The following is a 72089-nucleotide window of genomic DNA, read 5'->3' on the forward strand; positions in this document are numbered from 1 at the left end:
GTTCCCAGCTTAGCTGGTATCACTTTCGTTTATAGTATCCCCAAAGGTTGGCTTTATGGCTCCCTGTGCCTCCAAGGACTATGAGCACTCTGTATATGCTCTTGAACTATGCTGTTTCTGAACAAGTTTATTTTCTTTAAGTTTGTTTTGCCCTGATAGTGGCGACTGCCATTTTAGAGATGCGCCATTGTGGATTAGTGGCTAAAGTGTAGGACTAGGACCTGGGAGACAGGGTTCATATACCCCTCTTAGCCATTGTTATAACAAAACAAAACAAACTGCTCCTTATGGGCTATTCTGTTGCTGGGTAGTTCGGCCCATTTGTGATAAAAGAACTTTGGGTTTCTTGAAGGGGTGCTTCCCTCTAAAAGGGCAAGCAGGGGTACCTGGACAAGCTGTGGGCTACCTCAACTCTGCTATTTCACTGGAAACATTTATGCCTGGCCTAGCAGGTGACCCTAGGGCTTTGCCCTAGAATTCGATGGCCTGTAAGTGTTTCCGGCCTCAATAGTGTCCCCATGTGGTCCATGAAGAATTGGTTTCACTGGGTCAGCGGATAGTGCCGGTAATGCCTAGGTTGCAGGATTGGTCCCTGTATGGGACAGCTGCATGCTCCCCTATTGCTCTACCTGGACACTTAAGTCCTTTTGGTGGTTACCTCACTGCGAGGGATGTAACGGGCGCCATGTTTGCAATATGCAACTGGGAGAAAGCACCTTTGCGTGCGTTGCAGAGCACGGCGCTGCACGGGCTGCAATTGCATTGCATTGCTAGGAGATTTGCAGTTGCATTGCACGGAGGGTGTGTGCAGAGCACGGAGGGTGTAGTTGCATTGCACGGAGTTTGTTGTTGCATTGAACAGAGGGTGTGCAGTGCACGGAGTGTGTAGTTGCATTGCATGGAGTGTAGTTGCATTGCAGGGAGTGTGTAGCTGCATTGCATGGAGGGTGTAGTTGTATTGCACAGAGTGTGTTGTTTTGTTTTGTTTTTGCATTGCACGGAGTGTGTGTGCATGGCACGGAATATGTAGTTGCATTGAACAGAGGGTGTGCAGTGCACGGAGTGTGTAGTTGCATTGCATGGAGTGTAGTTGCATTGCATGGAGGGTGTGTGCATTGCAGGGAGTGTGTAGCTGCATTGCATGGAGGGTGTAGTTGTATTGCACAGAGTGTGTTGTTTTGTTTTGTTTTTGCATTGCACGGAGTGTGTGTGCATGGCACAGAATATGTAGTTGCATTGAACAGAGGGTGTGCAGTGCACGGAGTGTGTAGTTGCATTGCATGGAGTGTAGTTGCATTGCATGAAGGGTGTGTGCATTGCAGGGAGTGTGTTTTGCATTGCACGGGGTGTGTAGTTGCATTGCACGGAGGGTTTGTGTGTGCATTGCATGTAGTGTGTAGTTGCATTGCACAGAGTGTGCTTTTTTTTTGCATTGCACGGAGTGTGTAGTTGCATTGCATGGAGAGTGTGTGCACTGCACGGAGTGTGTGTCTGAAAAGGAAGCTGGCTTGGCGGCAGCTTGGTTGGGACTTCTTTAGGGGTTCAGGCCAGCATCGGCCCTGTAAATTTACATATCATGATGGCAGCACAAGATGCCCCCTGCCCAAGCGGGGGCTGGAAGCTGGCAAGCAATAGCTCAATACCATTTGCCCATATTCCCATTTTATTTAGGGATCCAGTTGGATATCGTTGCTAAAACATACCACTTGGCTATGGAGAAGCTGTCTGCCTTGAAGGAAGTTAATTTGTAATACTTCCTCTGTAGCAAGTGATGCTTCACCAGATCCGATCTTGCTGGGTCACTTAACTAATCTTCCCACTAGGCCAGGCTGCCTAGATTTCACCCCTCCCATATCCAAGAATCTCCTGAGGAGTCTGCTGATTCTCCAGAGAGGAGGAGGCGTGTTCTGGTCTCTACTTATTCTGCTCCAGCACCAAAATCAGTCAGTCAGTCAGTGTCAGAGAGGGAGAGAGACTGAGTCTTAGAGATCATGTGTAGAGATAAGGTTGCTGCTAAGGGCAGCTGCAGACACTCAGTGCAGTGCAGCATTTATTTATACTTAGACCTGTTAAGCTCTGTATATAGTTTGTATAGTTGTAGATAGAATAAAGAAGATATTCTACAGAGCTGCTCTCCGAGTTGTTTATATACTCTGCTGTACTCTGCTGTGCGACGACTGTCTTCTTGTGGGAGTGAATCCGGTGCTCACAACTCTAAGCTGTGAGTCCACAGCACTTTGACCTGTCCCTGTGCAGAAGGTGGTCTCTGGAAGTGCTACCCAGCTCGCCTAGCCCAGTTGGGGCTGAAGTGGATGAGTCCAGTTGGTGGCACTGGCTCAAGGGCGATGCTGACAGAGGTCCCCTTACATTTGTGTACGCCTACCAAGTGTGGTGAAGGCAGATATCAGGCGATGGTAGCAATTCCTGAATGTATGCAATAGTAGTTCGCCATGGCAGGATACCTTGAACCCGCTCAGGGATTTTCAGGTTCATGCTGGTGCTGCTGGATCTTTGCCCTTTGGTTTTTATTTCAAGGGCTGCTGGTGTGCAAAGCTATGGCCTCAAGCCTGGTGTGGTGAGGCAATCATGTGACATAACTTTTCTTGAGTTTTCCCCATTGTAGTAGCAGTTCATGTGGCCCGAGGAGTTCAGTGACCATCGGATCTGCTTTTGGTCTGATAACCAGGTGGTGGTGAGCGTCTTGGCAAAACAGTCCTCATGCTGTAACACAGTCTCTGCCCCTCCGCTCATGCTTTCGAGCTGCGCCACTTAAGGTTTAATATTGTGCTTTCTACTCTCCAAATTACGCTGACACTATCCGATTTTCAGATGAAGCGCTTCAGATCCTGGGCTCCAGACTCAGCTATTGCCAGACTTTTCCAGTCTTGTGGCATTTTGACAACAATTAGTAATTTCAGAGAGCGGCAGCTTCCATTTCCCCTTCTGCTTTTACCTCTTATGGGAAGGCCTGGATGGTTTTCTTAGCCTTAAGCTGGCAGTTCTTGGCCATTCGGAAGAATTTGCCCCCATCCTCTGAGCAGATCCTGCAGTATTTGGTCCACCTGCTGCAGATTGGGCATGCGGTTATAACTATCCGAATTCAGTCCGCTGCAATGTCTGTTACATTGAAGCTTTATTTTTTCAGAGACCCTTGTATAAAGTTTGCAGCGCGCAGGGCCTTGGAAGGTTGGAATAGGCTCCAACCTCATAGGACAGTGGGCAGGGAGTCGGTCAATTTTACCTATGCAGTATCTGCAACAAGTTAAAACTTGTCTGCGGGTTAAAGATCAAGGTGAGACTCCTTTCAGTAGTCCATTGCATTTTCGCACTGAGGGTTGGGGAAATGGTTGTTGGAGCCAGCACGGGGCTGAGAGTCTGGAGGCTTATTGCTTCAGGACTTTTCCTTATCCTTTGGAGCTTGTCATTAGAGCTGGTAACTCTAAAACAGACTTAGTGGGCAGGAGTGCCACAATCAGGCTTCCCGCCACAGGTGAGGAGGGCCCTTGCCCGGTTATGGATAACAGAATATTTGGCTTTTTATTCCCTGGGGGCTGGCCCGCTCCTAGTGCATGAAAATGGGTTCCCGTTAGCCTGGCATCAATGTGCTTACGTCGTGCACCAGTTATTACAGCCTGCGGCTTGCTTACCGCTGAACACTCCTCATTCCTTACGATTAGGTGCTGCTGCAAAGGCTGCACACTGGGGGCCTGTCAGTAGACAGGATTGTGAATACGGGTCATTGGAAGTCTGACGCTGACAAGGGTTATATCAGGAAGTGTCACAATGATGTCTGTGCTGATGCTTGTCTGTTATTTCCTTTTTTCATAGGAGCAGCTGTGCACATTTGGGCCACAGCATTGTACACTAGGCTGGCAAGCATGTTGACGGGTTTGGACTGGGGCGTCATCTCAGTCTTCCTGCCCATGTGAACATATACTGGATGTCCAGATGGGGAATGCTTTGGGAGGAGATCCTTCCTTTGGTGCGGTCGAGTGTGACCTGTGCAGGTCCTCCCGCAGTGCTGGTGGTACAGCTGGGCGAGAATGTCTGTTGTCTTCCTCCAGCATAAGTTTGCATTCCTGCATGCAAGAGGGCTTGGATTGAGTTGATGGCAGCTCTCCCTGGACTCAAAATAATTTAAGGCATTGGTTCAAGGTGGTCTGGAGGGGGGGGTTGGAGCACCTGTCCCCTCCAATGCGCAAAGATGTTCCATTAAGGGAATCCAAGGATTTGCCATGCTTTTGTCGACCCCTTTTGAGGGGTAGGGCCACGCAAGAGTCCCTGGGAGCATTTGGGGTGAGCTTGAGTCTGATCCTGGTTCATTCCTCCCCCATGCTGTTTACTGGAACTGACGATATGGTGGGGCCCAGTCGTCAGTGCTGCCCTGCTGAGGTCAGGTGCAGCTAGTCAGGAGCCAATGCCTAGACAAACTACCACCGAGCAGGCCAGAAAGCATGTTAATAAGGCGGTGGATAATAGAATAAAATAAATAAAGTAAATAAAATAACAAATAAAATAAAATAGGTCCTTGCTTTAGGTGGTTCTGTAATATTGCACCCTCCTAATTTTCTTCAAGGCTATTGCCCTCTTTAGGGCAGATGGGGTGCATCTTTCCCCTATGGGGAACGACACCTGGCGGGATGCGATTGCCTTGGGATTCATTGCTCCCCCACAATGTTTGCTGGTACTGACGATATGGTGGGGCCGAGTCGTCAGTGCTGCCCTGCTGAGGTCAGGTGCAGCTAGTCGGGAACCAATGCCTAGACAAACGTACCACCAAGAAGGCCGGAAAGCATGTTAATAAGGCAGTGGAAATAAAATACAGGTTGTTGGAAATCGAATGCATTCAAAGATTATGTTCGTTACAATATTGGTGTCTTACAATTTTTGCTTGTTTCATCTTATTTATCAGGTTTAGCGGTGACCCGTGTTTGGATTGTGGGGCACAGTATCGCCCATTGGGCTGGCATCGCAGCACGGCAATCTGGATTGGGTCCAGATTTCGGCTTTCCTCCACATATTCGCTTGTCTTGGCTGTCCAGAGGTGGGATGCGCTGGTCGGAGTTCCTACCAAGTATCCGGAGGCAGTTGCCCCTGGAGGGGCCGCCAGCTGCTATTGTGGTGCAGATTGGTGAGAACGACCTGGTGCCCATGGACTGTTTGTCACTACGTGCTGCAATTTTGGGTGACCTGGAGACGCTGCGTGCAATGGTGCCGACAGCGAAATTTTTTTGGTCAAAGCTTTTGCAACGCTGCGTTTGGAAGGGCAGTCGTTGCCCGGCTGCCACTGAAGGCCCGAAAATGCATCAATTCTGCTGTGGTCAAAAAAGTTTTGGAGCTGGTGGCGATGCAATTTCCCACCCCGAGATTCTTTTTGAGAGGCCATCCTTTTTCCAAGCTGATGGCATGCACCTTTCCGCTTCAGGGAATGAGGATTGGATAGGTGCGGTGGTGACCAAGCTGAGGTCTTGGTTGGGGCTGTGAGTGGTTTGGCGGTGAGCTGAGGGCTCCATGGCGGTTAGGCACTGGTTAAATTGGTGCTTGGAGGGGTAAGTGCCTACCCCTCCAAATGATGCGAATGGGAATTCCGTTAAAGGAAATCCAGGGGCTTGCCATTCTTTCGTCCTTGTCCCCGGAGTCGGACTTGGGCCGTGCAAGCCCCACAGGAACATGAGGGTGAGAAGTAATGGTCTGGTGCCCAGCTTTATTTCTCACCCAATACTTGTTTCCCACGCTGGCTTCCGCTGGTATCCGGAAGGCCAGCACTGTCCCTGAGGGCAAGGACAGATAGTTGGAACCAGTGCCTAAGCAACCACTCACATTTTTGTATTTGAATAAAGTTGTGGCCAAAATTATGCCAAAAACCTTAAACAAAAAATTGATGTGTGAAGTGTGAATTATTGGGGGGCTACTGTGACTCAACACGCAACACACATGTGCACACCATATATGTAGGTTATAGCTGCACATTGCTTTCTACTCCAGGGCTGTAACATATGGACTATTCAAAAAGACGGTAAACATAAGAACATCATAGCAGCTCTGCTGGATCAGACCAATAGCCCACCATCCTGTTTTCACAGTGATCAAACAGATGCCCATGGGAAACCTGCAAGCAGGATTTGAGCATAAGAGCACTCTCCACCCTGGTAGTTCTGAAACACTGCTGCCTCAAATTGTGGAGATAGAGGATAGCTGTAGTGGCCAGGAGCCATTAATAGCTCTCTCCTCCATGATTTTGTCTAATCTTCTTTTAATGCCATCTAGGGTTGGTGGCCATTACTGTCTCCATTGGGAGGAAGTTTCTGTGCTGCATGAGGAAGTACCGTACTTTTTAATTTGTCCCAAATCTTCCAACATTCAGTTTCATTGGAAGTTCACAATTTCTAGTATTATGAGAGAAGGGAAAACTTTTCTCTGTCCACTTTCACCATGCCACGCATAATTTTATAAATTTCTGTCATATTGCCTCTTACTCGCTTTTTCTCTAAACGAAACTAAAAAGTCCCAAATGCGGCAACCTTTCTTCATAGAGGAGTTGCTCTCCATCCAACTTTGCAGTATCCTTTGTGGGAGAACATAGCCATCCTGGCTAACAGTCACTGAGACTGAATACATTCTTTATCTGTAAGGAACAGCAAACAGTCAATGGTTTGCCTCTTGAGAGTGCCTTCTCTGAACCAGTTAGAAATGGTTTTTAAAAGAAAAAAAAGGTACTCGGGGTTATTTTTCAGGAACACTGCTGCAATCTAGGAATGCATTTGACTTTCCAAGATTATACAATATTATTTTAGCTGTATTCTTTTGGCGTGACATATTTTGAAAACATTTGTGATCTATCTATATTGTTTTCAGCTGCTATTTTTCATTTTCTCTCTATATTTAAATTAAAAAACTGAAATGTTACAAAGGGACACATGTTCTCACCTTTCTTGTGAAATAGGACAGCTAAATGAAGAAAATAGTATGCATTGATAAAATGGTGGTGTCATTTACATTTGCATTTTCCTTTCTCCATATACTTACTTTTCTTGATTTGTTTCCTGTAAGAGATTAAGTAGGTGCTATCACGTTTCTTTTTAACCAATTAATTAGTAGTCAGGGTGAATTGATAGGTTTTTTATTACTTTTTTTTAATCCAAGGCATTTAATTACCTTTCAGCGCTAAAACTTTATAAGGGCAGCTGTACTATTGACATTGCTTCTCATGTCTGTAATATCAAATTCAGTGTGACTTTAATACTGTATTGTGAACTTTAACCTTCAGAGAAATATTGGTATGCCAGTTTGATGGCTTTCCATTACTTTATGCTCTTTCCATAATTTTGCAGACTCCAGATACTTGTTAGATTTCTCTATATGAATTTCAGAAAACTTTATTATCTATATGATAGACAAAAAGATCCCAGTAACCTTACCTTTCACTGAAAATGAATTCATGTCTAATGCAGAATTTCAGTCAAATTTTTCTGAGGAACGTTTCCAAAGCTTCTGTGTTGTTCAAGTGATGAACAGATATTGCATGCACCAGTTATATCCACATATATTTGGTTCATTCACCAAACACTGGGCACAGCCCCAAATTATTAATTGCCATTGAAACTTTGCTAAAATCAAAGTAAGCTTGGGTGTTTTTCCTCCGGTGAAATACTCTAGCAAAATTTTTCAGGAATTTAAGCACATAGGAAGCTGCCTTATATGGAGTCAACCACTAGTCCTTCTAGGTCAATATTGTCCACGCTACCTGGCAGTAATTATCTAGGGTTTCAGACAGGGGACAATCCCAACCCTTTGTGAAGGTGCTAGGGATTAAACCTGGAACCTTTTGGATGCAAAGCAGATTTTCTGCTAGAACTTCTCTAATTAAGCTGCACACCTTTCTGCTGTTGCTGCTAGATTTTTATTGAAGCAGAAGCATAATTATATTATAAGCTCCAACTTCAGATGAACTAAGGAATTCTGAATGACAGAACAACAACTACTTTGGCCAGTAGATCCAAAATTCTCAGGATGGTGTTTGTGCATTCCTGACTAAAAGAAGATCAAGGATGTCTTTAACTGTCATAGTGGAATAAATTGGACTTACAAGTGATTAACCTTGAACTGGACCATGCCTTATAATAGAAGAGCTGAAATATTCTTTATCATCTTGATTCTTGGCTAGATGGACAAATATTCTGAGTAGTAATCTTGCTTTGTTCTATCCTCCCATGTTTTCATTTCTCACTTAGCATTAGCCCCTCTTGGTAGATACATAAATTTCACTCTTATTAGCGGGTGCATTATGTTGTGGGCAGGGAAACGTACCTCCACCACACGGGTATTTTTGTTTCTCACTGGCAAAAGATGGTGGGAAGCATTCGCTTACTGGCATAACATATGTTTTGAATGATTTCTCAGGTGCAATCCTCTCCTTTGCCAAGTAGGGCTTAGAAAGGACATGGAGGTCAATGGCTCTGCTGTCAGAGGCTTCATGTCTCTGAATACCAATTTCTGGGAATCGCAAATGGGCAGAGTGCTTCTGCTCTCATGTCCATCATGCAGGCTTCTCACAAACATCTGGGCAGCCACCTTGGCAACAGGATGTTGGACTAGATAGACCATTAGCCTGAGCCAACAGGCTTGTCTTATATTCTTATGCTCTTAAAAGACCCTATCTGAAACCTTGGAAAGCCATTGCTAGCGTGGATACAATCCTGAGCTGATATGAGGCAGCTTCCTGGGTCCCAAAGATCACCAGCAAGCTGCTCTTGCTTCCCTCTTATTATACAAAGTGATTTGGTGTGTTATTCAGTTTAAAGGGCTCAATGATGCAAGCGCTTCACAAGCACCAGTGGAATGCTGGAAATACTTTCGCTGTCTTTGTTACATCAGCCTCTGCAAAGAACACTTGTAGCATAGGCTTTATACATTGAAGTATAATCTTAAACCTCAAAACAATAGGGGGAAATCCACTGCAGCATAATTCCAAATGAAGTGATAGTGAATTATTATTTGGCTATTGTGATTCACTTTCTTATCTGAAAGATGTCTCACGGGTCTGATTTCATTCTCTGAGCTTATATATATTCTTTGTTGTCCACCTGCTGCTTTTCTCTAGATATTTAGTTTCAGACAAACAAATACAAAATAGAGTGGAAATGGTAATAGCACTTCCCAGATTTATAAATCAAATGTGAGCATTTATTTCATGCAATGAACTCCCAAGTTCCTACCTAAAAATTCAGTGAAATGTGCCAAATGGAAGGTGTACTGTGGATTTCTTTTTCAGTGCTTTTGCTCTGTACCCTGAAAGTTCAAGGCAGAGTTGCTACATTTGAAGGACCTGAGATGTACACAATAACAGCACTAGCAGCAACACTGTCTGTAATAATAATAATAATAATAATAATAATAATAATAATAATTTTTTATTTATACCCCGCCCTCCCCAGCCAAGGCCGGGCTCAGAGCGGCTTACAAGCAATAATAAAAACAAGATGAGTGATTACAACTTAAAAACAAAAATAAAATACAACATTAAAATAATGGAACATTAAAATATTAAAATGAAGCCTCATTGCAGGAGAAGGAAAAGAAAAAAGAAAAAAAGGGGGGGAGGGAATCAAATTGGCTCCAATCCAAAGGCCAGGCGGAACAACTCTGTCTTACAGGCCCTGCGGAAAGAAATCAGATCCTGCAGGGCCCTGGTCTCATGAGACAGAGCGTTCCACCAAGTTGGGGCCAGTGCTGAAAAGGCCCTGGCTCTGGTTGAAGCCAATCTAACTTCCTTAGGGCCTGGGACCACTAGGGTGTTGTTATTTATGGACCTTGAGGCTCTCCGTGGAGCATACCAGGCGAGGCGGTCCTGTAGGTACGAGGGTCCTAGGCCGTGAAGGGCTTTAAAGGTCTGTAGGACATGAGACACACACCTGTCAGGTAAACACATGGAACACAAACCAGTCTCAGTACATATGGAGATCAGATGTGTTCCTTAAACAAATTATCATAGTGGTTTAGGGAAGCTTTTAATGTTTGATGCATTACTGTATTTTAATATTTTGTTGGAAGCCATCCAGAGTGGCTGGGGAAGCCTAGCCAGATGGGCAGGGTATAAATAATAAATTATTATTATTATTATTATTATTATTATTATTATTATTATTATTATTATTATCTCTCCTATGTTAGTATAGTAGCAAAGGAAGAATTTGTTTCCTCTCACATTTTTCCTTCTATGATCTAGAGATTTCAATATTCGGCACTGGCAGACGTTCTGATGGTATTTGCAATGCTTTGCGCAACCAGGCACAACAGCCCCAGCCCCCAGGGATCATAAGAAAGGAATAAGGACTCTGACAATGCTATGGATTTAAAATTAGGCCACAACTTTATTAAACTTCCAAATGTAGGAAGACCTTGGCTTAGGCCTTGGGTGTGTATCCCTCCCATCTCCTCAGTCGGGGGAAAACGGCGCTCATCAGGGTCAATAGGATATGGGGGTGCTCTGCAAGACGTAAGTGTAGCAGGCAGCCAAGCCCGTATCCCTGCACACAGGGTAGTTCACTGATGACCTTTCAGTGTATGGCCAGTGACACCCATATATATAACCCCTTTAAGAGGGGGAGCCTGGAATCGCCGCCACAGGGGGGTGAGTCACGACTTCACGCCTCCCCCCCCAAAAAAAAAATAGGGAAGAAAAGACTAAAGGGTTCCACCCAAGGCCATAACCGCCAAAGTTGTGACGAATTGCTACGGGGAAGACAAAACCTGCCAATGCAGAAAAATTTCTTCCCGGTCCTTCAACAGCGACCGGTCAAAGACCGCAGCAGCACCCACTAAACAGGAAGGAAAAGTTAACCTGCAAACAAGAAAACACTAAACAAAGGGAGGGTAGGGAGGGTGAATCTCCAGAGCCAACTGCCTGGCTGTTGTGGTAGAGTCTCCTTCTTTGGAGGTCTTTAAGCAGAGGCTTGACAACCATATGTCAGGAGTGCTCTGATGGTGTTTCCTGCTTGGCAGGGGGTTGGACTCGATGGCCCTTGTGGTCTCTTCCAACTCTATGATTCTATGATTCTATGATTGTCGGCTCCAACCCCTTATTTATAAATGAGGCTGGGCCCACCTCCCAGCAAGAAGCCTCATTACTAAGGCTGGGCATGAGCCTCTGAATAATAACACTGAGAGGCAAGCCAGCCCCCCCCCCCTTTACCATTAAGCTCCCTGGGAACTGTAGCACCACACGCGATCCCTCAAAGGGCACCCACATTATGAAGTGTAAGCGCTCATTAATCAGAGGAGGATGAGGGCCAAGTGCTTCTAATCCCCTCTGATCTAAGCATAGAGGGAAGGGAGGCTAGAGATGCAGGGCTCTCCCAGTTCACCCCATCACCATGAGTGAGGAAAAACTGAGGCCAACTGTAGATCATGATGGACTATTTTTATGGAAACTTATTTCCCTGCCACTGTGCACCTAGTGTCCAAATCCTGTGACCTTTGCTAGAGATAAATCAGAAGTATTGTTGGAGAATGAGCAATATTCTAACCAATGAGTTGCTTCTCTAGAATGAAGAGGGGGGTTTTTGTGCAAAAAATGTAGCGCTTGTTTGAGAGAAAGAAATGAGATATAAACTCTCAAGAATGACTACTCACAGACTTGTGCAAAGACAAGAGGGAGGGACAAACATAATAAATCAGGGACATTGATCCAAGGAACAATAAGACCCATTGCTATTGCTGTTGGTTAAGATTTACATTCCCTTCTCGAAGTGAGTACATGTCCAGTTTACACATAGAAAGGCACAGCAAGAATAGTTAAGCCAGCTGAGGTTAAGTGGATATTCAAGGGGAGGGAAAGACTTTGCAGAGGTACTTCATGAATGTGCAATGAACAAGGCCAGAAAAAAGCTTTAGAGTGAATGTGTTTGTTTATATAATGTTTTCAGCTGCATTGATCACTAGCAAAACCAGGATAACAGCTTTATTTGGATCAACCAAATAGTTAATAATAATAATAATAATAATAATAATAATAATAATAATAATTTATTATTTATACCCCGCCCATCTGGCTGGGTTTCCCCAGCCACTCTGGGCGGCTTCCAAAAGAATATTAAAATACTGTGATCCATCAAACATTAAAAGCTTCCCTAAAAAGGGCTGCCTTCAGATGTCTTCTAAAAGTCTGGTAGTTGTTGTTCTCTTTGACATCTGGTGGGAGGGCGTTCCACAGGGAGGGCGCCACTACCGAGAAGGCCCTCTGCCTGGTTCCCTGTAACTTGGCTTCTCGCAGTGAGGGAACTGCCAGAAGGCCCTCGGTGCTGGACCTCAGTGTCCGGGTAGAACGATGGAGGTGGAGACGCTCCTTCAGGTATACTGGACCGAGGCTGTTTAGGGCTTTAAAGGTCAGCACCAACACTTTGAATTGTGCTCGGAAACGTACTGGGAGCCAATGTAGGTCTTTCAAGACCGGTGTTATATGGTCTCGGCGGCCGCTCCCAGTCACCAGTCTGGCTGCTGCATTCTGGATTAGTTGTAGTTTCCGAGTCACCTTCAAAGGTAGCCCCACGTAGAGCGCATTGCAGTAGTCCAAGCGGGAGATAACCAGAGCATGCACCACTCTGGCGAGGCAGTCCGCGGGCAGATAGGGTCTCAGCCTACGTACCAGATGGAGCTGGTACACAGCTGCCCTGGACACGGATTTAACCTGTGCCTCCATGGACAGCTGTGAGTCCAAAATGACTCCCAGGCTGCGCACCTGGTCCTTCAGGGGCACAGTTACCCCATTCAGGACCAGGGAATCCTCCACACCTGCCCGCCTCCTGTCCCCCAGAAACAGTACTTCTGTCTTGTCAGAATTCAATCTCAATCTGTTTGCCGCCATCCATCCTCCAACCGCCTCCAGAGATTCACACAGGACCGTCAACGCCTTCACTGGTTCTGATTTGAAAGAGAGGTAGAGCTGGGTATCATCCGCATACTGATGAACACCCAGCCCAAACCTCCTGATGATCTCTCCCAGCGGCCGCATGTAAATGTTGAAAAGCATGGGGGAGAGGACAGAACCCTGAGGCACCCCACAAGTGAGAGCCCAGGGGTCTGAACACTCATCCCCCACCACCACTTTCTGAACACGGCCCAGGAGGAAGGAGCAGAACCACTGTATGACAGTACCCCCAGCTCCCAGCCCCTCATGACGGTCCAGAAGGATGTTATGGTCGATGGTATCAAACGCCGCTGAGAGATCCAGCAGAACTAGGAAACATATCTCACCTTTGTCCCTAGCCCGCCGGAGATCATCAAGCAGTGCGACCAAGGCAGATTCAGTCCCGTGATTAGGCCTGAATCCCGACTGGAAGGGATCCAAATGGTCCGCTTCTTCCAGGCGTGCCTGGAGTTCTTCAGCAACCACTTGCTCAATCACCTTGCCCAAGAATGGAAGATTTGAGACTGGGCGATAGTTGGCCATCGTGGCCGCATCTAAAGATGGTTTTTTAAGAAGCGGTTTAATAACCACCTCTTTCAGCCGGTCTGGGAAGGCTCCCTCATGGAGGGAAGCATTCACCACCCCACGAAGCCCATCGCCCAGCCCTTCCCGGCTAGCTTTTATAAGCCAGGATGGGCAAGGATCAAGGAGACAGGTGGTTGGTTTCACTCGTCCAAGCATCCTGTCCACATCCTCGGAGGTAACAGATTGGAATTGATCCCATGCAATTTGACTAGACAGGACTCTAGCACTCTCCCGCCCCGGCCCTGCTCCCACGGTGGCATCTACCTCTTCCCGAATCTGAGCGACTTTATCTGCAAAAAAAAACTTTGCAAAATCATTGCAGGAGATCATGTGGCCCGTACTGTTACCAAGTAATCAGCAAGCTTTATAGAGCTTTTATTTCAATGAGGATGTTTGTTTGTTTGTTTGTTTGTTTTAAAAATAGTAAATAATATTTGAGGGCATAGTAGAAAAGTCCCAGTGTGAATACAGCTTAATTTCAAAATGCAATTTCAGAATTAAAATAGAGAATTATTTCATGACTCATGAGATTGTAGTTAATAGTGCTAGGGAATGTACCCCAAGTTATAAGTGTGCTGAGCAACACCACCCCCACCCCCTGCACAAATGATGCACAGGTCTTTATTTCTCTGCCTGATTGTGCAGCTCTCAGATCTGATGCTAACATTCTAAACCCAGGTATTAAGGAATAATAGTGAAAAGCCCCACAGCTGAGTGGAGACAGGCTGGAGCACAACGATGCTTTAGAGACTACAGCCAGCAGTCATCAAATTAGGTCATCATGTTCATGAGTGAGGAAATAAGATGAGGAAGTGAGATGAGAACTATTTTCATGAACAACAGACATAGGGAAGGCCAGCTAAATCTCACTGCTTCTGTTTACCCTTTGTTGTTGTTTAGTCGTTTAGGCATGTCCGACTCTTTGTGACCCCATGGACCAGAGCACGCCAGGCACTCCTGTCTTCCACTGCCTCCCGGAGTTTTGTCAAATTCATGTTGGTAGTTTCGAGAACACTGTCCAACCATCTCGTCCTCTGTCATCCCCTTCTCCTTGTGCCCTCAATCTTTCCCAACATCAGGGTCTTTTCCAGGGAGTCTTCTCTTCTCATGAGGTGGCTAAAGTATTGGAGCCTCAGCTTCAGGACCTGTCCTTTCAGAGAGCACTCAGGGCTGATTTCCTTCAGAATGGATAGGTTTCATCTTCTTGCAGCCCATGGGACTCTCAAGAGTCTCCTCAGCACCATAATTCAAAAGCATCAATTATTCGGCGATCAGCCTTCTTTATGGTCCAGCTCTCACTTCCATACATCATTACTGGGAAAACCATAGATTTAACTATATGGACCTTTGTCAGCAAGGTGATGTCTCTGTTTCTTAAGATGCTGTCTAGGTTTATCATTGCTTTTCTCCCAAGAAGCAGGCATCTTTTAATTTTGTGACTGCTGTCACCATCTACAGTGATCATGGAGCCCAAGAAAGTAAAATCTCTTGCTGCCTCCATTTCTTCCCCTTCTATTTGCCAGGAGGTGATGGGACCAGTGGCCATGATCTTCGTTTTTTTGATGTTGAGCTTCAGACCATATTTTGCACTCTCCTCTTTCACCCTCATTAAAAGGTTCTTTAATTCCTCCTCACTTTCTGCCATCAAGGTTGTGTCATCTTCATATCTGAGGTTGTTGATATTTCTTCCGGCGATCTTAATTCCAGCTTGGGATTCATCCAGCCCAGCCTTTCGTATGATGAATTATGCATATAATTTAAATAAGCAGGGAGACAATTTACAGCCTTGTCGTACACCTTTCCCAATTTTGAACCAATCAGTTGTTCCATATCCAGTTCTAACTGTAGCTTCTTGTCCCACATAGAGATTTCTCAGGAGACAGATGAGGTGATCAGGCACTCCCATTTCTTTAAGAACTTGCCATAGTTTGCTGTGGTCGACACAGTCAAAGGCTTTTGCATAGTCAATGAAGCAGAAGTAGATGTTTTTTTCTGGAACTCTCTAGCTTTCTCCATAATCCAGCGCATATTCGCAATTTGGTCTCTGGTTCCTCTGCCCCTTCGAAATCCAGCTTGCACTTCTGGGAGTTCTTGGTCCACATACTGCCTAATCCTGCCTTGTAGAATTTTAAGCTTAACCTTACATTCTCCCTAATATAGGCTGGCCACTACCAGCAGCTGCCTATGTTGCTGCTTCTACATTTCCCAAGGAAAAGCATCTCACTCATCTCATCTCATCACACTCTTGATGAAAGGCAGGGCCCAGAAAGGCTCCCACCCAGACTCAAAAAAAACCCAAAAAACCAGCCTCCCTCTGAGCTGTCACATAGCCCTGCATTCGCAAACTTCCTCATGAGTAAAGCAGCTCCAGAACGGCACGTAAAGCCGCTTTCCAAAGGAATCAGTCAATATTAGAACTGTACGCTGGACAAATATTAAACACTCCTTACACATTTCAAAATCTTTCGAAATGGGGAGAAAGTCATCTTTTTCCTTGCCTGGGGAGCAAGGGGCAACATTTCCTTTGTTTTCAAGGAGGCAAACAAATACTGCAGTATATTGCTAGTATAATGATTTTCATTAACATGAGGAATTTTTCCATATGTAAGAAAGGCAAAAGCAAATGGCACTGCTGCAAGAAATTAAACTGGGGATTGAAGTGGAAGGAGGGGGAAAATATTTAAATCCCCTCCCTGCCCCCTTGCCAAATAGCTTTTTTTGGTTAAGCAATCAAATTTTTGCTCACTCCTTTCATCTTAAATGCAGCTGTTATTACTGGATGATTGCTTGACATATCAAAAATGCGTGGAGTCAAATGAAACGATGCAAAGAACTAGGGGATATGGGTTTTAAATAAATAAATACATCATAGCTTTTACATGCAATGTTTACCTTCACTGAGATATATTAGGCCTTCTTAAGCATTTTCTATGTGAGCTAATGCTAAAAATCTAATCATTCTACCAAGAAAACCATGCTTACATGTGAAGAAGCAGCCCATAGCTTGGCTAAGGTGACCATATATCCTACATCTCAGAAGATGCTCCTTTCCTTTGCAGGGATGTCAGGTGCTCCTCTGTTTGAAGGGGCTGTCAAGTCCATTTTGAAGACAAAGAACTATGAGGAGAGAGAGAAAGGGCCTTGAAGTTGCCTGTCAACAGCACCAGAGAGCCGACTGAGCTGGCATCTGGCATAATCTTTCTAGTATGGACCAATGCACACATTTTTGCAAGCATTTTATCCTCATTTGTACTGCAATTTTGTTAGTTATTTTCACTAATATGTTTATTTTTATACACACTTTTGCCTAATATATGCCTTTTTTTAAACATTAGTGAGGAGAGCCTTGAAAAATTTGGATTAGTGGAAAATTCAAAAGATGGCTGTGTTTTGATTTTCACATTGCTTCGGGAAGTGTGGATTTGAGAGGGTTCGCCACAACTTCCTTGCAAAAAACAAACCCTCTTTGCACATTTGGTCTATATGCTGTGCCTTGTACTATGATTTGGTGGTGATTTCAGGTCAAAAACTTAGATTCACCATTAAAGAACCAAAAAAGCTTTTATGCCTCTTTGCCTGGGCCTACCAGTTGGGTGCACGCTGGGTCCTCTAGCTGCTGTGACACTGGGGAAAACATAAAAGGAAGGGTAGAACGTCTTATTTTCATGCAGAGGGTCCTAAATTCAATTCCCAGTATCTCCAGATGGGGCTCAATGTATACAGTGCTGAACACAATGGACCAGTACTCTGACTCAGTATAACAAGGAGAGGAGTGGGTCTCTTAAAGCCAACATGGTGGATGTTCCAGGTATGGTCTTGGGAGGTGTAGCCGGCTTGGCAGTGGCCATGATTGCCATGAGCAGTGGGTTTCACTGGAGCTGGAATTGCAGCTGGCTCTCTGGCTGCAAAAATGATGTCAGCAGCCGCCAACACCAATGGTGGAGGAGTAGCAGCTGGGAGCGCTGTTGCCGCACTTCAGTCAGTTGGTGTTGCTGGGCTGTCTGTTGCTATCAAAGCTGCAATGACAGCTGGTGGAGCACTGCTGTCTGCCATCTTCCATTAAGAAGAAGACACACATACACAGAGGCCATATCTACTTGGAAGAGCAGTACTTGCTTTTGCTGAGATAAGATGACGCCCGGCAGACATTTCTTTCGTCTCTCAGCCAAAAAACGAAAGGAACTCTCACACAAAGAAAGATTCCCGTATGTGAACATAACCACGCCTCAGAATGTGAGACGTCACACAGAACTGTTTAACCCTGTAAGTTCTGATTCTCCTCACAGCTTTGCCATCAACCCCATGACTCACTTGACTTACTTTAAGCAAAATGTGCTTTTAATCAATGCTACGTTATTTCCAACTGGCCAAAACAAATAAAGCTTTGATAATTAAACAACAACAACAACCAAAAAAACAAAAAACAGCTTTCTGTGGTCTGACTACTCCTGGAATCCATCCCTGCTTTGCATAGGAAGGTAGCAGTCTTCTACTTATTTTATATTTCCTTCGCATTTTGAGACCTATTGGATAAAGCATTTCACCCAGTCTGTATTTATCTATCCACATATCTGTCCATCTATACATATATACAAACACACCAAGCAAGTTTCTAGACCACTTGATGTATTTTTTGGTCTTTCAGGTGGCCTAAGACTTTGTCATTTTAAAACTGATGCACTGCATGAATTTTCAGAGATATTCCCATCTTCTTCAAAGCAATCATAAGTCAGGGAAACAGTTTCACAGGATGCAAATGATGGCTCTATTTGGAATGCAGAAAAGGGACTTTAGAGAAAGTGCATTTTCTTCTTTTTATAGCTCCCTCCAGGTTTCAACTGCCTAGCACTCCTACATATGTTACCATATTTGTGAAGCCCATTGCTTCTGTCACTCTGAGGGGTGCTGGAAATAGAGCTGTCAAGTCAAAATATCAAAACTCCAAAACACTGTCAATTATATAGAAGCACATTATTTTGAAAAAAGAGATGTTGATCTTGTTCTGTGGAGCTGTGATGCCTTGAAACAAGGGACATCCCTTCAGCAGGACGTCTAAAACATCAGCTTAGGTCCTCCATATTCTTCTGTAAAGTGGGAGTTGGTGGTGGCATTGCCCTCACTCTTCAGGAAGTTTCCCATGATCCACTTTGATAACTACATAAAAGACCATACAAAGAAAGGAAGAAACAATGAGATCTGAGACCCTGGTGGATATATAATCTGAAGAAATATCTTCTATAGACTAACCTCTAGAGCATTTGTTGCCTAAGCTGAAAGGCAAGATGCTCCACTCCATTCAATATACAGGCAATTGAATCTTCTTTTGAAACTGTCAACAGAATGGAATCCTTCACTGCACTTGAGGGCAGCAATCTAACATAGGGGCATAAGAGAGGCCATAGAGCACACACAACTGAGGGGAATGACTGCGGGAAGGGGAGCTACATGGGAATGCAGAGGGCCTTGCATCCCCACACATTTTCAGCATCTGCTTCCCAAGGTGGCCAACACATTCTGCTCAATGGCCAGGCTGGATATCCCTGTTCATCTTCCTTTGTCCCTGGTTGGAGGTTTTGTTCTGCTAGCCTGGCATGAAGATACTAAGGCAGGGGTGTGTGATTGACTCTTCTCCTTCTTATTCATCCTCCTGAAGTAGCATGAAAAGGGAAGGCAGGACGTTATTATAGCTCATCACTCTAGTGAGTCTCAATTCACAGGTTTTATTTTTACACAGGATAGCAATTATGTGGTAAAAAATGACTTAGGGTGGATCTACACACAGGGAAAACCCACTATAAATAAGTCAGAAATTAAGTCGTTATAACAGAAGAAAATAAACGCTATGTAAAATCACAAAGAACGTTTTATGCTCTCCAGTACCATCTGGTATTGCATGTCTATAATGCATTCAAAGCACTGTTTTTGACTAAAGTAGCTGAGTCCTTAGTGTAAAAAGTGAAATATTTCCTCAGCTCACATATATGAACTTCAGCTATTTCTCTTCCTATCCCAAAGAGATTTGTGCTGCTGTTTTAGCACTTTTGTCATGCCCTAACCCGACACACTCCTACAAACCCCACCCCCTTATGTCGCTTATTGATGTTGCCATCAGGTTCATATACCCGTCCTCACATCAAATGTGAAGCCCTTCAAATGATCTGTGAGCAAATATTTAGACAGGGTAAGCGTTAATACAACAGATTATACACTTCAGTATATGGTGCTTACTTTGTACTCGGGTATATGTGCCTTGTCTCTGGAAGCAGTGGTGCAGTCTGACCCACAACAGACGGTGCTACAACACTCCCTGCAAATGGTAAGCTAGCAAACCAGTGGAAAAGGCTAAGCTTTGCAGAGACAGAGAAATTTTAAATTGGGAGGAAACTTTAAGCATATGATTCTAGCTACCTGAGATGAGGAACCACAGATTAGTGGTAAAGCACATATTCTGCATGCTGAAGAGTCCAGGCTCAATCTTTGGCATTTTCCAGTTGAAAGACCCAGATAGCAAGTGATAGGAGAAATCCTGGAGAGGCAAAGTACACAATAGTGTGCTAGGCACACAAGTAGCCTGACCTGGTATGTGATAGCTTCCTGTACTTATGAGTCACAATAGGACTATCTCACTTACCACATGTCCTAGCTATCATTTGAATTGGTTCCTAGTCCTCACTGCGAACATTTCTTAAATGTCAATCATTTTGTGGTCTCTGTGCTTTAATCCACAATGCCGATAGATTACCTTACAATTGTCATGGCCCTTCATTTTTATTTTTAAATCTATTACTTTTTAAATAAAGGGAACTTTGTTCTGAGTCGGCATAGAATTTCTGCCACAGAGAACATTGTGAAGTCCTTCTTTAATTTCCCCTCAGTTAGCATGCATAATAAAAGCTGCAGTTGTTTCAAATGACCCTATGAGACACAAAAGATTGAAAATGTTCATGAAATGACAATTCAAACGGTGAGCGCCCAATAATTGTCTATGGTGGCGTGAAAAGAACTTAAAGCAGGTCCGTTGTCCGTGAAACATTTCACTCCATGTTGCTACAAAGACATGAAGGAAGCGGTGCTGAGGGGAGTGAGGAGGTACACGTACTTTCATTTCCAGTGAACATTATAAAAGATCTGACAATCTAGATAAGCTCCTTTTTGTAGATTGCATTCTCTCCACAGGGCATAGGAACTGCTGATAGCCATCATTTGCTCTAGTAAGCCTGTATCCTACATTTCCAATGCTCTTGTACATCTAATACCCTCTCTTATTTTCTCCCTTTCAGCTGAAACAATGCTGCTATTTTGGTGCTGTCTAGAGAACAGTGCATATGTGCATTTGTGAAGAAATCTGCCTTGACAAAGTAGACAGTAAACAATTTGATTCCATTAATCCTGATTAAAACAACAACAACAACAACCCTGATGTGTGTTTGAGTGTGTCATCCTTTCTTTTCTTAGAGGAGACCTATTTAAAAACCATCATTGAGCAGATTGGAAGCTTGGTGGATACCAGAATGAATGTTCATCTATGCCTTTGCATGGCAAGGCCTCATGACCACCCTGTTCCCTAAGGTACAAGTAACTAGACAACACACGGCATATTGGTTCTGTGATCAAATAAAGGCCACAACTTTATTGGTTACAGATGTGAACATTTGGCCACAGACTCCCATCTGCTGGGAGTGTTTCTAAGGGTGAAGCTAGTAGGGGACATACTAGCTACATCAAATCAGGGCATCCCCCAAGCCAGGCTTCCTCCACCTCAGCCCTCCAGATAGTTTGAGACTACAATTCCCAGCATCCATGACCATTGGTCCTGCTAGCTAGGGATCATGGGAGTTGTAGGCCAAAAACTTCTGGAGGGCTGAGGAAGCCTGCCCCAAGCGGTCCCTGTTGGAAGCGTGGTATGGCCCTGGCCCCCGTCTGGGCATTGGACAGGAGCCACTCCTCCTGGATCCTTGTAACAGGATACCCTGTTGGAGGGGCAGACGGAGGCTACAACCTCCCATCCAACCAAGACTAGGGTTACCCAATTCCTATATGCCATAGTTGTGATGATTGCTATGAGGTAGGTGAAAACCCAAATGGCAGAAACAATTTGCCAGATGGGAAAAATTCCTGCCCGGCCCCTAAACCTGGCAACCGACATTGTCCATAGTAAGGTCATACCATCTGCACAAAACCCTAATCTGAGTGAGGGTGGGTGTGAGAACCAGCAAGGTGAGCAAGAGGCTGAAAGGCCCTGCAGGTTGGGTATTTATCCTTGCCCTGGGTGAATTGCCCCCTAAATTCCTGCTGCCATTGGCCAATTCAGTGGCAGGAGGACAATCTGGCCTGCAATAATCTGGTTCCCAGGGGAGACCCAGTGCCCGCCTGCAAAGCCACCCACCTGAGGAGGACAAACAGACTTAAAAAGAAAGACCATGACTATATTTGCTTACCACTATAAGTCATGGTTTACTGTGATAGGGACAAGCCTAGACTCCCCCCCCCCCAGACTTTCATACTCAACCTGCCCCAACAGATGCAACTGTGAGCAAGAGTTTCAGAAATGTATGCTTCCATTTTCAGCAAACCACACCTTACTGTGTCATCTGAACCCATTCAAACAGTTAGTCTCAACTGGCTTCTTTTCTTTTCTTTTCTTTTGCTTGAAATAGAAAAATAGAAAAAAACCAGAATCATAGAATGGAATAGAATATGAATAAAATAAAATACAACAGGTTCAAACTGTGATTTATGAAGCCTAGTTGATTGAACAAACTCATTAACAATCTCTAGAACATCTGAAAGTGGCTCATGCCAACTACATGCAGAAGTTGGGTTTTAGTTTTAGGTTTTTTTTAAAAAAAGACAACACTTTGCAACATGTCAAAAATGCTTTTTGTATCTGCTGTGGAAACACTCTGATTTGAAGTTGTTAAATGGTGGAGTGCCAGTGGAATTCTGAAGGTAGTCAGATGTTAGATCAAAAAATAATACACAGCACATCTGTTTGCTTCCAAAATAGATTTTTTTTGGGGGGGGAGGAGGAGAGAGAGAATCAGATTTCTTTCCTTTATCAAATTGACTTGGATTATATATTGATATGTCAGGCAGACTTTTTTTTTTAAGGAAGAGTGTCTGTTTGTCAGTCTGCACATTCTTAAGTGCTTGCTACATCTGTGTAACAGTAGGGCATCAGTAAAAATGTATATTGTTATGTGTTTGGGGGGCTGGGCTGGATGCAGAGATCCTTCTAATCCCTGGCTCCAGCAAGAATAAAAATTGAATCAAGGCTTCTAATTCCTGGACTAGGCAGGTTAGCCTCCTGGTGAGGTGAGAGCCTGGGTGATGGGCCATTATGGAGAAAAAAAGCAAAGGGGCTCTGGGTAAGATAGCAAATAGGTGGGGCCCCTCCCTCTACTCACAGTTAGTTAGAAAGTGAAAGCCAGTGGTTGGGGGAGAGATTTACAGTGATGTAGAAGCAAAGCAGCAAACTGGATAGAGAGTCAGAGTGATGTTTGATTTCTGTTTGAATCCAAGGCTGCAGCTATGAGGGAAGCAGAACTCTCTAGGGTTGTTAATGCTGTGAACCCCTCCACTGTAGGCTCAGGTTGTGTGTGTGTGTGTGTGTGTGTGTGTGTGTGTGTGTAAACATATCATAAAAACATCACAGTCTCCACTGTCCCTCATTCCCAAGGAAACACAAACTCTGGGTAAGTGCCTAGAACGCCTGGAATCTTGCACAGCTTGGAGACTGGAGTGGCATGCAACAATATGCACTAAGATTGACATTCAAGGTGGTATCTCAAAACAATTTCCTAGGTTCTTTCAGATATAGAGCCATATGAAACCATGTTGTGTGAAGGGACCTTAATGGTGTATGGTTTGTGGGAATGGCAAAACTAATAGGCCAACAGTGAGACTTGCTGCACCAGCTCAGAAATCATGAGTGCCAAAAGTGGCATTGGCAGCAGGAGATGGTGGCACTCCTGAATGAGAGGAAGAGGGATAGTGGACAAGGCTATGACACTGAGTCAGCTCTTTACTCCTGCCTGCTGTCTCTGCTATGCTGCACTGTTCCCTGGTTTAGTAGTCTAGAGACAAAAGAAAGGCGAGTGCATGTGTGTTGCATTTTTACTCTAGTGTGCAACGCAATACCTTTTCATCCTCTGGACTTGGCTTGTACTCTTGCTGAAAACGTTGGCCTCCACAGCCATTGTGTCTATCGAAGTGTGTTTTGAAAGCCAAGCCAAGATGGCCTTGACCAGAGAAGATGTGGCATCATGCTAGTGGTGTTTCTCGCAGTTGTACGCCAATGCCAGAGGCAGAGGCATTGCTTTTGATCAGGATGCCAATATGCCATGTCAAGCAAAACTGCCCATTCTGATGGTGATGTTTGTGATGATGGCCATTGTGGAAGAAACTGGCCTGTGACCAAACATTTCTTTTCTACTGTAGGAAACAATATCCATGTCTCCCATTTAAGAGATTAGATCAATTGTTTGCATACTTTTTGGCCTAAACAGATGCAAATAAACTCTGAACACATTGTCACCCAAATTAAAATTTTGTTTCTGCAGATTTAAATATCCCCATCTGGGAGGCTTCAGGCAAGTTTTATGATGGAGTCTCTAATGCCAGCAGATGCTGCAAATTGTCAGTCATTTTCCAAAAGGCACAATTCAAGCAGATTTCTTCTAGAAGTATTCTTCAGTGCTGTCCTCCCCTCCCTGCCTGGATTTAGTGTCACTTCTAAAAAAATCACTTCCCATAGAAATCTGTGGCCTGTGGAAGGTGACAAGAGGAAAAGCACATCTTGTGCACTCCACTCTTTTACTTTCTTAAAAAGCACAAATGTGTTTTCAGCATTTCAGCTGCCAGGTGTTTCTGTAAATTTCTAATTTTATAGCAATTGATATCACTTGGAAATAGATCACATGCCAAAGATGCTTATAGCATTACGGCATGAGTCTAGGGCTGCAGCCCTAAACCCACTCACCTGGGAGTAAACCACACTGAATTCAATAAAGACTTAATTCTGAGTAGACATGGTTAGGATTAGCTCTGTCATTTTGCCTGGGGATTTATGGGATGTAGGTTTTATGCTGCAATTTAAAATGTGCATTTTCATGTGCTCTATTCATTCATTTAAAACAATTTTGTAAAAACAATGTTAAAACAATGTTGTAACCTACGCTGAGATATTTGGATGTAGGGTGAGCCAAAAATATTCTGAATAAAAGAACATTGTGCCTCTTCTGTGTTACTATTGAAGAGAGAAGGGACATTTTGGTGAGAATGGACCCTAAGGATATAAAAGCTCCAAGAATACTTCTGTTAGTGAGAACCTCTACTAAGGGTGGAAAGTTATTATCCTGCCATTGGTCCATCTCGATTTCCAGGGCTCAGATCTGCTGCTGACAAGGTTCTGTGCAAAGACCAAAAGGGCATAAGAGAAATATTTGTGCTATTTAATAAAATATTTTGCTCCATCTCATTTGTTTGTTCCTTGTGCCATTTCCTTGCAAGGAAGAAGTCAATGTATGAGAAGCTCTATGCAGCAATGCTGACTCCATGTTGAAGGGGCCTCAGGTGAGTCATACCAGACGTCCTTGTTAGATCAATCCATCAACCTCTAATGGATGATATAGAAGGATTGGGTCTGGGATCACTTTCGCTGTGTGTTTGTGCCAGTATCCATACTCAGCAGAGTTACGTCACTCACAGCTCCTTCCTTGGAAGTGTCTTTGGGGTTGAACGTACACACAGTAAGCAATAAACACTCACGGATGCCATAAAGATTCAGCCAAGTATAGAGAATTACTTGACAGGCATAAAAGCATGTACCTATGGGACTGCCTCTCCTGGTATGTCCCACGGAAGGCCTTACGGTCTTCAAACAAAAACATCCTGGAGGTCCCGGGCCACAGAGAGGTTAGGCTGGCCTCAACCAGAGACAGGGCTTTTTCGGCTGTGGCTCCAATCTGGTGGAAGGCTCTGTCACAAGAGACTAGGGCCCTGCGGGACTTGACATCTTTCCAGAGGGCCTGCAAGACAGAGCTGTTCCACCAGGCCTTTGGCCAGGGCACAGCCTGAACCCCTCCTTTGGCAATCCTCACAGAACTCTAGCCCAATGGTTGCCATTAATCTGATTTGAACTGATTTTATAATGAAATGATTTTAGAATGTTGTATCATTTTACTGTTGTTAGCCGCTCTGAGCCCGGCTTCAGCTGGGGAGGGCGGGATATAAATAAATAAATAAATAAATAAATAAATAAATAAATAAATAATAATAATAATATTGGTAGAAAATATATACAGACATTCACCACTCATTCACCACTGCTGTGGTCAAGGCATGCTTAGAGTCCAACAAGAGTCCAATATAGTGGTACCTCAGGTTAAGAACTTAATTCGTTCCGGAGGTCCGTTCTTAACCTGAAACTGTTCTTAAGCTGAAGCACCACTTTAGCTATTGGTGCCTCTCGCTGCTGCTGCGCTGCCGGAGCACAATTTCTGTTCTCATCCTGAAGCAAAGTTCTTAACCCGAGGTACTATTTCTGGGTTAGTGGAATCTGTAACCTGAAGCGTCTGTAACCTGAAGCGTATGTAACCCGAGGTACCACTGTAATCTCTCTCTGCATCTCTCACCACAAGGCACAAGCAAGAGACTCACAAGAAGTTACAAGTTACACAGAACCATTGTTACCAGTACTTCCTGTCACACTGTACGTGTCCAAATAACAGTTCCCACAGAAAACGTTCTTGCATAGGCAAAACAATCTCAGCCTTCTGCTGCTTCTTGAAACTTTTTCTCTGTTCTTTTCTCCTTCTGGAACAAATGATTCTCTCTCACACAGAGAGAATATCCAACAGTCCTCCCCCATTGGTGAACTGGACTGACGTAGCTGGACTGCCACATACCAGGCTTTTTAGGAACAGGCAGGAGAATTGGGTTATGTAGCTGGACTTGTTGGTACCATCATTTTTACTATCCTGCAGTGCAATGCCATATGCAAAGCGCCAACACCAGGAAGTGCAGGCACTGTCACAAAGAAGTGGGAGATCAAAACCAGGTCTGGCCCCAGTGGCATTGGCACTTTTGTTGCCCCAAGGCCCTGCCATTTGTCCAATGATTCCATGTGCTATGCGGAACCATTGAAAGATGTTGCAGAAATTCTAATTATCCATCCCTTCCTTCCACCTATTTCATTTAATTACCCTTTTACTTAGCATTAAGAATATCAGTTAAAGGGACAAAACATGGGAAATGACATCTATGAAAAATGTAACAGTGGATCTTAATGAGATGAACCATTTTTTATAGACTGTTTGGGAACACAGTGGAAACAGTTCAGTCACAAATCTGTAAATCAGATCTATCTCTATTCCATTTCAAAGTCTATAAACAGTTCATTTGAAGTTCTGGCAGACTTTGTCTAAATAGCTCCTGAGACCAAGAAAGAAAAAGTCTGTTAAAAGTACGGCTCGATTGATTGCTAAATGTTAAATTCCGGCCTGCAGGATGGGCTCCTGAGCACTAGAGGGTTTTGACAGATTTAAAGTTAGCTCTTTCTTGAAAGCTTGTGGTTCTCCCACAGATTTGAGGCAGCCTTTTATTTCTTGTGCAAAAGCATTGCTAGATGGCCTCGGGGCATGACAAAATCAGTAAGCAGAATTGGGGAGTGAACTTCAGCCAGTTTATTTGTGGCAACAACAACAAAATACTACTCAGAAAGACCCCTCTGAGTATCTGGCACATTGTTTGCCATGTCAAGAGTCTGGAGCAAATTATGACAAAGTCAATCACATCTTGAGTATGTTTGTTTTTGTAACTAATTATGAAAGCACTCTCGTTTCATGTTATTCCCATCAAGCATTTTGCAGGGAGATTCTAGGGCAGCTGGGGGCTCAATCATTTTTAGATTAATAATATTTGTACTTATGTCTGCTAAGATAATGGCAGACCCACCACGTGACCCTATTTTCCAGGGACATCCCTGATTTACAGAAGCCTAAATTTGAGAATTTGTTTTGTTTGTTTTGTTTCTTTGCTTGGCACCAGTGTGGAAATCTAAGGTGAATGCTCCAAGCTTAGACTGTGTGGCTCAAGCAGCTACCTTTGTGTTTCTATACAGATAATTTAGAAACATTTACCATTTGGGAACCTAAAATATACTGCATGTCTTTTCTTGCTGCTGTGTGGAAAAACACATGAACCCAACCTTTGAAGAGTTGGGTTTGTATGTAAACCATTTTTGATGTACCAAACATGGTCTATTTCAATGCTAAGGGAAGTGGGGAACTTTGGAAGCAACTTAGAAGGATATTTTAAAGGTCTAAAAGACTATATTTCCATGCTTTACTTTGGTGCATCTTTTATGATTTTAAATCTCTGCTGAGGTTCTCTGCCAAACAGTAAAGGTAAAGGGACCCCTGACAATTAGGTCCAGTAGTGACCGACTCTGGGGTTGCGGCGCTCATCTCGCTTTATTGGCCGAGGGAGCTGGCGTACAGCTTCCGGGTCATGTGGCCCGCATGACTAAGCCACTTCTGGCAAACCAGAGCAGCACATGGAAACGCTGTTTACCTTTCCGCCGGAACGATGCCTATTTATCTACTTGCATTTTGACGTACTTTTGAACTGCTAGGTTGGCAGGAGCAGGGACCGAGCAACGGGAGCTCACCCCGTTGCAGGGATTCGAACCGCTGACCTTCTGATCGGCAAGTCCTAGGCTCCGTGGTTTAACCCACAGTGCCACCCACGTCCCACAAACAGTAAAGGTAAAGGTAAAGGTACCCCTGCCCGAACGGGCCAGTCTTGACAGACTGTGGGGTTTGTGCGCCCATCTCACATTTATTGGCCGGGGGCCAGCGCTGTCCGGGGACACTTCCGGGTCACGTGGCCAGCGTGACATCGCTGCTCTGGCGAGCCAGAGCTGCACACGGAACGCCGTTTACCTTCCCGCTGGTAAGCGGTACCTATTTATCTACTTGCACCCGGGGGTGCTTTCGAACTGCTAGGTGGGCAGGCGCTGGGACCGAACAGCGGGAGCGCACCCCGCCGCGGGGATTCGAACCGCCGACCTTTCGATCGGCAAGCCCTAGGCGTTGAGGCTTTAGCCCACAGTATTTGCCCCAAACCTGGATCTTAGGCATTCAGGGCATTCTCCTATTTATTTTACCCCTTACTATTTTCCTTTTACCAAACCAATAAGAAAACTGTAAATGATTAGCTGAATGTGAAGCACCAACTGGATTGTGGGGTCTCAATGTCTAAGAAGGCCCTGAAAGCTAGAGTATCCTCTTGTTCTGAAATAATGCCACGGGCTGTTCTGCTGCATCCTAATCTGAGAACTTCATAAGCAGCAGAGAGTTGCTAAAAGGCTATGATGGAGAGATTTATTTATGAGGATAGATAAAAGCATTAAATAAGCATGACTTGATTAAACACTAAATGATAATGAAGTGTAATAGCCCACATATATCTCAAAGGCATAACAGCACGAAAGAATAATGAAAGAACAAACATGCTTGGCATGCAAAGGGTCCCACATCCAGTCCCTGACACCTCCAGGATTCCTCCATGAAGCCTGGGGAGCTACTGCCAGTTTGTGTAGATAACTCTGAGATAGGTAGAACAATGGTCTGGCTCAGTATAAGGCCACTTCCTATGTTCTGTGAATTTTAGTCTTTGTAAGGTACCCAAGAAACATAGAATCATAGAATGGTACAGTTGGAAGAGACTCCTGAGAATTAACTAGTCCCAGCACGGGGGGGTGGGGCGCAGAGAGCAGGCAGGGGTGGCGGGGGGCAGCCACGATGGCACCCCACCAGGATTGTGCTGCTGGGGGCGGTGTTCTCCCCCCGCTCTCCTCTTCCTCCGCCAGTGACTAGTCCAACCCCCTTCAATGCAGCAACATGCGGGCGGAGACAGTACTAGATTGAGGGAAGAGTATTCACTCTAGTATTAACTTGGGAAAGTGAAATAAAAGGAAAATGGCAAGGTCAATTGCTGAAAGATTGTTCCATGGAGGGAGAGGTGTGGCTGCATAGCGGTACTTCAGCATTCAGACAAAAAGGAGGGGGCCAAAGTGGTGAAAGCTGGGAAAAAAGGAAACAAATGAAAACATGCGCTTGTGAGAACGCACAAGTGTGCACACTTCGCATGTGACCTTTAAACCTGCTTATGTAAAGGAAGGGGATATTTTAAGGGGTTGATCACATGCTGCCCTGGCTATATGTCTAAAGGAGTCCAGGATTTGGTGCCAGAGTCTTAACTCAGGCATGCGACAATTTATCCAAACCACCTCTATTTGCCTCTTAATTTAGGAAGTACAGAGTCAGTTCCCACACCTACTGAATATAGCATCTAGATAATAGTGTGGTGATTGTATTATGTTGACTGTGGATGTTATGTTTAGAGTAATACTTGAGATCAAACTTATTTTGGCTGTAAACTGCTGGTTCTAAAGGAGCAGCAAAGATTGAAGGAGGAGGGCACTGAGATAATTTGCTCAGAGTGAAAGCTTCATTTGCAGGCCACATCAGTTATCAATTGATTATTGTGTGCTTTCAAATCATTTTATTCCCTTTACAAACAGAAATGTGGCTGTTTTGGTACAACTAGATACATCTGTGTCTTTGCTTTGCTCCTCAGAAGAATTTCCAGAAGACAGGTAAGTAAACAAGGCATATGTTATCACACATTTTCTTTCACTGGCCACCCTGTTTCTGTTGTATATGCTAGTTTTCTTTATTCCACCGTATGCTCTAAATGAGTTAAATGAGCACACCGGTCGGTCCATGAATACAAAGCAACCACTTCTCAGTTTCTTTCTTTCTATACCCAATTTATACTGCAAAATGCAGCTTTTGCATAAATTAGACAGGTTTTGAAATTTATCGTGCCTCCTTCCTCCCTCTCCACATGTTTTAATCTGTCATGTCTGTGCTATTGAGCCACACAAATGCACATCAAAGCCTGAATAAGTTACAAAGGCAAAATCTATCAACCTGCCCTGTAAGTAATCTGTTATTCTAATAGCTGAATTCTTGGCTTACTACATACTTTGAGCTGTCATATATCACCCATATATTTAGCAATTATGCTAGAAGGTAGGTGTGTGTGTGTGTGTGTGTGTGTGTGTGTTACAGTTGCTACTTACACCTGAGATGTGGGCTGAAGCCAGTAACAAACAGTGAGGTAGAAAGCGATTAATAGTCCTTGCCACTGAACAGCCAACAATCAAAAGGAAGTATCCAAGTCAGGGGGGAAGCTCACAAAGCAGTATGCAGTACCCTGCTGGTGAATGACAGACACCTATCATTTGTTTAGGTGTTAAATTTGGTTAGTATATTTGTATTATTTTACAAAAAATGATTTTTCAGGACTTACTAATATTATACTTATTTGAGGTCAGATTCAACTACCCAGTTCTGTTAGCAGACGTTAGTGTGAGAACCAGGGTCATGAGGCAAGGTGAGGCAACTGTCTCGGGTGGCAGACTTTGCAGGAGCAGCAGATCCCAGTGTAGATCTTTATTCAGGGCCAGTCCAATCTTGAGGCAATGTGATGTGAATGTCTTAGGCAGCAGGATCCACCAGGGCAGTGGATCCCAAGGCCAATCTTGCTCCCCCCTCTTGTTCCTGATGTAGATCTTTCCACACCCCTTCTAGGCCATTTTGGGGTCTGTCTCAGTTGCCAAAATGTCTTGAGTTGGCTCTGGTGAGAACTTCTGCTAGTCCCCCCCCCCCAAGCATCCTGAAGGGTTTGAGGAACCCTCAGAACAGTGCAGGAGGTGAGAAAAGGGGAGGTAATAATTTTATAACAATAATTTATTATTTATACCTCGCCCATCTGGCTGGGGTTCCCCCGCCACTGGAGATCATTCCATTGGGCAATCAGAAATGCTTGTGCTGATGGAATGATATCCACATAGAATTAATGTGTTTTGAATCAGAATACCTATTGATCATTTGATATGTTGTGAGCAACTTTGGCCGTGATTTTATGGGAAAGTGGCCTACAAGTAAACAGATGATGGTGATGATCATCAGGTCTTATATTCCTCCCATATGATGGAGAAGTGTCATAACTAGGGACATCTCCAGATAGGGCTGGGAAAGCCCCTGCCTGGAGAGCCACCACCAGTCAACACTGACAGTACAGAGCTAGACGGACCAATGGTGTGACTTTGTATACAGTAGCTTGCTGTGTTCTTATGAACATATTTATATAGCTGCCTTAATCTGAGTCAGATCCTTGGCCCATCTAATTTAGGGCTTTTTGAAATCTTAGTAGAAGCGTTGTCCAAGGCAAGGTCTTTCCCACCTTGTGATCTGAGATCTTTCAGCCAGGCCTTGTCTCTGCTGCCTCTAATGTACATACAGTAGTAAAACGCACCAGGGTCCTTCTTTCTTGCTTCCACATGTTATCCACTACTTACTTTCTGTTTCCCTTATAGACACCATTAACCAAAGCCTTAGCATCCTAGACAATACAATGTGTCTCAGCTAGAAAAGCACATACTAAACAATTATTTGTTACTGCAGAAATATTTAACCGTGCAATCCAATGCATGGTGAACCCTACTGAACAAAAGGAAATCAGGTCTGAGGAAGTAGACATGGAATTGCACTGTCAGCATTGGGCTGTAAGCATGAAATCCACCATCCATTGTGCTAGCGCAATTCAGGTCTAGCACCAGTATTGAGCAGACCCCCAAGGCATACCTGGAACTTGGGGAGTCACATTGTCCAGCAGCCATGCACTAAACATGGACACTTCTATGCATATTCCAAGCAGTTACAATAATTTCCAGTTAGTCTACAGCCCAGTTTTAGAAGGAATAGGTAACTGTTCACTTGCAGGACCAGCTTCAGCAGCTTCTGTGGTCATTGCATGGCTTCTTTCCTGTCCATGGTGTATCATGATTGCTCTATGTGCTAGCAATTTGCTGAGCCACAGCTACCTGCAGTGGTGCTGGACTGGAATTGACTTCAGAGTGGGAATGTAGAACATAATATATTAAAGGGTGTTCTACATCCCCACTGACTGCCCTGCTCTGAAGTCAATTTCACTTCCAATGTATTAGTCTCTTACCAATGGATGCTAGAATCAAATTGTAGGCATATGTTGGGAACATGAGTGGAGAGCTTTCTATGCCTGTGTAATTAGAAGGAAGAAGATATAATAGATAACAAGATTTTACTCCTCTCTTAGGGCCATTCAATCACTAGTATAAGTCCCTTGAATAAAATATAGTTAAATTAAACCAAAGAGAGCATAAATATTGGCGAGTTAAATGTCAAAATATAATACGATACATATAGAGTTGGTTAAGATGATCTTTTTATTATTATTAGATCAGCTTGTAGGAGAGAAGCAAAAATAAGTGAACTCTTGAGATTTGAAGAGGATTTTTCTTCTGTTTTCATTAAAACATATCTTCTATTAGGTGATTGCCTAAGGAGAACCAGATTGTGTGCATTCCACAAACACAGAACACAAAGAGAGGCCTTAAGCACTGTCTCCTGGACATGGAGTGTGAGTCTATCTATGTTTACTCAGATGTGTTCCTTTGATTTCGATAAGACTTACTCCAAAGAAAGTGTACATGGGATTGACAGTTTGGGAAGGAGCAGCAAATGAAAAGCAAGGCCAATGAAGTAAGCTTCAAAGCCTAAAGAGCATTTTTTTAAATGTGATACCAATAAGCTATTTTATTTTTTTTTTAATAAAAGGCATCATTAGATTATCCAACAGAATACTTCGCCACATGCCTTTGTCCTTGCACAGTTATACAAAGCTCTTATACAGCTATGTAGCACTTATACTATAGCTCATAAGCACCTGGCTCAGAATCTAAATTTGTCCAGTACATAATGCTCATATATATATTACAGACTGAGCATCATTGTCTCCAGAAGTTATTTCCAGCTTAGAATGTAACATTAGGTCAAGCAGCATGTATGTTCAGCATTCAGGGTGACTGGGGTGCTCAATAGATGCATGCGCCAAAGTTCTTACCACCAATAAAACTCTTCTTGAAACTAGAGTAGGCAACGGAGACACCACCTGAACAATAAAGTCAGTTGCTTTGTACAGAAATTATTTTGTGTTGTCAACCCCCTGCTCTTGATTAGGTATTTGTTGATAGCTGACAATGACAAAATCAAGCTAGCCAAGCAGTAGCAGATGTGGGGCAGAGACACTTACCTGATCTTCTAGCAGGTGGGTTCCTGATGCTTACTGGGAAGGGAGAGCAGGGGACAAGACAACGGGCAGGTTGGTGCTATGCAAATACACTGGATGGAGTATTGTACTGACTCTGTGAGTGCATTTGCACAGAGCCAACCAATCTCCCACCTTACCCCTCATACTCTCCGTTCTGGTAATCAGGAGTGACCCACATTCTGGGAGGCCAGGCAATTGCTTATCATCATCATCATCATCATATTATTATTATTGCTTATATTTAAGTTGACCAGATCTAAAACACTTTCTTATCCCCTGGCCTTCCACAAAGGGTGACACTATGAGGTAAGTGCAGGCAAAACAAATCATCAGGATGCTGCCAGCGGCTCCCAGCTGGTTGCCCAGGAAAGTATAAGGACAAGGAAAAGTTTCTTTCAGTCTTTTTTTTATTTCAAACTTTACAGAGAGAGGCACTATCTTGGATAATGGCCTTGTCCTGAGTGAATCTCCAGCTTCTGACTCTCTCTCTTCCTCGTTTGTCACTTCTACGGGTGCCGCTACGTGCTCCTCTGTCTTTGAGTTCTTTGCTCTCCTACTTTTAAGGTTTGCTGGGTTCTGGGAGGGGGTGGTCTGGAATGCTTTCTAACGACACTGTGTCAGTCAGCTGTCGCTCCGGTCCTGCCTCCTCCTCTCCCATTATTTCCCAAATTTTCCTCTCATCTGCCTCTGAGCTGTGACCTCCCTCAAACCACTGTTGTAAATCTATACTGTCATCCTCTTCCTCCTCCCTGGAGTGGTCAGGATGGGGAGACAGTCTCCACCATTCCTCCTTTGCCCAGTCGCTGACATCAAATCACAATTCCCAAGGGATAATATACTAAAGTGCATTCATTCAGCTCCATCAACATCCTTGTACTAGTGTTATGAGCTCAGTGATAACTCGCTGCACTACAGAAAAGTTATGAGTTTGTGGATGCCAGAGCTTGTAGGTGCAAGACACCTATAATTCCTAGATTTAGTAAGTGTTAAAATTTAACCAATGCTTGGATTAGCAGTGACAAAGGGCAGACAGTCTGAATCAGAGGTTGCAGCAATTGGAGAAACAGGACCCTCTTGGAGTGTAATGCTTTGAACTCCTCCATCGTAGGCTCAGGTTGTATATGTCAGAGGCTTAAAGCTGTCCAGCTGGCATAGATAAGACTCCGTGCTCCCGGCCAGTTCCAAACTATTTGATTTATTTGACAAAGTTCAAACGTACATCTCCAGCATTTCAATTAGCATCCTTCCCCTTGTGCGCAGTTGCTGCCTCTAATCTTTCTTCTTCCTTTTCCGCACCCAGCATGCAAGTCTGCGAAAACTCCTCCCCTTACTTCCTCTGTGTACCAAATGACTTGTGCCAGGCTCATCCTCCTCCCCCTCTACGTCAGACCCACTGTCAGACGACAAGCTGCTGATAATCTCTTTAGGCTCTCTGTAACTGCTGGCTTCTGTCCTTTCATCTTTTTCCCATTTGCCTTTCCCTGACAGTATATATGTGTAAATAAACCATATATCATAAAGACACCACAGTCTCCTTTGGGCCTCATTTCCAAAGGAAACACAAACCTTGGGTAAGCACCAGAACCCCTAGAATCTCTCGCCACTCAGAAATTGGGATGGGGTGAAACAGTGTGCTCTACATCCACTGTCAAAGCAGTATGAATACCAGTTGTCAGGTCCTGCTTGTGGATTCCCATAGGCATATGGTTGGCCACTGTGAGAATGGGATGCTGAACTAGGTGGTCCTTTGTTGTGCTCCAATAGAGTATGTTTTATTTTCTTCTCAGACCCTGTTGTAAGTGGTGTGTTCCTGCTTAGTTTCCATAATAACTGTGCTCACCTTTTTTTTGTATTGAGTAAAATAAATATTCTATCAGTTATGTGAACCTATATTTTGTTTTACTTGGACTTGTCCATCAGCTCTCAATACCATATGTCATTTCAAGTTTAATTACAAAGTAAATAGTTCTTAATTGCATCCTGATCCTAATAGTGTTGCAAAAAATATTCCTCCCTCAAAAAGGCATTTTAAAATTATTATTTTAGTAGTACAGGTTTATAGTTCACTAGAAAGTATTTTATTCTTCAGTATGTTCTATTATGTTGCAATGTCAGAAAACCAGAAATGGGAATCAGATCTTACTTGGTGATGTGAAAGCGATCATTTGTCTTAGAATGACAGCAGGCATCTCTAAGATTTCTGTTACAGGGAAAGATATGAAAGTGTTGACATCAGTCAAGCTGGTGGTTTTGCACCATATCCTGACATGTGGCTCTTATCATACATCATCTAAATTACTTTTGATAAACATTCAAAAAGGTAATCCATATCAGAAAAACTGACAAATAACTCTGATTGTTGAACACATTTTCCTAATTGTCCATCAGCGGCCTTCATGGACATCTCAAAATATAGAAATCTATTTACTGAGTCTTTGCACTGTGCATCAGATAACTGTTCTGTCCTAGTGAACATTGTCAATACATGCCCATGATGCACATAAGTTTCTGTGAAATGTTCCCCTCTCGTGGCCTTCAAACAACTCCTGAATCTTTTTACTATGATAAATTTAAAACAGTGCTGCTAAGAGTTGTGCAGATTGGATAGAGGTTGATATTAGTTATCTTATATTTTGTTCCCAATATAGCTGCTCACTCATGTTAGGTGAATAGAGGCAACTGGCTGTCCATGGTTCTGTTTCCCTTCCATTTATGTCTGCCTTACTGATCTTTCCCCTAGCTCTACAGCCCTCCAATGTGTGAGAAGCAGCTTGTCTTCTGTAGGGATCCTCAAGGCCTGGGCAGATTAGAAGTTCTGGTGGGGATAGGTTTTCCACCAGGTGTGCAGTTCCACAACAACAGGAAAACCAAGATAGTGGGTGACCTGGAGTTATTACTCTATATGTTCAAGAGTCAAGATTGTATCTAGTCTAGGCTTTTGGAGTCCTTCACAATAAGAAGTGTTGGTATACTGGAGGAGCTCATTGGAGGGCTACTGTATTATACCACCCTTTCCTAAAACCTGGCATTGTGAAAATAGAGGGGCCCACAGTCAAAGACAGGTCATCTTTAAGATTTCAATACTCTTGGATGTGAATATTATTTCTCGGAGGCAGATTAATTGTACTTTCCAGTGCCTTGTGGTCCAATTCACTAAACCAGGAGACATTAGAATCTGTAGTTGAAATAAAGCTTAGTTTAGCCGGAACTCTGCACATGCCCAGAATGAGCATGATGCTGTTGCAAAGGAATCAGAGAAAGCTAAGAGTAGTTCAAGCAATGTTTCATCCCATCAGAGGAAGCCATAATGGCCCCTGCCAAACATTCTGTACATAATTATTGCTGTACATGGAATGTCCATACAATGACATAATGAGCCTCTGGATAATGTTATTGCAGAAGTCTAATTAATTCCCAGGAACCATATCTAATGCAAGTAAATTTCAGTCATAAGCATCCAGCAAGCATCTTGCACCAGTTATTGGGTTAAATCTAAATTTGAATTTCATGGGAAATAGTTCCTCTTTTTCCCCATGAGGGACACTTCAGTTTTCTGGTGTAGGTTCTGATTCAACAGAGACTCCTGTGACTTCCCAGCTACTATGTGGTGGAAAATTGTACTGTGTTGTGGTACCTGCTGACAGCCAACAACCCATCACTGTCTTGAATTAAGCCTCTCATTATCTAAATTTAGTAGTTTGTATATAATATTCGGGAGCATAACACTTTATTTCAGCTTTATCATTTCATTATACATTTCACATTAAATCTGTCCTTACAAATAGAGTGCTCATAATTTCTGATTCACTTAAAACAGTGTAAATGATTTCATATTTTCTTTGACTGCAGATCAATCACCATGAGATCATTTTCCATATTCTTCAAACCTAGTCATATAATTTAACTCTCATCACTTTGTGTTCAGCTACTACCATTTCAACTTTCTTTCTTTTCTTTTGATTCATTTGTCATAATTGTTATTATTTCCTTAATTCACAATTCAGCAGTCTTAGTTTGTGTCCCTTTTTGTAGTCTGGATTACATACTATTATTTTAATGTTTGTTTGTTTGATTGATTTTCTATACCACATTTCTGTCAAGGCATCCAAGGTGTCTTAAAATTTAAACACTAAAACAATTGCATTATATAAAATGAAGACTGACAAAGTCCTATCATTGCCAACTGGGAGCTGATGGTATATGTGCTCCCGAGTTTGGGTTCCCTAGCTTCTTTCTTGTTTTGCATTATTGGCTCAGTTCCTCATTTCTTGCTCTTAACTGTCACTTTCATCTATTCGTTCCACAAAAGCAAATGATTGCACAATCTCATCTTGGTGCTGATGCCAAGTTTCATAACATCTGAGGTTCAGCTTACAGTTGTTAAGGGTTTGCCTACACTACTGAACTTAACTCATTTTATTTTACACAATCATCTCTGAGTTACCACCAAAGTTTCATCTCAGGTTTATCCCACATCTTTCCATATCTAATTACCATAATTATCAAATCAGCTTAAATGCATTTAGATTCAGTTATATCTTTTAGGTTAATTTTATATTGTTTCATATTCATTTTCTGTCTAGCACATTTACCTAGATTTCACACCAATTAATCTTCAGTTATTACTATCCCATTTCAAACCTTACGGTCCTGTAGCTTCATTTCATTTAGTTTAAGATCTGATTAGCATTATTTATAGGTTCCATTATGTGTTTGCCTATTCCAAGGAGGTAAGCTGAGCTTTTGGCAATCTTTTCATTGTACTGTGAGTATAGCTACTATAATGTAATTTCGTTTTTCACAGATTCTTTTTAATATAGATCCCAAATTTCAATACTTGATTAAATGTTTCTGTTGTTGGTCACTGTGTCTCTCTTTAATATCATTAATAGGTTGCATTAAATTTGTCTAACTTGAGGCTAGATCCAGAGATCTCAGGAGCAAAGCCCCATTTCAAAAGGTCCATAGTCACTGATTTCTCATGTTGATTGATCTGCCCTGTGGCTCCAATCTGGAGGAAACCCAATCAGGCTGATCTTCCCTGGCTAACCTGGAAAACACCTGCTTCCCCTGCTCACCCATAGATCTAGTTTTGAATTTGTTCAGGGTAGGGGTAATGCTTTTTTAGGGTAAAATAACCTAATTAAACATATGGCCAGGATAGGGTAGGAGAAAGGACCAAGAGCAGGGGGGCCCAATTCTGCAGGGTGCTCCTCCACAAGTGTCTTTTCTATCGGGAAGCCACCTGCAAGTGAGCACCCCACAGGATTAATGCCTCTGCTCAACAACTTTTTTAAAAAATGATATTTATTGAGAATGTAAAATTACAGAGAAAAAGAAAAGAAAGAAAAAAAGAAGTTAAACAGTACAAGTCAATAAAGAGAAAAAAAGAGAACAAAACACACAATACATCAAAACCAAAAACAAAAGCAAACAAAAATTTAAAAACAAATCCAATATTCCCAAATCTTTGTCTTTCGTTGACCTCCTCACACCTCCCTTTTTTGTATTCTAGTTATTATCTCAGCAAATCCTTTCCATCTTTCCATCTATGTTCTGTCATTAAATTGTCTTAATTTATTTTAACCTTATCTTACCATAAAAAGCCCTAAAACTTAAAACTTATTTGTACATAACTCCTTATAGCATTTCTACTAAAGCCAAATAGTTTCATTCCAACATTTTTTCTAGCACTCATTAATTTTACAATATTTCTCTAAATGAATTTTTAAACTTTCTTCCACTCATCATCCACCGCTCTGCTCAACAACTATTGAGCAAGGTAGCGATCCTGTATTTCATAAGCCACTTTTCTGCAGGAAAGTCACTAGTGAAGAACCACCTGAACCCTGCAGGATTGATGCCTCCCCTACAAATCAACTGCTGTTCCTGTGCAACGTCAGGCAGGAAGGAGAGTCAGGAAGCTTCAGGCTACTACTATGGTCTCCTGGATAGACACAGTCAGTGGTGTGGCCTTTTTGTGGGTTTTCCACCTGATGTCTATATCACCTTCCTGCCTGATGACCCATCCCTTGACAATCTCAGATTATTCTGGGCCATCCAACTTGACCCATAGCATTCTTTGGCTTGACTGATAATTGAATTCCTCCGAAGAGGCCTGATTTGGTTCAGGATTCTGACAAATCCATCACACAGCCCTAATACGTACAGGTTTGTTTGTTTTTCAACAATACCCATATCCCCCCAGTCCTCAAGAAACATTCAGTGCATATACAATATAAGTGATATAGTCAGACATTAAGCAGGTACGCACAATAGTTTAGAGTTGATTATAGTAGTTAAATGCCTTGAGTAGCTGGTGGAGATGGGACAACATTGTCATTTGGGTTTCTTGTAATGTGAAAGTGGCGTAAGGCTGCAAAGGATCCAAGTATGCCATAGAAGGTCATATTTCTTTGAAGGATATACAGAACATCTGTATGTGGAAGCAAGATCAGAAAGAGCAAATATTTTAATATCTGCAGGTAGAAACAGCACGAAACATGCAGCTAACCACACTCTAAATAAATATGTTTTATAATATATTTGCAGGGTTTTTTGTCCCCCCCCCCCACCACTATGTGCTAACTTTACATGCAGGAACTTAGAAGGAAATAATTTCATTATTGGTGACACTTGATCTTCGTATGCTTTATAAAACTTTTCTATTATCCCTGTCTTGGAAATTTATGACCAACCAAATGCAGTTAGGAAAGTAATTTGAAGTAATGTTCTGATCTTAATGCAAGGAAGTAGTGAAACCTGTAGTGTTATCTCAGGTAGTACATCAACAAGACCCTTAATACATACTAAAATGATATGCTGCATTGGAGCCCTGCTAAAGTTAAATTGCTTTTATACATTAAAAAATATTTTTATTTAGATTTTTTAAATGTAGCAATATATCAGAGGAATAGGTGATACTTTATTCATTGTACCTTCGTTCAGAGAAACCGTGATCATTTAACAAGTTCATTTGAAATGCAGGAGAGAACCTTTCATTTCATAAAACGATCTATAAAATGCTGAAAGTAGGCTTACAAGTTCTACAGAACTCTTCTTTAGGCCTGCAGCCCATTCCAGAATTAAATACTTGGGTCTTACTTCCACGTAACTCTCTCTGTGTGCACATATCTATTTATTCTTGCAGACTTCAGCCTTCATGATCTCACCATTATTGTTCTGAATAAGCAAGTCCCGCTATGGTCAGTCCACAGGACTGCCTTACATATTCAGAGCAATAATGTGAATGGCAATGCTGAGCAAAGGTTGATTGTGATATAAAATAACTAGGGAAATAACAGAGATTTAGGTATCTTGATGCTTTCTAAAATAACATGGTTGCTTCAGTCAGGGCTTTGGAGATTTATTGGCACAACAGGATGAGGGTCATTTAGGAATTGAGAAAGCAAGTTTCTTTCCAAATGGACAAAATGACGGAAGGTATGGGACAAATGTTCCCTAGCCTAACACAAATATGGAGAATGGAAGACTGGAAAACTGAGAAACCAAAATTGATGGATTCACCCATCCTGGTGACAATAATGACGATGACTCCGCGTCCTCCCCTGATGCCCCCTCCACAAAGCCTGTTGTATCACACTGCTTGGACATAGACTTAATGGTGGCCAATAAGTTGAGAATGTTGACAAGAGGTCAACATTCCTATGGGAAAGTTGTTTATGTTTCTGGAAATTAGGCAGCCTGTTCCAGATGGGTTTGCATTCCCCTTGAAAGAGCAGGCAAACAGTCTGAGGCTGCTCCCGCATGCAGCACTGCTGCCAAGGAGGCAATGAGGATCACCTTTGTTCTGATTCATTTGCCAGCTCTGGCTTTTCCTGGAAAGGGATAACCTGGCCACAGTGACCCATGTTCTACTAATCTCCCAATTTCTTTGTGGATATTTGAATATGGCTATCATATCTCCTCTCAGTCTCCTCTTTTCCAGGCAAAACATACACAGTTTCCTCAACTGGCTTAGTTTCCAGACCCTTGATCCTCTTGGCTGTCCTCCTCTGCAGCTTGTCAACATCCTTCTTAAATTTTAGTGCCCAGAATTGAACACCGTATTACAGGTGTGGTCTGACCAAGTCAGAATAGATTGAGTTCTTACTTACCTTGATCTGGACACTAGACTTCTGTTGATTCAGCCTAGAATAGTGTTAGCTTTTTGCTGCTGGATCTCACAGTTGGCTCACATTAAACTTGTGGTCCACCAATACCCCTAGATAGGTATGCCGGGTTCCATCTCACTTTGTGGGTGCCCAGCACATACGTGTGACATCACATGGGCAAGGTGCGTGTGACATCATGAGGCATGAGGAAGCCCACTGGGACCCGTTGCAGCCTCCGGAAGGCCCCAAGGGCCCACCATGGCTGTGGGTAGGCCCCATAAGGCCTGCCCTGGCTGCAGTGGGCAGTGGCGGGCCACAGCAAGACTTCTGGAGGCTATGACGGGCCCCAGCAAGCCTCCAGAAGTCCAGTCAGGGCCTGCCGTAGTCTCCGGACAGCCTGCTGCAGCCTCCATAATGCCCACTGGGGCTCATTGCAGCATCTGGAAGCTCTCAGACAAAGAGTGAAGGACTATATAATGGATCTGGAGACTACATTTTGCTTCCTACTCAATGAAGCACTTCAAGTTTGGATTGTGAATAACATTTTGTCATAATCTATATATCAGTATACTTTTCTATATGTTTTCCCATATTGCCTAACCATTCCAAAGCACTCAGACACCGTAAGTTTGTAGTAGTAGTATTAGTAGTAATTTTTATTATCCATCATTTTTAGGAATAGCTGTGAAAAATGTCAAGCTAATCTTAACATTATCTTGCTGGGAAATCTCATCTATCACATTCTGTTTGACCAGTGACTCTTTAGTGACATTTTGAGTTATGATATTTATGAATATGCATGTTTTATTTGAGGATAGGCTTCCACTTTTCTGCTCAGAGATAATCTGCCTGCAGTCCCCTAATAATCAATGATGTTTGATTGGCAGTTCTGAAAGCAGGGTAGCAAAAAAACAGAGAGAGATGAATACCATTTACCCCCAATATTATTGCTGATCTTCCTGCCAGCTCTTTATTTCCTCAGGGGATATGTCTTTCTAAATGAAAACAGACCTCATTTTCCATTCTTTTGAAAGAGCTCAGTTCCAAAGAAGGTCTCCTAGATCAGTTTAACTTCCTAATACTTCAATAATTATACCTTTTCTGTAAAACTTACAAAATCATGGGTTACAGGATGGCTTAGAATTTCTCCTCAGCTCTGCAGAAAACTAATATGTTTCCTATGAGACAGAGAAAGAGAGAGAGAAAATCATCCAAAGTGACAATTCATTGGCTTGTTATTGCCATGTAAAGCAACATCAATGAATCTTGTTAGTCAGAATTAGTTAACTGGTGGGATGAAGGACAGATGCAAAATGTTTCTAGTTCATACTCAATCTACCCATTTTTAACTGAGGAATTGTAAAATGTTTGCTCATAAGTACAAGAGGAAAATATTTTAAATTTGTTACTTAAAAATAAAAATATATAATGGCTGTGAGCTGTCATGGAAAACCTGTGACTCTTCAGGTGCTACTGAGCTACTAATCCTATTATTCCTGTGCCATTGGCTATGTTAGCTGAGGCTGATGGAAGTCCAACACCTGGAAGGTGTAATTTCCCTTCTACCCAGTTAGATCCTAACTTTTTTCCACCATGAATGGTATACATTTCTGCTCATGAAAGGAGAGTCACTGCAATCATGGAAGGCTCTCATCAAGTCATGGTCATTCCGTGAACAGACTGAAAAGCTAAGAACCAAGCAGATACGTATGTACATACCATGGAACATGCAGATTTGTATGTGAAGCAATGCATGGCTGTATGCACTCCTTATTGTGACATGGTAGCAATTTGATAATGTGCATAATTAATTGTGCAGGTTGGGGGTCAGTTTATGAAGCAGAATATTTATTTTCAGACTGTTACTGGGGAATAAAGTGACTTAGACAAACAAAGAAGCTAGCTAGCTCTATTCTATACAGTCAAATACAGGGCTCCCCATCTTCCAGATGTTATCAGTGCAATTATTGGATTCTCCTCCCCCAGGACTGATTTCCCCAGGGACTGATATTTTTCAAGACCAAACTAGATGTGAGAGTGGTAGACCTATGATGTGCTCTTTTGTTGTTGTTGTTGTTAAGTTTATAAGCAGCTGGAAATTAGGAATCCATTTTGGACCTCGGAAGAGGTGTATAATGCTTTCTCTATGTACCATTTCCCTGATTAGAATCACGCACATGTCTCCAAAGCCACCATCTATTTTGCGTGTTCACGTGCATGGGTATATATAGGTCCCTCGATCCGTTTGGACTGCGCCCCATTGGCCAGATTGAACACAGCATCGAGGGACCTACCATTCGGGTATTTTGGCTGACCAATCTTACCCACCCACAACACAGGGGATCGGTCTCCAGGTCTCACTGCAACATGTGCCCTCTTTTAGGGAAGACACAATTTGCAGGACAGTGTGTGTGCGTTTGTGCATGCGTGCACCATCACAATGGTATTTAAAGAAAACAGTGAAGAAGTTTTGGTGTGTTTTTTTGTGTGTTTTTTTTAAAAAAACCACCCAAGAGTTGCCCCTACCATTATTAGAACAGCCTCTTACAGCTTTATGGTGCTAGAAAAGGGCAGCTGGTCCATTTCAGGCAGAAAAATGTCTTGGAAAAGCACCACACTCCCATTTGGATGTAGGGCCTTGATGGCTGCTCTTCAACTTTGTAAAAAATAGTAAAAGACCCTGCTGTCACATCTACTTGTACCCCCAGTCGTTTTACCCAACGACGTCTAACCTGACTGCAAGCCTTCACATGAAATGAAACTTGCAGGTTTTTAAATAACCTCTCTTTTATGTCATTCTGTTTATTTGTAAAAGCTTCTTTCCACAACCTGCTCTCCTTCAGTAGGAACAAATGAAAGCTATAGGAGCGTAATGCACACAGAGCTGCATAAAATGAATCCCATAGCCTTGTCCTTCTAAGTAATGATTCAATTAAAAGAGTATTTTTCTTCCAGTGCTGCGCAGTTCTGTGCTCCGTACAAATGGAGAGAGGACCTTAAAATAGCAATGGGTCCAATTATATTTGAAGTCTGACAGATAACGGTAACTTTTCAGCGATGAAACAATTAGGAGAGGCCTGGCGCTTTCCACAAATGTACCACAGTGCCTTTAAAAAAATAAATAAATTCTGAAATGGCCTTTAGCGTTGCTTAAAAGTAGTAATTAATAGGTCTTCCTTAGTTTCTGTCTGAAGTGTGCATTTGTTTTCCGTTTGACCAATGTGGAAACACAGAACATGAACAAACAACATGCTTTGACTGATGGAGCACGATGAGAGATGTATTATCTTGGTTTTCATAATCATTAGTTAAGAATGGGCATAAAGGAATGGATTAAAATATGCCCTCCCATTTTGGCATATTTATTTATTTAGTCAAACATTTATATTTCTAGCTTTTTAAAAAAAGAAAAAAAGGTAAAAACCAGTAACTGAGATCAGTCATATATCTAGATAGAGATATAGATATGCAAAAGTACTAAGTAATTACTAAGTTGTGTCAGCTGGTTCAATCCAGGGCACAGGGAATTCCATTACACTTATTCCAGCATCGGTGCTATGCAAGATAATGTTTTTCTAACACTGTCAGCATTATTATACCTCTGTTATTATTAGTTTATTACTGTTTACTAAATTTGTTTACCACCCTTTCTCCAAAGATCACAGGGAGGTTTTCAACATCTGTTGACTGTAAGCATACACAATATCTCCTCAATCTGCTGAATGAATGTGCAGAGAGAATTGTGGGGCTGCTCTTTGATTGGGTTGGCCAGCATCCCTCCTCAAGTGTAGGCATTATCTGTGTATACACCTGTGTGCGCAGAGAACTCTTTCCAATGAACGTTAAATGGATGTGTCATTGGGACAGTGTATGAACACCATGATGATGGCAGGGCTAGAATGGGGCCCTGCAACCCTTCCATATATGGAAAAGACACACAGAGGATGTTATGACTCATTTACGTGCCGAAGTTGAATGCATTGCAACATCATTCCATCTGACTGCAGCAGAGGGAGAGATCTGATAGAGGGAGAGAGATGAGTCCTTTCTGCCTGGTTGAGACAGAGGCCAGCTCCTTCATCTGTACCCTCATCTGTCATCAGCCATTCCCTCTAGCTGAAGGAGAGGAGGGACAGTGGATCGTTTGACTCCTCCTTTCCTTATTGACAATTCAAGCTAGTTATTATAAGAACAGTGGGTGGACTTCAGTGCAGCACTAAGTGGGGTATATCCATGTGAGGAATGAGATTTACTCATGCAATGGGGCATTTCCCCTCTCCCCTCCCTATTCACCCCTGAAACCTCTTTTGGGGTTCCCCTAACCCTCAAGAGAAGACCTGGCAGGTGTGGCAGGGGAGGGTGGTAAGAAGTCCTGTTGTGCAATCAGACCTTGTTGCTCACACAACAACTTAGTTGAATCCTTTCCCTTTGCAACATTGAAAACAAATGTCTGGGTTAGCTTCCTTCCTTCCTTCCTTCCTTCCTTCCTTCCTTCCTTCCTTCCTTCCTTCCTTTTTGTGTCATCTCCAGTCTTTTGAACTGTAAGCGTACAGGGCAGTGGCTATCTCATTTGTTATTATTTTTACTGTAAGCTGCTCTGGGGAACCTATCAGCTGAAGAGAAGGTAATAAAAAATGTGTTTATTGTCATAACAACATGTTAAAAGATTGGGTTGTCGTAGTGGGAAGAGGCATGAGAGAGTCAGAGAATTAATGGGGAAACTGGATCCTATAGAAATATGGGTGAATAATACTACCCCACACTTAAAGCACAAATCTATGCATTCCAGTAAGAAAAAGAGAGGTGGAGAACCAGAGAGCCCAGAAATTGTTAGACTCTAACTCCCATTGGTCCCAGCCAGCACGGCCAATGTTCATGAATGGTGAAAGCTGAAGTCTGACTACAGATTCCTCATTCCTGGAGTAGCCCCATTAATTTCAATGGTTCCACTCAAAGTTATCCACAACTAATTTGTCTCAGTTATTTCAACACACTTTGGTGAATTCACCATACTACTAAGGAGATTGCTCTGTCACTTCAAGTATTTCTGCTTGCCTGATGGCACCATCTCCCCACCTGCCATGCTGTTCTGGGGCTTCTCCCAATCCCTCACCTCAAACCACAAGTGGACATCATTACAGTGGCTTGTGCTTCTGGGACAAATCTGGTTCTATGTCTTTATCCAACCAGTAAATAATTGCTGTGGTGGGTCAAACTTTAGATGATCAAGTCCAGCATTTTGTTTTCAACAGGTGACAATCAAATGCCCCCCTCACACTGACAGGAATTCCATGAAGGTGATGATGTTTTTGTTCATCTCTAGTATCTGATATTCAAGAGTTCTACTGCACATATAAGTTCCATTTAAGTTCCGTTTAAATGATATAGTTACCAGGGTTTTTTTCCCCTTAAGTTTTTTGGCATGCTGCCACCCAGTGTCATCATTATTCAGTTAGTATTCTGGAATAATGTACTTTTAAAAGGGTGTTTTTCTTCCTCAATATTTTCATTTTTCTCACAAATGATGCACCTTTTCTATTTTTTTTTTTTAAAAAAACCTCTGCACTTAAAGATTGATATCATGTCCAACTGATTCCTTTCTTTTCTTGGTCAAAAGACCTTAAAGCAGAACGGTATCTGCATTTTGATTACCTTGAAAATGTCATGTGAATATGGTTTTATTAGCCAGATCAAGGACAGGCTAATGCAGAAATATATTTGGGGGCAGTGGACAAGAGGTCAAAAACCTAGTTATTTTAAACATGAATTAAACTGTAAATCAGATATATTTCATCTGAGAGCTTAACTTTCTAATTTGTTTAATAAAATATAATGAATCAACTTTCCAGATACAGCAGAACACATGCTGGGTTAAGTTACCTGCCCCCGTGGTAATGAGGTACTTATGCAATGCTGGATAAAAGCGTGCAGAGTTCTCCTTTTATTGCATTTTCGAGATAACTAATTAAGACACCTTAGTTCCCAATTAGCAAGAATATTCTGCCTGACTGAAGTCCTTGCTGACAATTTATTAGTTTGATTTAATCTGTGTGGGTTCTTCACCCAGATCAGCTCTGTATATGTGAGGGGGGGGGGAGGACGGCACTCCTCTCTCCTCTTTCTGCTTAAGGCACCTATTTTGTTACCCTTTAAATTTTCGCTTTCAGGAACATTGTGTTTAGAAGCTGACTGCTGGTGAGATTGGTACTTTTCTAAATACAGCTGTAAATCAAGACAGGATAATGTCTATCTACTTGATGAGAAATTTGTGGGGGTTTTTAAAAATCAGAATATATGTGATCTCTTTGCTAGCAGGGTTGTAGCAGTTATATCTGGAAAATAAGCACTATTTCATGAATCTGATGAATTAATTTTCTGTCTTACCAGAAGCCATTTGGCAGGCATAAAGAGAAATATGATAACCAAAGATGCATGTCCTGAAAACAATGTGTGTTTTGATGCAGCAAAGGATTCTGGGGCATGACTGAGATTAAATCCTGGGTTAACCCTCTACTTGTTCAACAGTCCCAACCTTGCTTTGAGTCAGAACCACAATACTGCATTTGTAAATGTAGTTATACGTTTGGGAGGCTGGAGAGTTCACCATCACCTTCTCCGATTGTTTGGTGCAGAATCAATGTACTCTGACTCTGGATTTGTCGCACCTCAATAAGGGATGCTTCATGAAGAGTTCATCATGGTAATGTAGCTGAGGGACATTTCCAGAACATGGATCACTCTGACAAGGCTATCCTTATTCAGCAGGGGTTGTAGTTAACAAACCAGCTACAGCTGGAAATAAACAGTCCTGGCCACTACAGCTACTGAATCCAGGAGCACAATTGCTCCTTCAGCCTCTCTAAGAATAAGCCCTCTCCCTACTTTTGCATCATCTGAATAACACAGACAAGTGGGACCATCACACAATCCTTTACTGATTCATCGATTTGGAATAGTTTTGTTAAATAGTGACCTTGAATACTTACAGTTTCTTTTCTCTTCCCTCCAGGGGCAGCCTGTCCTGTTTCACTGTCTGAGATGAACGTGCCCTCCGCTATCCCCCCACCCTAGGTAAAGGTAAAGGGACCCCTGACCATTAGGTCCAGTCGTTACTGACTCTGGGGTTGCGGCACTCATCTTGCTTTATTGGCCGAGGGAGCCAGCATTTGTCCGCAGACAGCTTCCAGGTCATGTGGCCAGCATGACTAAGCCGCTTCTGGCGAACCAGAGCAGTGCATGGAAACGCCGTTTACCTTCCCACCAGAGCGGTACCTATTGATCTACTTGCACTTTGACATGCTTTCGAACTGCTAGGTTGGCAGAAGCTGGGACCAAACAAAGGGAGCTCACCCTGTCGCGGGGATTCGAACTACCAGCCTTCTGATCGGCAAGTCCTAGGCTCTGTGGTTTAACCCACAGCGCCACCCGTGTCCCTTGGATCCCCCCACCCTACTATCCCTCTATTGAAGCCTCACTTACTGGGGATGCACAGCAGCAACAGATTCCAGCAATATATCGCGAGAACTCATGGAACACTTGTGAGATCACACAGAAGTTTCATGAGATCTTACTGGAAGCTGTTGCTGCCACCACTTCTCACTTCTCCAGTGCTGCCCCATAGGATTCTGCTGCCCAAGGCAGCTGCATCAGTCCACCTCATGGGTGGGCCAGCCCTGCTTCCACCCTCCCACCTTGGAGGAGGGGAAAAAGGAGTAAAGGGGGAAACAAGGGACCAACAGGGATGTGTGATAGTCATGTCTGGTTGTAACTGCACCCTGACATGTAGTCCTTTCACAAAGCTGTGGCTTAGATGTCCTTTGAGAGTGAATCTGGATATTGGTGGGTTATTCCTTTTCTGGTGTGCAGGCTTGTAGATTTGTGGTACTAGATTAGACTTTTTAAATTATTTCAAATATTTTTATTCTTAGAGTGGAAGAAACATAGGACGCTGCCTCAAAGGAGAAGCTAGCTTTACAGGTCCTGATTAAAATCTAAGCGAGGGAATAACCGCCAATTTCCTTGGTTGACAAATGCTCTGTTCTCATGAGCTGAGCTTTCATCAGTCAGTGATTGTGCAGAAGCTGGCTGCTAAAGGTCCAGTTCTGTAACAGAACCATTGGCGTGCTAGAACTTCAGCTGCTAAAACACTGCATGGCTCTCAATTCAGCTCTGTTCAGTGTAATGAAGACCATTTCATTCCATCACATTGAAAAGGAATGGAGACACAGAGGCAAACACCCATTTGCTTCAGGATGCATGAATCTATCCATTTTTTGTTCTCATTTTCCCACTCTTTACTTCTCCACATTTCCAAATCCCTTTTTAATTATTTTTAACATTCCCATGAGAATTCATCAGCATTTTGCTGTGGAGTTCTACCAACAAAAATCATGCAATTTTGCCAAATATGCACACTTTTGCAAAGTAATCTCCCCCATAGTAATGCATTTTAGCATGCTATTTTCACTAATTTGTGTCTTTTATGGACACTTTATCTCCTTATGTGCATTTGTACATGTTACCTGGCTAGAATGCTGCATTGCAAATTGTGTGAAGTAGCACGATGACTGGGATCTGATTCTCATATTGTTTCCTAAAGTGCAAATTGGGTAGATTTGCTTTTAAATGTTAAATAAAATGAATTTCTTCTCCATGCCTCCTTCCAGCTCCTTCCCCACTTCCTCATCGCCCTTTTAACTCTGTCCTTGTTCAGTAAAATTACTTTGAAGAGGGATGACATTAAGAGGTCTTTAAGTGCTTTGGCAATCAAAACTCCAGCGCACTGATCTCTGGATCTTGAACTGCCAAAGTCCCCATAACATCATTTGCTTGCCTGTGGATGAATAAAATATACTGTTGAGACAAAATCTTAGTATGGGTGAGTAATGCCCCCTTTGGTTCTTCGGTGAATGGTTGACTCCCTGTTTTTGTCCTTGCACCTCTTGCCCTTGCACATCTGTCATGATATCACATGATAGAGCAACATGACTCCACTGTATTGAGTAGGGTTCAATTAATAAGAATATAGGGACTTTGGCAAATAAAAATCCAAAACACTGACAGCCCTTTGCTACCCCATATCCTCAGCACTGACTCGTGGTGACAAGAAGAACTGCTGTTGGCAGTTTCATCTAGTACATTGCATGGCAGGGTGGTCCCTCCCCCTACCTGGCCTGATCACCTTGGCAACGCGTCCCCAGGCGGGATTCAGCAACTGGTTGAGGTAGGCGGAAACCTCCAGGTATCCCACCTGGGGAAGGTGAAGCCAAGCCTCTGTTAATGGTGCCGCATAGCGTCCAGGGGGCTGCGCGTGACCACGCAAAGGGTGCCCCCCATTTAATGTGGGCAGCGGTCATTAGCAACCATCACAAGAACTGTGTTTAATCTTTAAAGCTCTAAATGGCTTGAGACTAGGGCTGGATCTAGACACATCAAAGAAGTGTTTCAGATAAATGCGTTGTAAACTTTGTATGAGAAATCTTGTTGGCAAAAATGGAACTCCAAAGCACCATTTGGTGTCACAGTGTTATAATGCATATACAACGCATTTAAAGAGATTTTTCTTTGCCAATGTAGCTGAGTCCTAGGATACCTGAAAGACTGCTTTCTCCTATATGTACATCGCCAGATATGAAGGCTCTCTTTGGAGATCCTCTCTTTGTATTTGGAGATCCTGCTATGGGTGCTTCCACCAAATGAAGAGAGGGCCTTTCCAGTGGTAGCACCCCAGTTATGGAACAACAGGGAAGCTCACCCGAGGCCATCTTTGTGATTTCCAGTACGTTTCCGAGCACAATTCAAAGTGCTGGTGTTGACCTTTAAAGCCCTAAACGGCTTCGGCCCAGTATACCTGAAGGAGCGTCTCCACCCCCATCATTCTGCCCGGACACTGAGGTCCAGCGCCGAGGGCCTTCTGGCGGTTCCCTCATTACGAGAAGCGAAGCTACAGGGAACCAGGCAGAGGGCCTTTTCGGTGGTGGCGCCCGCCCTGTGGAATGCCCTCCCATTGGATGTCAAGGTGATGGACAACTACCTGACATTCAGAAGACATCTTAAGGCGGCCCTATTCAGGGAAGCTTTTAATGTATGATATTTTAGTGTTTTTTGGTTTCTGTGGAAGCCGCCCAGAGTGGCTGGGGAAACCCAGCCAGATGGGCGGGGTACAAATAATAAATAATAATAATAATAATAATAATAATAATAATAATAATAATAATTATTATTTTCCAGTGCCAAGACAAGACCTATCTCTTCATCCAGCCCTTTTAAATGACATAGTCGGGGCCTCTCAATTTTTAAACCTGTGTTTTAAATTTGAGGGTGTGGTAATTTTTGTTTTTTATTGCATTTATGTAGCTTCTGATTTTTTTTGGTTTTACATCTTGTTTTGTATTTAATATTTAATATTTAATATATGATTATAAAAGGCCTACAGAACATTATATTATGGGAGAGCATACAAATGCCACAAGTAAGTAAGTAAGTACCCTTTTGCCTTTTCTATGTTGGCTATTCTCTATGCAAGAAACAGTTAGTCATTTTGTTAGACATAAAGAGAGAAAGATAAAAAGCAGTTCCAGATTAAAAATATGGGTAACAGCTGATATTTGACAGTATCAAGAGATCTGCAATTGAATGTATGTACAAAAGAAAAGAACCTCTATAGGAAGTCATCTGAGGAAGAAAAAGAAGGCCAGTTGAAAAATACAGTAATTAATTATCTTCTCTGTGCCATTAATACCACATGAAGAACCCTCAAGGACACGAAGAATAATAGAAAAAGCAATTAATTTGAGCTTTATTCCCATTACGTTCCCATAATTACATTCTGAAGATGAAATGTATTTATACTAGGGTCATGCCATTATATTTTAGGTCTGATGTTCTCCAGGTTCTTTACCACTGGAACTATTTGTTCCCTCCTGTGGGGAAAGTGAGACTAGCCATTTCAAACATTAACAAAAGGCAAATATATATATATATCTAACACCTGGAAATGAACAAAGAGACCAAAGCCTTCAGGTGCTGAACATTTCAAAAGACTCACAGGCAAAGCTACCATTTGTGAAGTTCTGAATTTCGTTTGCATCCATTACATTCACAGCAGAAAAATCAGGAAGGTAAAGTACCTTTAAGGAGGGAAAATGAAGTGTAAAATTTTATCTTAATAATGCTAATTTGAAAGATCATAGAATTGCCATTCTCAAATCAGACTGTACTTCCGAATGAAAAAGGGGGGGTGGGGGGGAACACTGAACTTTTTAAAAGATTCAGCTGAGTGTAAGAGAAGGACTTGAAAAAAGAAAAAGAAAAAGAAAAAGAGAGAGGCCTAGTCGAAGTAGGTGGGAATTACTGAGAGGGCATCACAGCCTGAATTTGGTGTTATGCAGTGGGGCTATTCCTACGTTTCATTTAATCACACTCATAATTTAGAGAGCTCTGTCCTTAGATGGAGGGGGAAAGTTCAGAGCTACTGCAGTTACCTTCAGATGTACATTGAAAGCCAATATGAAGCACCTCTTTGATTCCACCCTGTTCAAAGACGTTGCTGCTGCCAATGAAGCAAGGCACAGCTGTAGGCCATGGGAGCCAAAACATGGAATAATCCAATAATCATAGGACAATCATTTGGGGATAAAACAGGCCACAACTTTATTGATGTCAGTAGGTTTTGGCATAAGCATTGGGTGTGTTTCCTGAATCACCCAACCTGTCTTCTGGGTGACTATTCAGCAAGGTAAATCCTACATTAAGGATTGCCCTATGATGTAGATCAAATCTAGGCAACCCTTCCAAGATCACCATTTGGGGGAGTGCTATGGCCCATCAATCCCCATCTGGGCATCCGCATACCTCCCCCTTCAGTAGGGTACACTGGTTCCTTGGAGCAGGCGGTGGCGCTCCCAACACCCCCCCATACCTTGACTAAGGATCCAACCCAGTTCCTTATCCACCAGTTGTGTTGGCCCCTCCCTGCTGACTTGCTGCCAAACCACTCTCATCTGCAACTAATCCCAAAGGCCCTTTGCAAAGATCCAACACTGAAACTTTGTTACCCACTGGTGACAGATGCACCCCACTGTGTCTGTACAGGGCCCCATTATTGAATGGAAAGCCAGGATGCTGAATCATCTGACCTGACCCGACCCACTTGTGATGTTTTGGACAGCATGTCCTGTTCATTTTTTTCAGAGTGCACTTGGCACCTCACAACTGCTGTTGTTCCAACATTTATGACAAAATAGACATTAAGGGGTGCTTTGTGTGCAGTGCCTCAAGGTCTGCTGCAGCAGCAAAGTGAGGTCAATGTCTTTTCGGCTCCCCAGATCATTTTTGCCTAGTTGAATGACCAGGGTCACTCTTCAGCACCTTCAGGGCCACTAAGTATCCACCAGTGTCATCACTGATTTTTGGCCTCTTTAGGTGGCGCTGTGGGTTAAACCACAGAGCCTAGGACTTGCCAATCAGAAGGTCGGCGGTTCGAATCCCTGCGATGGGGTGACCTCCCGTTGCTCGGTCCCAGCTCCTGCCAACCTAGCAGTTCCAAAGCACGTCAAAGTGCAAATAGATAAATAGGTATTGCTCCGGTGGGAAGGTAAACAGTGTTTTCGTGTGCTGCTCTGGTTCAACAGAAGCAGCTTAGTCATGCTGGCCACATGACCCAGAAGCTGTACACCGGCTCCCTTGGCCAATAAAGTGAGATGAGAGCCGCAACCCCAGAGTCGGTCACGACTGGACCTAATGGTCAGGGGTCCCTTTACCTTTACCTTAGAGGCCATTTAAATTTCTGCTTCTTCCTCAGTCTTTGATGTCTTGATCTTCAGCCACTTCAGAGGCTCTTCAGGGACTTCCTTACCTCTCGGAATCCAGCACCAACTTGAGAGTTGAGTCAGGGGTGTGGCTGGCTTTATAGCCAGGTTTGCACCCCAAACCACCACCCGTGGCTCACCTGTGATTGGCTGCAACCACAAGCAAGCCCCAGCAGCCAGCATGACCTGCAGAGATGGAAGTGATACTATCCCCTAGCCACGTACGAGCTGGAAGATTGCCTGGCACCATCACAGCTATGGTGGAGTGCAATCATCTCTCCCTGACAGTTGATGGTAAGCAGTCTTTGTGGCAGATTTAGCCATCATCAGACAGACAGACAATGCTGATGGTGCTCCAGCTTTAGTCCAGAGCCTCTTTTTTAGGGACAGATTTTTCTCTTGCTCTAATGTGCCCAGTTTGATACTGAGGCCATGCTAGTAAGGAAATAATTGTGTTCAACAAAGAACATGTTCTCAAACACTTGTCACAACTTGATCAAAATAAATCCCATCACCTTTTTTTAACTGCTCCTTTTAGTATGAGAAAAGTTTTCTGTTGGTGTTTTAAGTATCACAGGAAAGGGAAGACAGAGGACAAATATAAAAATGCTGTAATATAGTAATAAAATACAGAATAAAAGCATAAATAAGGATAATAAAAAGAGGATTACTCCCTTCTGTATGGATCAAAAGATCATCTGCATAGCACCATTGAGATTTTGCATTAATCCTGCTTCAATTTGTAGGCAAATCATTCCATTTTTCACAGATTAAACTAATGTTTCAAATTGAAAGGCAACGGTTTGCTGCAGTGCCACACAACCTGAAAATACTTAGTCTCGAAAAACTAGACAGATGGCTTAGTAAATTAATCTATAAGCAGCAGCTTGGAAAAAGTTTAGTTTTTGACATTGACAAAACACTGTGGAAGGTGGAGGTGATGTGATGTAACAGTATTAATTGGAGCAAACATAGGAAGTTCAAAGTAAAAAAACGAAGAAGGAGGCAAAATGTTCAGGGACATGCCATTTTGTGGAAAGAGACTTCATATCTGCAGACAGGGAAGCCGCCTCTGAAGACTTTAGAATCCAGTGGGATTGTACAATATATGTAAAGTGCTTTAGCTATCCCAAACCAGACTGTTCAGGGCTTCATATGCTAAGAGGTGGTCCTTGAGGTACTGCAGTCCTGAGAAATCAATAACAGAACTCTGAAGTGTGAATTGGGCCCAGAAGCTAAGTGGGAACCAGTGCAGCTCATTTCGTACTCAGCCAGATCTTATTAAAACTTCAGCTGTTGCATTCTGAACCACTTCCAGCTTCTAAGAGTCTAGATACTTCTAGTCTACAATGCTAATAATACTGACATTATTATATTTAGCTAAATACTTCAGATAATCAGTTCATTAGATTATCAATGGCAGTTAGCAGAGATACAGCAGAAGACCATGCAGAAATGTATAACCCTTATGGTATAACCCTTCGAATACTAATTAACATTTAAAAATAAAATATATATGCCAGAGTCTGTTTTCATAGGGCTGAGAATAACCTTGTTTAAACCATTAATTGAAAAGGACTAGACTTTGTCCTTCTATGTAGCAGGAGATAAGGCAATCAAGAATCTGCTATTGAAAATATCTAAGGACAACTGAAAAAGTCAGGGAGCTTATATATATATATATATATATAAAAGGAAACACTTCATAGAAAATAGTTTTGGATAGTTTAGATTAGGGTAGAAAACATCATCCTTAATCCTTGTTGTTGTTGTTGTTGTTGTTGTTGTTGTTATTATTATTATTATTAACCACTCTTTATCCATAGATCTCAGGGAGGTTCACAACATAACAATGCAAAATGTAAAAACATAAAATACATAATAAAACAAGAACAAAAAACACACCAATAAACCCTCTCCCCCATCTCCGCCAACAAACACACTTTAAAGGGTGTTGGATATCAATCAGCCCAAGACCTGGCTGAAGAGGAAAGTTTTTACTTGGTGCCTAAAGATGTATAATGAAGGTGCCAGCCAAACCTCCCTGGGGAGCATTCCACAAAAGGGGAAGCCATTGCAGAAAAGGCCCGTTCTCATGTTGCCACCCTCCATACCTTGTGGAGGAGGCATATGAAGAAGGGCCTCAGATAATGATCTTAGGGTCCAAGAGGGTTCGGATGGAGAGAGGCAGCCCTTGAGGTATTGTAGTCCTGAGATGTTTAAGGCGTGGAAACTAATTGCCCATCAGGGCAGCTGAGCCAGAATCGGTGTAGTGTGTTCAAACCATCTTGCCCCAGTGAGCAACCTGGCCACTGAATTCTGCAGTTTCTGAACCATCTTCAGAGGCAGCCCTACGTATAACACATTGTAGTAATCTAACCTAGATGGTGCCCTCTAGAATAGTTGGATTTGGACTCCCAACTCCCATCAGCCTCAGCCAAAATAGTCAGTTGTTGGAAATGATGGAAGCTGGTGTCCAACAAAAAATGGAAAGAAACACATTGACCACGCCAGTTTAGATACTGAATAGGAGGAGGAGGAGGAGTTTGGACTTGATATCCCGCCTTTCACTCCCCTTAAGGAGTCTCAAAGCAGCTAACAATCTTCTTTCCCTTCCTCCCCACAACAAACACTCTGCGAGGTGAGGCTGAGAGACTTCAGAGAAGTGTGACTAGCCCAAGGTCACCCAGCAGCTGCATGTGGAGGAGCGGGGAAGCGAACCCGGTTCACCAGATTACGAGTCCACCACTCTTAACCACTACACCACACTGGCTCTCAGGGCAATTCTTTAATTGAAGACTGATGTACGGAATGTTGATGCCTGTGGAAGTAAAAATTTTCAAAGCCATATGTTGTTGTTTAGTCGTTTAGTCGTGTCCGACTCTTCGTGACCCCATGGACCAGAGCACGCCAGGCACTTCTGTCCTCCACTGCCTCCCGCAGTTTGATCAGACTCATGCTGGTAGCTTCAAGAACACCATCCAACCATATATACAAAGCCATATATACAGCCCATTAGTAACCTGTGGCAACATTCGAAGAACTTAACCCCACTGAACACAGTGTGATCCACTAAATAAACATGTGCAAGATTACACAACATGGATCACAATGTATCACTTGGGAACCAACTTAAGTTTGTGCATTAACCACTGTAACTAGCTTAATGAATGATGGTTAGTTGTTGAGATAGTTAAGAGAATTGCAAACATATGAACATAGGGTGGAAGTGCAAGATTCCTTGAATAAATCATTCACAATGAATTGCTTGCTTAGTTCTAATGACTGCTGTGCATACTGCAGTCCTGCCAGCTCTCTAACAAGATTTCAAAGACACTAATGTCGTTAGAATATTATCAAAGACTTCTAAGAGATGCTGAATTGTTATCTGCTTACAATGTCATTCTAAATGGTGGATAACATTTGCTGGTGGTTTCTTAATCACTATTGAATATTGTAAAGATGAATGCAGTTTTCTGTAGATTACTACTGCAACTAGCTGGGATCAAGTTTCTATCACTGTTGCTGCTATTGTTGTTGTTTTTATTATTCAGCTTGTTTGTGCATTTTTGATGTTTTATTTATTGTTTATGACTACTTTTCTTACATTGTAGTTATGTATTTTTTTTTGATGTGGTAAGCCGTATTGACCTGTGGAAAGGTGGCATACAGTTAAAATTATGTAAGTATGTTGAAATCAAATCAAATAATAGGAATATACTACCTCCCATCTGGGACAGCATATTCACTCTCTCCCTGCCTCACAAAGTTGGAAGGGGCAGGTCTCAGCCAATAAGTCTCTTGCTTTGAATAGCAGTGAGCAACTTTATCTCATTGATGTTATAGCTGCTCAGGCTCTTAAGTTTTTGTCCCTGTCCCTTGAGAAGATTAGAAAGCAACATGTCTGCTATCAAACTTGCCGAATCTTGCTAGTAATCAGTAAGTTAGTAATGGATTTCTCATACAGATTGAGATTTTGTTGACTTGTCAATGGCTGATTCACTAACCATGGAAATGAACCTTTTTTTAAAAAAAAAAAAAGCACCAATGAATTTTTATTGTGTTTAGATATCTTATGGTTGATGATTACGCTGTCTTGACAGTACTGGCTTGGAGAGAAGCATACATGAAAAATACGGATATCCATATCCACATCCACTTCTAACATCTCATGCACTGTATATAAATTGTTTGCTTTCCTTCTTAAAGAAGGGGGGCTATGATTTGACTTTCAACACTATCATTTTCACGTTATCCATTTGCAAATGGAAGTTTCCCACCCAAAGTTATTGATGATCTTTCAAAGGTAAATCCCTCTTTTTTGTTAACTGTTTTCCTATTGTGTATTTTTTATGTGTTTTGTTTTTTTTATTTTTGTACTTTGTAGTTTTTCTTATGTTTAAATGTTGAAATTTTTTATTATTTGTGAAACTTTAATAAATATTATTACAAAAAAACAAAGGTAAAACCCACATGAAAAAGTCATCTCTCTGTAGATCTGGGTTATAAACATCTCACATTTCAACACATATTTTTGTTCCTAGGCTGTGAACACTCACGAGCTTAAAACTCTGTTTGGATCAAAACTTGTTTGGTTCAATTCATATATATGACTTGTGGATAATGTGTATACACCACTTCCCAAACCAGTAGTGGAAGTGAAGGGGATGCATATTGTAGCTAACTTCATGTCCACGCGACTTCCCAAACTAGCCATGTGAGCGTGCTAGCTGCAGAGTCAATGGGAGTATGTACCCAGCCTTTGTGTTTGGAATTCTGTTACTCAGGATCTGAAGAATTCTGTGCAGCTCAAAAACATGCATATTGCTGCACAAACCTAGAAAAGTTGAATCAAGCATATACCATGTATTCTGCACATTTAATCTGAGTGACTGAGTGATAGCTTTTCTTTAGAAGATGGGAAGTTAACAGCTTCTCGTTTTCCAGACTGGGGTGTCTTTATGCAGAGCTTTACCTCAGATTAAATTAAGGTTCATAGATGTTCAAGTTTTACTCTTCTAACAAACATACGGTATATATTAGTAAAGACAGAACCAAAAGAAGTCAATAATCTATGTTTTTAGATTTTTCAATTTTATCTTTATAAGCTGCCTTGAGTCCCATAATGGGGAAAAGGTGGGATATAAACAAACAAATAAACTATTACAACAACAACAACAACAACAACAACAACAACAACAACAACAACAATGTATTATAGAAAATATTTTCTATTGCTTTCAATACCCCACAGTCAGGCACGGAGTTTCAGCTCAAAACATTTTATTTCTGCCATTTCTGTTCTTCATCCCCACTTCCTCATGTACACAGGCTCTCTTATCAACAGAGAATTGGGATGTTCTCTCCTTGAGGCCACAATCAAATCCCCTGTGTTATCGCTGCTGCTTCTAAATGTAAACCAAACACTGTTTAGCCCTGAAGTGCTCATGACAAAGGTCTTCTGGCTGAGTTCACATAGGTCTAGTTGGACCAACTTTGGTTGTGCTTTTGCTTGCTTCCCTTCAGCTGGATACAGAGTGGTCAGTTGAAATACTTAAATGTGGGATAAACTAGAAAATAAGACATAGAATCTGGAGTGTAATATCAACTTGATGTGCCATTTCATAGTACACTTTACTTACCTTGTCAAAATCAAGCAATTTATGGATGATATTCTCTTCCCCTCTTTTGCTGTCCCAATTAGGCTTTTACGTTGGAATGGTCGTGCTTTGTTCACTCATTTTTTAAAATGTAGAATCAGAATGAGGTCATTAAAAACTACCTCCTTCCATTTTTTTATCCCTATTCAGCTAAAAAAAAGTTGTTGTTTTTTGACACCAGGAAATAGCTGTGCAGTTTCTGAAGGTGCATATGGCCTAGTCCAACCTGCTCTGTGGGTTTTAGCCTATATGCATTACAGTGGTACCTCGAGTTAAGTACTTAATTCGTTCCAGAGGTCCGTTCTTAACCTGAAACTGTTCTTAACCTGAAGCACCACTTTAGCTAATGGGGCCTCCTGCTGCTGCCATGCCGCCGGAGCACGATTTCTGTTCTCATCCTGAAGCAAAGTTCTTAACCTGAAGCACTATTTCTGGGTTAGCGGAGTCTGTAACCTGAAGTGTATGTAACCTGAAGCGTATGTAACCCAAGGTACCACTGTACTCTGCTCTACTCTGTTCTGCTCGAGCTGAAACTGTCCATCCAGTTTCTTAGAAGCCTTCCACTTGAACCCGGTGGCACTTTTGCTGATCTGTGGTAGACACGGCAGTTGTACTTCTAAAACTGTGTATTTAAGCAGCTCCCAAGTATTTCAGAGGGGTTTAACCCTCCTGACTTTGCTGTTAAACTTTTTTTCTGAACAATTATTTCTTTTGGGGAATTTTCCTGTTTTGAAGTCAAATGTGACCATGATTGATTGTCTTGGCCATTTGCCATTTCTATGTATATTTAATTTAATAGCACTATGGTTACTGCTCCCAACTGTTTCCACAACCCTTAAATCTCACACCAGGTCCTGGGCACCATGTAAGATGAATCCCATCGTTGCCACCCCTCTGTTCAGTTATATGACCAACTCTAGGGCACAGTTGTTCCTTTTTCCTCTTTCTTCTTTTAAGGGAAGAAAAGAATTTTAACAACTGATTTAACAGTAAGAAGACTTCACCTTTTCAAAAATTCAATGATAATAAACAGACGTTGAGAAATTCTTAGGAAAAATAAGGATAACCTATGTTCACAGATTCATGGACGTGAAAAATAAAGTTTTTTATTGGTATGAGCTTTCATGTGCATGTACACTTCTTCAGATACTGGAAGTAATTTTTTTATTTTGTTTAGACTATGGCAGACCAACACGGCTACCTACCTATATCTGAAAAATAAAAGGATTTATGGTTAAATACGTTCCCTGGTTTACCGAGGAGCTTCGGAAAATGAAGCGGGACCTCAGACGGCTAGAGCGAGTATGGCGGGGTGCCCGTGACGGAGCTTCAAGAACATCTTATAGGGTTCTATGAAAACCTACGAGATGGCAGTGAAGGCCGCTAAGAAGTCCTACTTCTCGGCCTCCATTGCCTCCGCTAGCTCTCGCCCGGTGCAATTATTTAGTATAATTAGGTCTTTAACGTCCCTTGAAGGACAGCCAAATTTAAATAACAATTCGACACACAGCTGCGAGGCATTTGCGAGCTTTTTTGCAGAGAAGGTCCTGATGCTCCGCCATGACCTCCCTGCCAATTTGGATACAATGAAGGAACTGGAGGCCCCTCGACTGCCCTCGGGTCCAGTATTGGACCACTTTGACCGGATATCCCCAGCCGATGTGGACAGACTCCTCCAAGCTGGAAAGCCCACCACTTGTCCTCTTGACCCGTGCCCGTCCTGGCTGATTAGAGCGTGTCCAGACGAGGTGCGGGCCCCCCTGGGTGATATCATCAATTTGTCCCTTGGCACTGGGATATTCCCAGGGGAACTGAAGGAGGCAGTGGTGCGTCCGCTCTTAAAGAAAACATCATTAGATCCTTTAGATCTATCCAATTACCACCCGGTTTCGAATCTTCCATTCCTGGGTAAGGTGATTGAGAGAGCGGTTGCTGAACAGCTTGGTAGGTTTCTGGATGAAACATCTGCTCTCGATCCATTCCAGTCCGGCTTCCGCGCTGGTCATGGGACAGAGACGGCTCTGGTCGCCCTAACAGATGATCTCCGCAGGCAGCTGGATCGAGGCGGGTCGGGGCTGCTGATTCTTCTAGACCTGTCAGTTGCCTTCGACATGGTCGATCACGAACTCCTGGACCGCCGCCTTGCCGACGTGGGGATCCAGGGCACAGTCCTTCAATGGCTGCTCTCGTTTCTCTCCGGTCGGGGACAGAGGGTGGCGCTTGGGGGGGAATTGTCATCACGCCACTCCTTGGTGTGTGGAGTGCCTCAGGGTGCGATTCTCTCCCCGATGCTTTTTAACATCTTTATGCGCCCCCTCGCCCAGCTTGTCCGGAGTTTTGGGCTGGGTTGCCATCAGTATGCCAATGACACCCAACTCTATCTGTTGATGGATGGCCATCCTGACTCGGCCCCAGATACACTGACCAGATGTCTGGAAGCTGTGGCTGGATGGTTACGTGGGAGCCGGTTGAAGTTAAATCCTTCAAAGACAGAGGTCCTCTGGCTGGGACGGAGCGATATGGGATTGAGGGGCAACTCCCATCTCTTGCGGGGGTGCAATTAGTGCCAGCATCGTCCGTTAAGAGTTTGGGTGTAATCTTCGATACCTCCCTCTCTATGGAGGCACAGATTACAGCTATAACAAAGGCGGCATTTTTTCATCTCCGCCAAGCTAAGCAGTTGGCTCCTTATCTCTCTCGCCCTGACCTAGCCACTGTGATCCACGCGACGGTCACCTCCAGACTGGATTATTGTAACTCGCTCTATGTGGGGCTGCCTTTGAGACTGACCCAGAAACTCCAGCGGGTGCAGAATGCCGCGGCGAGACTCCTTATGGGGTCTTCGCTGCGAGATCATATCCATCCGGTACTATACCAGCTGCACTGGCTCCCAGTGGAGTACAGGATCAGGTTTAAGGTGCTGGTTTTAACCTTTAAAGCCCTATATGGCCTAGGACCCTTGTACCTACGGGACCTCCTCTCCTGGCATGTCCCACAGAGAAATTTACGGTCTGCAAATAAAAACACCCTAAAGATCCCAGGCCACAGAGAGGTTAGGTTGGCCTCAACTAGAGCCAGGGCTTTCTCGGTCACGGCTCCAATCTGGTGGAACGCTCTGTCACAAGAGACTAGGGCCCTGCAGGACCTGACATCCTTCCGCAGGGTCTGCAAGACAGAGCTGTTCCACCAGGCCTTTTATCAGGGCACAGCCTGACCCCCTCCTCTGGCAATCTGCACAAAATTTTGCTTGATGGTTGCCATTAATTTGATTTTAATTTGATTTAATTAATTTTATAATGAATGTTTTAGAATGTTGGACTATTTTGATTGTTGTTAGCCACCCTGAGCCCAGCTTCGGCTGGGGAGGGCGGGATATAAATAAAATTTATTATTATTATTATTATTATTATTATTATTATTATTATTATTATTAAAGCAATAGGGCAAAATATAACAATGGAAGTATAAGAGAGCTTGTGGGGGAAGCACAGAAATTCTCTCTTAGTACAATTTTAAGAGGAAATTGCTATAAGGTAATTGTAAGGTGGCACGTGACTCAAGTGTCAATAAACAGAAACTATCTTGCATATGCTAGAAATGTCAAAAAGAGAAAGGGGCTTGTTATCATATATAGTTGGAATGCCAGCTAGCAAAAAAAATATTGGAAAAAGATGAAATTCTATTAGGTTATGAAATTCTATTAATGGTATTTCTCGGAAACTATATGCATGGCACCGTGAGACTGGAACATGAGGCAACTTCCTACATGGTAACAGCAGTAGGAACAACTGTTATAAACACAGGAATAGAGACTGCAAAAACTATCAGGACTAAATCATGGATAGAAGAAATGTGGGATTGTGCTTCATTGAAAAAATGGCATTTTTTTTAGAGTAAAAGAAAAAAAGAAGACAATTGCAAAACAAGTCTTTAGCAAATATAAGATGTTTAATGAATATTGCAGAGAAAATTTAATACTCCCTCAGTTCAAACGGTGGTTTTGTAATGTTATAAGATATAGTGTTTCACATTGTGGTAAGTGTGTGTGTGTGTGTGTGTGTGTGTGTGTGTGTGCGTACACACATGCTCTTGCATTTTCTTTATGGTATTGCTGTAACAATTATGAACATAAGAAAAGGCTGCGGAATCAGGCCGATGGTTCAATTTCAAGAAAAGGCAGCCAGTCAGAGATCTGCGGGGAAAGAAAGGGGTGTCCTTGATGGTGTTGATTGTGGGCAGAGAGCAAGAAGCCAGAGCCATTTGCTGTCACTTAGTAGGAAATAAAGTTGGTCTGCTGGTTCCTCCTTTCTTATTGCCTCTCATGCAATCTGTACCTGGCTTCCTCCACCAAGCTTGCATTCCAGCATAAGCCACATCAAAAAGGTGAAGCCTACAAAAATAGCAGAATGTAGAGGGAGAAGGATGGCATGAAGGAATGACATGTGTGAATGACATTGCTGTTGCCATGAGTGCTGGAAGGAAAACCGCTCCCTGCTGCAAGGTCCATTTCCACCTGGCCTAGGGGGCAGGGCCCACACTACCCCTAAACAGCTAAAAGAGGGTCCTGGGAAGCCACTGGGACATTGCTGGAAGAACTAATAGGTTGGGGTAACTGGCTAAAATGTTTTAAAATGTTGTAAACATTTTTTGTTGGGTTGGTGTTGTTTAAATGTTTAGTTGGGGTTGGTGGTTACTTTGAGTATAACTGTAAACTGTGGTTGTGGTTATTGTTGTTGTTGGTTTCTATTGATTAATTAGTTTGTTTGTTACTTGCATAGCATATATATTTTTTAATGTTTTATGTTTTGTTGTATTATGTATATATATGTTGTAAGCCGCCCAGAGTGGCTGGGGAAACCCACTCAGAGGGGCAGGGTATAATTATCTTTTAGAAATAGATATTATTATTATTATTATTATTATTATTATTATTATTATTATTATTGCTATTTACTGCAATATGGTAGAATAATAATTGAGATGTGATGGAACAGGTATGTGCAGTGTGAAAGGAATGTTGGAAAATGGAAAAGGACAGCAGCACTGGCCTTATAATCAGTTAAATGAATACAGTAAACCCCATGCGTGAATGCAGCCACAGTGTGCGCCACACTTAGACATTTGTCGCACTGTCCTTACCCAAAAGCTTATGTCCATCACCTTTCTATTTAAAACTATTGCCCAAGCAAGGCTCTCTATATGCCATGTATTTCTTCAGCTAATGTTGTAAGGTTCTATCTGCTTTTTGCTACTATCTGCTGTTAGTCTCATGATTCAATGTTCTCCTAATCTTGAACATTCACAATTTTCCCTTAATAAATCATAAAATTATGTATCAACTATATACCCATATGACTATGAATATGCACTCTTTTAGCCTTACTGCAAATCTTCTTTGGCGATCACTCATAGCCAAGTAAGATTGTCTTCCATGAACACAGTCTTAACAGTGAGTCCGTAAGTGACTATGGAGGCCAATTCTGGATCCACACGTCCTTCCACAGTGGGGACATGGGTTTCTGGGTGGGAGTTGATCATGGTGAGAGTTTGCCAAAGGTACCTTCCTCTTAGCATGTTGTGCCTTGCCTCCTGAGTTCGAGCATCTTCAAAGCCCATGGCACCTTTGGTAAAAGCTGTTCTCCAACTGGAGCACTCGCAGGCTGGTGTTTCTCAATTGTCAGTGTTTATACTACAAAAAACAACAACAACATTGTCGACACTGATTCATCAGTGGTTATAAATTTCCCTTTCTGTTTACTCTTTTTCTCTTCTCCCCACCCCCCGAACTGGAGATGCAGTGTGATTCATACTCCTTAAAACCTAACTTTAAAGCTTTCAAAGAATTTAGCATGCTTTGTGGACCAGAAAGGTATGTGAGAAATCAATTTGCTACTGAAGCTAAAGAGCAGGTGCTGAGAAGGAGGCAATAGGAGAGATGGACTTTGGGATATGGGTCACTAGAAAATGTTTGATCTTAAGGTGATGAGATGGGATGCTGATGAAAAACACACTTGAAAAGGAACGGATTGAAAAAATACTGTAGTGAGAGAGGCTGCAATTGAGCAGATAGGAAAGCATCACATGGTTTTCAAATAGCACTGCTGCTCTAAGTGCTAAAATATTTTGCCCCAAATAGATATGATTGACCTTTATAAATGCTGGATCACTTTGATGATATACCTCAAAGTGAGATGTTTATCCAGAGCTTATCTTCACAGTCCAGAATCCAGTCAGTGTCTTCACAAGCACAGCCCATTCTGGCATAAGCCCTGATTAAAAATAAAGAAAAAAAGAAAAAGAAAAATGACATTTCCATGAAGCTTGTTCAGCTAAAGTTTCCTTTGGATTGCATCCATGCTTTTTGTTGGGTTATGAGCAACATGTTGTCCTCACATGGGTTCTCTGTGTCTCGCACGCTAAAGTCTACAGGAACGTACAAGGATGCCAGCAGAGTTGGGTGAGTTTCAGTTGGTAAAGCTCGAGGATGTGGATTGGTCAGGACTATCTCTTGCACTCTGGACCCTTGCCTCTTGTGCCTGACATAAACTAGCAAGAAGGAGACAGCTGGCTGCACCAGGGAGGTGAGTAGTGCCTCCTTGTGAGATGGGGTGGTCCCTGCCTGCTGGAAGGAGGCAATGGTAAAACCACTCAAGAAAACCTCATTGGATTCGGAAAAATCTAAGTATTTACTGGCCAGTTACCAATCTCCCCTTCTGCGGGCAAAGTTCTTGAGTGAGTGTTATCGCAGACCAGATCTAGGTTTTCTTGGGGGGAAATGATTTTCTGGTTCCATTTCAATCATGGTTTAGACCCGGCTTTGGCACAGTGGGTCCAATGGTCAAGAAGGTGCTTTCTGCACACGCTGTAGAGGGAAGTGAGGACCAGATGGGACTTATCAACCTTGGAAGGTAGCCCATCTAGGAGTAGGAAGACTCTGACACTAAACCTCCACTGCCTTGTAGGATATCTCTGGGAGAAGAAAAGGCTCAGGATAAATCCTACACAAATCCAGAGTAGAGCTCCTAAGATAGTTGGATGGTGACTTGTACACCCCCTTCCTGCAACTCCTGCAGCCAAGCTGGTGCCAAATATATTGCTCTGCTTTCATTTGGACCACATCAGTGAAGCCAAGTGTGGGGGTCTTGTCATCTGGACAGCCCAGTACCTCCATGCACGCTGTGCAGTCTTGTACCCCAAGGAGATCGCTTCATTGCAGCTAATGCAGCAGTTTGATTTCACCCCCCCACACACACACACATCATGATAATCATCATGATAAGCAGACCTGCATCTGAAAGGGTGTTTGATCCAACAGAGTTTCCTACTAACAGAAAGGAGGAGGCTTCAAGGGAAGGGGTATAAATGAAAACCACTTCTTGCCTCCTGTTAGCAGGCATTAGAGGCATGCAGGATCTTAGGATTTCGCCTATAGATAGGATTGCATATCCATACCCATTACAGCATAATTACTGAAATGTCCTTGCTTTGCCTTTGACCTGTTAGTGCTTTCAAATTCATTACAGGGTCTTTAAAAAAAGAAAAAGAAAATGGTGTTTTATTCAAAAGTCAATGAGTGAGGAATTTTGAAAACAGACCCAGAGGTTGGAAGAAATTAGGCATTGTTTGCAGCAATACTAGATATCATTTATAATGGTATTCTTTTAAATGGACCAAGATAGCAATGTTTACCTCATAAAGCGTATGTTTAGTTATCTCAAAATTTAGCAAATGTTAGTTAACTTCTGATAACTAATTCATCCAAAAAATGCATGGATTTCCCTTACCTGGCATGCAGGCTAAATGAAAACTGCATTTCCTAATCTTAACTGAACTGCTTATAACCTTGACTTTCAAAAACATAACCAATAAAAAGAAAAAGAAGAAAAGAAACACCCTCCATGTAACTTTACTGGAAGAATTCCCCCAGATAGAAATCATTACCTTTGTTTTCTGCTTTCATCATACTTTAAAATACTTACATTCCTTCAGGAAACAAATGGCTTTAGGTACTTATACAAATGGAAAGGAAACACATACATCCCAAGTAACTTTGATTTTCTGTAGTTTGACCTCTAGAATCTAATATGTCAAAGCCCTTAAGGTTTCTCTGAAAAAAGTGTACCAAGTACATGTTCTGAAGCATCAAAGATCCGGGATATGATTACTGTTGTTCTCAACTCACTCTGATTTTCTTCTCTTTTCTGAAGCAGTAAAGAAGAGGGTGTCACATTTTAAGAAACCATGTCAACACAGGTTTCAAGAGTATGTGTTCAAAGTCTGGTCAGTAAAGACAGGTTGATCTTAATCAGAGAAAAACAGCATTATAAACGAGTCTTGCTGCCATTTCAAGGATTTTTAAACAGAGTGCTTTGAATTTCACCCCATCCTTTATACTCCAGCCCAGTGACAGTGGCATTTAATGCACGCAACTTCAGCTAAAGAATCCTAGCCCCCTCAATAAACTACAGTTCTCGGAATTATTTAGCAGAAGTGTGCTTTAAGTGTGCATTGATTGTGCTTTAAACATATGATATACCGGTAGATTTGCTCTCAGTGCCACGAGCAGGGGGCAAAGGCTGTTCCCATCTAAGGTTCCCAGCACCGATAGAAGTACCGGTAGATGGTATTCTATCTTGTGTTTTAGAGATGTGAAGTCCTCTTTTACATTTTACTGTGGCAAACATAAGTGAAATTTTGGAGTAGCAATTTTCCAAATCCCAGCGATAACAAAGCCACCTAGGGAACTTTGTGGTAAAGCAGAGATCTGGTTTCCCCACATCCAAATCTAGCACTCTGGCCTAAGGATGGTGAGATTTGCCTTTCATCCCTTTGTGTCCCCTAAATGTCTCATCTCCAGGCTAACACCTCTCAAGGAAATTATTTCAGTTAATTAGCTTTTACACTTGGCTTAATTAAGGATTAGCAAAGTCTAGCATGGCCTTAAACACACACCTCCAAGGAAAGTAACTTTGACAATCTCAAAGCATTAAATTCTAGTGCTAATTTGATATGCAATTTAGGATGTTTTGCGCCCCCAAATTTGTAACAGAATAAAACTCAGGGATGGTTGGTCTGTTAGGACAAATGGGACATCATCTAATTCTATATTTATGTGCTTACTCTTGTCTGTCCTTAATCACCTATCATTCAGCTTCTCTAGATGATCCCAGCTTCTAGTGTAATGGGAGGAACAACTATCCTCCTACATAAGTGTCTAAGCCTGGCCCTTGCATGTGATATACAGTGGTGCCTCGCAAGACGAAAAGAATCCATTCCGTGATTCTCTTCGTCTAGCGGTTTTTTCGTCTTGCGAAGCAAGCCCATTGAAGGATTAGCGGATTAGCGCTATTAGCGGCTTTTAGCGGCTTATCTGCTGATCGGATCAGCTGATAAGCAGCTTAGCGGCTTAGAAAAAGGGGGGAAGGGGAAAAACCCGCAGGAACTCGCAAGACATTGTCGTCTTGCGAAGCAAGCCCATAGGAAATTCATTTTGCGAAGCACCTCCAAAACGGAAAACTCTTTCGTCTAGCGAGTTTTCCGTCTTGCGAGGCATTCGTCTTGCGGGGCACCACTGTACTTGCTTATTGCTGAAAGCTTGTTACTGTCATCTTATTGTATTTTCTGTTTGAATGTTCCCTTACAGGTATGTCACGGCCTAATGTTCCTCTTCAGTTCTCATTCCCTGTGTCCACTAGGAATCCCTTTGTTGTTCTGAGGAGATGCTTACATATAGCACAGCATGTTGAGCCACATGAAGGATTTACTGCTGATTGCTCATTCGTTTCCTGATGGGGTTCCTGCATCATTCCAAACTGCTCAGGCCTTTCACTCTCCGTTTATGATACCATCAAAAACTCTTGACGGATTTAAAGCCTTCTAATCCATCTCTCCCCAATTACCCCATTACACAATAGGTACTGATAGTAAAAAGGGACCTTTCTTCTACCATAAGCAGTGTCAGCCTAATTTCTGCAAGTGTTATTTAACTGTGATTGTACTTTTCCACTTTTTAATGCAGAACAAATTGCTTGTGATCTATGGTGACATGCGGCAGGCAATGCAGTACATTTACAGCAGAGCCTTGAAAGAAGGGAGAGGTAGATTGAATACTTAGAGCAATAAAGCTTTTTGCTTTGATCTCCATGAGACAAGCTAATATCACTTCCCACGTCTTCCTTGAGGAATCTACAAGTACGATGTGCTCAAAGCAGTGGCGGTATAGAAAGCAAATGAAGAGTGTTCTGTGAGATCACCAAGCAAATCAAGTGTGGTGAGGAGGGAATTAGAGAAGAAGTGTGGTCAGAAGCAGCTCTCCTGGTGGCATGGAGGTGCAACTATAGCCTCCTGGCAGAATAGCACTGCCACTCACATGTGGAAGGACAAGGTGGCAGTCAGGTTTGGTCTGAATGGATGCATTAGCAAGGGTAATCAGGGATTTTTGTTGGTGCACCCACACAGTGACAAGCATTGTCACTGCCTCACCCCAGGAAGGGTAGACAGGAAGGTACTGTTGTGGCTTTACCCCAACAGGTGAGATGCTCCTGAGATGCTCCTGAGTGGAGCACTACTTAAGATGAGAGCACACAGACACCAGAGGCAGATGAAGACTGCACCATGGATCAGTGGTTCTCAAACTTTTTTCTCTGGGCCACACTTTCATGCCACACCAAATTTTGTTATTGATAAGAAATACATTGGAAAACTAAAAAAAAACCCAACTTCTCCTAGTGCTTTATTTATAAAATAGAACACTACCTTTACCTTATATACTTAAGGTACATATGTAAGAGGCTCATTTATAATTATATTTTGGGAATGAGTCATGTTCTTATGTAGTTGCATTGCTTTATACTTTTTGGATATCCCATGAACATATTATAAAATAGTTGTTTTCTGTGTTATAAATCAAGCACTGCTAGAAGTTCTTCCCCAAAAAAAAAGTTTTCCAATGTATTTCATATCAATAACAAAATTGACGGCGAACAACCTGGATGGTTAAGTTACCTTTTAGGTTACCTTTTACCTTAAGTACATTTACAAACTTAATGAGAATTGTGAGCTTGCAGTATCACATGATGCTCTTGCTTTCATTTTGAAAAGATATCTATCCATATTCTGCAGATAAAATAGAATGTTTTGATACTATATTATAGTATCTATACTATACTACACTGAGATGTTTAAGTGTTTCTCTGATTGTCCTTGACTCTTCACGTCACACTTGCCATCCTCTCCTGTCACACCACTGTGGTGTGCCATGTTGGGATACTGCCAGGGAGACAAAGTCCATCATGGCCCCCAAGCCAGCTGCTGGACGATCCATCGATCTCCCGTAGATACAGTATCAGCAATTAGTGACACGGGTTTCCAGAAATAGCTTGCCACATTCCAGAGCTCATGCACACTCTATCAGCAGATAATGCACAGCAGAAGTCGCACTCAGGAGAGCATTATTTACAAGTTTTATTCAGCATTGATCAGAACAAAAAAAACATGACTGCCTGCTTCAGTGTCTCCAGACACACAGAGAGAAACAAAAGCAATAGAAAACATAAACTTCCTGTGAACAGGAAATGCGCAGACTCTGTGACTCACAAAGCCTGCTCCCTTTTAAGGTGGAACGGAAATATCCTAACATGCCACACCTCTTGAGTTCTCAACCCAACCCAGATCTTGTGATGAAGAAAGACAGGACCTCTGCCAGCAAATACAACATAAGAATGAAATAGACTGAGAAAGATTATGCTATGGTAGCGCAAATGCTTAATAGTTTGCCTTAGTGCCCATGTATATG

The sequence above is a fragment of the Podarcis vaucheri genome (genome assembly GCF_965113315.1).
Source record: "Podarcis vaucheri genome assembly, chromosome: 1".
In the NCBI taxonomy this organism is placed as follows: domain Eukaryota; kingdom Metazoa; phylum Chordata; class Lepidosauria; order Squamata; family Lacertidae; genus Podarcis; species Podarcis vaucheri.